This window comes from Phyllobates terribilis, unplaced genomic scaffold (assembly GCF_046119375.1).
Source record: "Phyllobates terribilis strain yellow unplaced genomic scaffold, ASM4611937v1 Scaffold_11__3_contigs__length_659146591, whole genome shotgun sequence".
Lineage (NCBI taxonomy): Eukaryota > Metazoa > Chordata > Amphibia > Anura > Dendrobatidae > Phyllobates > Phyllobates terribilis.
Window position 1 is genome coordinate 104,121,940 of NW_027362771.1, and position 72,089 is coordinate 104,194,028.

The window sequence follows — 72,089 nt, forward strand, 5'->3', positions numbered from 1 at the left end:
CTGCGGCATGATGCCTGGTACGATGTCATCACTGCAGTATGATGCCTGGTACGATGTCATCCCTGCGGCATGATGCTTGGTACGATGTCATCCCTGAGGCATGATGCCTGGTACGATGTCATCCCTGCGGCCTGTTACGATGTCATCACTGCAGTATGATGCCTGGTACGATGCGATGTCATCCCTGCGGCATGATGCCTGTTACGATGTCATCCCTGCGGCATGATGCCTGGTACGATGTCATCACTGCAGTATGATGCCTGGTACGATGTCATCCCTGCGGCATGATGCCTGGTACGATGTCATCCCTGAGGCATGATGCCTGGTACGATGTCATCCCTGCAGTATGATGCCTGGTACGATGTCATCCCTGCGGCATGATGCCTGGTACGATGTCATCACTGCAGTATGATGCCTGGTACGATGCGATGTGATCCCTGCGGCATGATGCCTGGTACGATGTCATCACTGCAGTATGATGCCTGGTACGATGTCATCCCTGAGGCATGATGCCTGGTATGATGTCATCCCTGCAGTATGATGCCTGGTACGGTGTCATCCCTGCGGCATGATGCCTGGTACGATGTCATCACTGCGGCATGATGCCTGGTACGATGTCATCACTGCGGCATGATGCCTGGTACGATGTCATCACTGCGGCATGATGCCTGGTACGATGTCATCCCTGAGGCATGATGCCTGGTACGATGTCATCCCTGCAGTATGATGCCTGGTACGGTGTCATCCCTGCGGCATGATGCCTGGTACGGTGTCATCACTGCGGCATGATGCCTGGTACGATGTCATCACTGCGGCATGATGCCTGGTACGGTGTCATCCCTGCAGTATGATGCCTGGTACGATGTCATCCCTGCGGCATGATGCCTGGTACGATGTCATCCCTGCGGCATGATGCCTGGTACGATGTCATCCCTGAGGCATGATGCCTGGTACGATGTCATCCCTGCGGCATGATGCCTGGTACGATGTCATCCCTGCGGCATGATGCCTGGTACGATGTCATCACTGCAGTATGATGCCTGGTACGATGCGATGTCATCCCTGCGGCATGATGCCTGGTACGATGTCATCACTGCAGTATGATGCCTGGTACGATGTCATCCCTGAGGCATGATGCCTGGTACGATGTCATCCCTGCAGTATGATGCCTGGTACGGTGTCATCCCTGCGGTATGATGCCTGGTACGATGTCATCACTGCGGCATGATGCCTGGTACGATGTCATCCCTGCGGCATGATGCCTGGTACGATGTCATCCCTGCGGCATGATGCCTGGTACGATGTCATCCCTGAGGCATGATGCCTGGTACGATGTCATCCCTGCAGTATGATGCCTGGTACGATGTCATCCCTGCGGCATGATGCCTGGTACGATGTCATCACTGCGGCATGATGCCTGGTACGATGTCATCACTGCGGCATGATGCCTGGTACGGTCATCCCTGCGGCATGATGCCTGGTACGATGTCATCCCTGAGGCATGATGCCTGGTACGATGTCATCCCTGCAGTATGATGCCTGGTACGATGTCATCCCTGCGGCCTGATGCCTGGTACGATGTCATCCCTGCGGCCTGATGCCTGGTACGATGTCATCCCTGCGGCCTGATGCCTGGTACGATGTCATCAATGCAGTATGATGCCTGGTACGATGTCATCCCTGCGGCATGATGCCTGGTACGATGTCATCCCTGCAGTATGATGCCTGGTACGATGTCATCCCTGCGGCATGATGCCTGGTATGATGTCATCCCTGAGGCATGATGCCTGGTACGATGTCATCCCTGCAGTATGATGCCTGGTACGGTGTCATCCCTGCGGCATGATGCCTGGTACGATGTCATCACTGCGGCATGATGCCTGGTACGATGTCATCACTGCGGCATGATGCCTGGTACGGTCATCCCTGCGGCATGATGCCTGGTACGATGTCATCCCTGAGGCATGATGCCTGGTACGATGTCATCCCTGCAGTATGATGCCTGGTACGATGTCATCCCTGCGGCCTGATGCCTGGTACGATGTCATCAATGCAGTATGATGCCTGGTACGATGTCAGGCCGGCTAATCAAAGGAGCTGCGAATGCCATCAGGTAGGAAGCGGCTTTCACTGCTCCTGTCTGGTGGCTGTAAATTATCCACATGGCTGGTGGACCAGGTCCTGCACCTTGTTTCACGCCTACTTTACCCTATTGATATGCCATACCGCACTGAGATGAGAATACCACTTTAATAAATGGAAGTCTCCAATCAGGAGCCTCATCTGCAGAGCTTCTCTCACTCTGGAGGACCCCATCTCCAATAGCCAGCTCAAAATAATCAATTTCAATGGGAACGTTGCAATGCCACCTTCTTCCTGTTGTGGCACTGCAGGGAAATACAACACCTGCCGCTAGATACTGAGAGCGCTAGTCCGGAATGCAGCTGAATAAAGGTATTTACAATCCAAAATACACCGGATGACTGTGGTAGTAGACATAGCAGAACACTCAATGGTCACATACGCCGCGTACAGTAAGAGACTGGGGCCATTAATGGACATGACACAGCAAGAATGGCAGAGTTCCGGGTAATGGTCTGCTGTTGGCTGGGAGGACAGCACCACCTTGCGGCGGATCCCAGCACTGCAGCCGCGCCGCTCTGATGTCACCGCTGTGGTCCTGCCTCTAGAGTGGAGCAGCAGGCACAGGGTTGGGTGCCGCTCATTGTACACTGGGAATGGCTTGCACCTCCTGTTAGGATCTGCCCTGATCTCTGCGCTCCCCGGCCATAAGGTCACACACACACCGCGGCTGAAAGGAACCAAAGATGTCTGACGACTTCGGCTTCTTCTCCTCCTCCGAGAGCGGAGCTGCCGCAGAGACAGAAGAGGACCCCGCCGCCGCGTTTCTGGCCCAGCAAGAAAGCGAAATAGCTGGCATCGAGAATGACGAAGGCTTCGGGGCAGTGCTGGTGGGCAGCCAGGCGTCTTCTATGGAGCAGTCAGATCTAGGTAACTTCTACTGCTGTGTCTCATGTGGGATCTGGTCCGCAGAGCTTGCACTTCACTATCAAGTGCACCCATCCTCAAGGTCACACGAGATGAGCAGGTGCACCACTGTGTGCATGCTGGGATTCATGGCCGCTAGTATGCCTGGTGCCTGCTCTGCATCTCTGCTGCCATTGGTGCTGGTCACCCGGGTACAAGCAGTATTGTCAACATAATCACTGCCAGGGAAAATAGAGCCGAAGCACGTTAGCCATGGCGGCAGACCACAAGCCGTAGCACGTTAGCCATGGTGGCGGATCACAAGCCATAGCACGTTAGCCATGGTGGCTTATCACAAGCCATAGCACGTTAGCCATGGCGGCGGATCACAAGCCATAGCACGTTAGCCATGGCGGCGGATCACAAGCCATAGCACGTTAGCCATGGTGGCGGATCACAAGCCATAGCACGTTAGCCATGGTGGCGGATCACAAGCCATAGCACGTTAGCCATGGTGGCTTATCACAAGCCATAGCACGTTACCCATGGCGGCGGATCACAAGCCATAGCACGTTACCCATGGCGGCAGACCACAAGCCATAGCACGTTAGCCATGGTGGCGGATCACAAGCCATAGCACGTTAGCCATGGTGGCGGATCACAAGCCATAGCACGTTAGCCATGGTGGCGGATCACAAGCCATAGCACGTTAGCCATGGTGGCTTATCACAAGCCATAGCACGTTAGCCATGGTGGCGGATCACAAGCCATAGCACGTTAGCCATGGTGGCGGATCACAAGCCATAGCACGTTAGCCATGGTGGCGGATCACAAGCCATAGCACGTTAGCCATGGTGGCTTATCACAAGCCATAGCACGTTAGCCATGGCGGCGGACCACAGGCCGTAGCACGTTAGCCATGGCGGCAGACCACAAGCCATAGCACGTTAGCCATGGTGGCGGACCACAGGCCGTAGCACGTTAGATATGGTGGCGGACCACAGGCCGTTGCACGTTAGCCATGGCGGCAGACCACAAGCCATAGCACGTTAGCCATGGTGGCGGATCACAAGCCATAGCACGTTAGCCATGGTGGCGGACCACAGGCCGTAGCACGTTAGCCATGGTGGCGGACCACAGGCCGTAGCACGTTAGCCATGGTGGCGGACCACAGGCCGTAGCACGTTAGCCATGGTGGCGGACCACAGGCCGTAGCACGTTAGCCATGGTGGCGGACCACAGGCCGTAGCACGTTAGATATGGTGTCGGACCACAGGCCGTTGCACGTTAGCCATGGTGGCGGATCACAAGCCATAGCGCGTTAGCCATGGTGGCTTATCACAAGCCATAGCACGTTAGCCATGGTGGCGGATCACAAGCCATAGCACGTTAGCCATGGTGGCGGACCACAGGCCGTTGCACGTTAGCCATGGTGGCAGACCACAAGCCATAGCACGTTAGCCATGGTGGCAGACCACAAGCCATAGCACGTTAGCCATGGCGGTGGACCTCAAGCCATAGCACGTTAGCCATGTCGGCGGACCACCAGCCGTAGCACGTTAGCCATGGTGGCGGATCATAAGCCATAGCACGTTAGCCATGGCGGCGGACCATTATCTGGTCAGCGCAAAGTGCTGTGGTCCAGTCATTAAGACTTGTTGAGATGCAACAGACATTTCATGTAAAATCCTCTGCGAGATACACAGCCATGAAAGTGGTTGAAATTTTTCTAATCTCATCCATTTTTTTCCAAGCATGTCAGCTTTTCCTGCATGTGTGTTTTCCAGAGTGGGTGATCCCCACTAAAAAACCTCACTACTGTAGTGCAGCTCTGCTATGGATAAAGAGCAAATTCCACAAGAAATTATTATTTTTTCTTTAATGCTCCATCCCATGTGGCTACTACTGGCAATAAGGCCACGTTCAGTATTTGGTCAGTATTTTACATCAGTGTTTGTAAGAATAAATGGCACAATCAGAGGAGACGTATAATAGAAACACGTCACCTCTTCTGTATTTATCACCCACTCCTGGTCTTGGCTTACAAATACTGAGGTAAAATACTGACCAAATACTGACCGTGTGACCGTGGCCTAAGTGGCAGTAGCGATTATATGAGAGGAAACGTCCCCACCTTGCGCCAGGGTGTATCAGGCTTTGAAGCCCTACTAAGAGTGAAGGAATCACTGGCAGAGCTGAGGATTTTTTTTACTTTTAAATAAAGAAAAACCGCTGCTAGCCTACCGGCATTTGATGGGGACTTGCCCACGGACATGTGTGGAATTTCATCAGAAAATGTCTGCATAAAATGTAAACCTACCCTGCTACCATTATGTCATATAGACGTTCATCAGATGTTTAGAGAAACATAAGTACAGGCATCTCACAAGACGTAAGCACTTCTATCAGATTCAGCATGGAGATTTACGGCTAGCCCTTCCCCCCTGTACCGTCACAATGGGACATTAGCCACAGGGATCCTGGCAACTTACCTCATCACTGGTGCATATTCTTGAGTGGGTTGAGCCATAAAGAAAGACTGCTCAGAGGATGAGCCTTTTATTTGTGACTTTAATTAGCTCACCATAAAAACCTACCACCTATCCACAAAATCCGTGTCTGATTGTTTTGTGCCCAATTGATAGAATTCCGAGGGATCCTGAGAACAGGGATAGGTTGTTACTCTGGGTTAACCCCATTACCAAATAAAGTATAATTCGCCTGCTTTATGGACTTGTCCTACTTATATTCCGAAGAAATAAGGACGTGACAGCACTCAGGTGTGATATTGTAGGAATTATCTCTTTGTATAAAACATTGTAACCATGGTCATATGAGCGATCCGGCAGCACAAGAAGCCTGTCCGCACACCTGCTCTGGCACACTGCTCATTTGTAGAAAGGCTGCTGCGCGGACATAACACCAGCGTGACATCCTGATTCCTGTAGCCACCTGGCACCGATACCTTATTAGTATTTCCACGTGATATTTGCACTCAGCCGTGAAAAGCTACATCCACTGCAAGTTCCCCTAGCTTACCTCCCAGATTTCTATGCTGGGGCAGTAGAAACCCCCATTCCCTACTGCATAAAAACCACTACACCTTCCAGGGATACTTTTCTAGAAATAAATCTTGTAAACCAAACACAAGTTGTAATATTTATCAAGTGGAAGGAGACACACTTTGTAAATGTTTACACACTGCTACAGACTGAGCCCACTGTATTCCCTGTTCCTAGAAATGTAATGTTATACGTAAACACAAGTCACAGCTACAGTGGGGAAAATAAGCATTTGATACACTGCCGATTTTGCAAGTTTTCCCACCTACAAAGAATGGAGAGGTCTGTAATTTTTATCGTAGGTACACTTCAACTGTGAGAGACAGAATCTAAAAATAAAATCCAGAAAATCGCATTGTATGATTTTTACATAATTAATTTGCATTTTATTGCGTGAAATAAGTATTTGATGCAATAGAAAAACAGAATTTAATATTTGGTACAGAAACCTTTGTTTGCAATTACAGAGGTCAGACGTTTCCTGTAGTTCTTGACCAAGTTTGCATACACTGCAGCAGGGATTTTGGCCCACTCCTCCATGCAGATCTTCTCCAGATCTTTCAGGTTTCGGGGCTGTCACTGGGCGACATTGAGTTATAGCTCCTTCCAAAATTTTTTTACTGGGTTCAGGTCTGGACACTAGGCCACTCCAGGACCTTGAAATGCTTTTTACGGAGCCACACCTTAGTTGCCCTAATTGTGTGTTTCGGTTCATTGTCATGCTGGAAGACCCAGCCACAGCCCATCTTCAATGCTCTTACTGAGGGAAGGAGGTTGTTGGCCAAAATCTCGCAATACATGACCCCATCCATCCTCCCTTCAATACAGTGCAGTCGTCCTGTCCCCTTTGCAGAAAAGCACCCCCAAGCTATGATGTTTCTCCCACTATACTTCATGGTTGTACAGTGTTTTTGGGGTTGTACTCATCCTTCTTCCTCCAAACAAGGCAAGTGGAGTTGATACCAAAAAGTTCTATTTTGGTCTCATCTGACCACATGACCTTCTCCCGTGCCTCCCCTGGATCATCCAGATGATCATTGGCGAACTTCAAATGGGCCTGGACATGTGCTGGTGTGAGCAGGGGGACCTTGCGTGCCCTTCAGAATTTTAATCCATGATGGCGTAGTCTGTTACTAATGGTAATGTTTGAGACTGTGGTCACAGCTCTCTTCAGGTCATTGACCAGGTTCTCTCATGTAGTTCTGGGCTGATTCCTGACTTTTCTCAGAATCATTCTTACCCCATAAAGTGAGATCTTGCATGGAGCCCCAGACCGAGGAATATTGATAGTCATCTAGTGTTTCTTCCATTTTCTAATAATTGTGCTAACAGTTGTTGCCTTCTAACCAAGCTGCTTGCCTATTATCCTGTAGCCCATTACTGCCTTGGTCAGGTCTACAACTTTGTCCCTGGTGTCCTTAGACAGCTCTTTGGTTTTGGCCATGTTGGAGAGATTTGAGTATGTGGAGAGTGTGTATTTCTATGCTGTCACGCTCGGGTCGGGAGAGCCACCGACTAGTCCCTGCACTATATTCTGACCTCGTTCGATTTATATGGACGTCTGACTCTGTCCTACTTGCTTGTGCAGATGACTGCATTTTCGGTCCGAGTGCAATCAGACAAAACATCGGATGGCACTCACACTAATGTTGTTATATGGGGTTGTGCACATGTCCAATTTTTTCCTTGGACCAAGTCTGTCCGAGGAAAATATCGCAGCATGCACAATTTGCATCCGATTTTCAGATTGCACTCGGCCATGCAAGTCAATGAGTCCATGGAAAAAAATTGGACTGCACTCGGATGACATTCAAATGTGATCCAATTTTCACGAAATGACAGAATGACAAAAAGGAGACTTTTTTTTTTTATCTTCTCATCTGAGAAAATCGGAGCACACTTTGATCAAACTCGGAGTGTGATTATCAAAATTGGACCTATTCTCTCGTGTGAGAGGAAATGCGGTTGTGTCGCCCTAGCCTGAGAGCTCTCTCACACTGGTCTATAATACAGAGGAGTGCAGTGTGAGAAAATCTCGCATTGCACTCTGACCAGTGTTATTCAAGTGAGGCAGAGCAGATCTGCGATTGGCAGCGTATCTCACACGGCACACAACCATTCAAGTCAGCGGGTGCGTGCAAAACATCGAACTGCACTCAGATCAGATGTCATCCCAGTGAAGTCTGATATACGCCGAGACACGCAATGGACAAGATGGAGAGATTAATCTCTCCTTCTTCTCACTTGTGCTGCGATCAGATCACAGTAAAATGACACTTGTCTCACGCTCTCAGCAGAGTTTGAGCTGAGGATCATTAGCATATCGCATCCAATGCTATACGCTAATGTGATCTCGTCGTATCTCTAATGTGTGCCTCTTATTTCAGTGTATGGTGGAGGCACAGTACTGTTTAATGGTACCATAGATTGACCTATTGTAACGGGTCTGGGAGGCGGAACCTCTGGGCTACAATACAAGGGAGCGGTCCTTGTAAGGGAGCGGGTGGCGACCAGGCAGGCAGTCACGGGAGGTGACCTGGACAGTCTCTGAGTGAACGGGACAGTCTCTGAGTGAACGGGACAGTCTCTGAGTGAACGGGGCTGGAGGTCACGGCAAGTGACCGGGGCAGTCTCTAGGTATAGGGTTGGTACGATCTGTGGCGGCTGAAGATAGACGAGAGCTCCCAGGTGAGCAGGCGAGAGTCTCTGGATGAACGGGTGGTCACAGCATGTGACGGCGGAGCCTCCAGGAAGACCAGCGGACAGGCGACAGATGAGCGCTCCCAGGTGAGCGGGCAGAAGTCTCTGGACAGGCGGGTGGTCACAGCACGTGACGGCAGAGCCTCCGGGTAGGCAGACAGACAGGTAGCAGATGAGCGCTCCCAGGTGAGCGGGCAGGAGTCACTGGACAGGCAGGTGGTCACAGCACGTGACGGCGGAGCCTCCAGGTAGGCTAGCAGGCAGATAGCAGATGTGCGCTCCCAGGTGAGCGGGCAAGCTGGTCCATAGACAGACTGACAGGAGTTGGTAGGCAGACCGTCGGACCTCAGGCAGGCAGGCAGGTAGCTGATGTGCGCTCCCAGGTGAGCGGGCAAGAGTCTCTGGAATAGCTGGTGGTCACAGCACGTGACAGCGGAGCCTCCGGGCAGGCAAGCAGGCAGGTAGCGGAGAAGCGCTCCCAGGTGAGCGGGCAGGCTGGTCCTTAGACAGACTGACAGGAGTAGTAAGGCAGACCGTCGGACCTCAGACTAGCAGACAGGTAGCAAGTAATCAGGCAGGAATCTGACAGGTAACTGGCAGGTAACTGGCAACGGGACCTGAGGGCTGAAGCACAGGTGAGACACAGGTGCAAACAACATTGCTCGGGCACCTCCATTTTGGAGGAGGTGCCTTATATATGATGAAGTCCTCCGGCCATTGGCCGGGGACTCCTTAGGACGACGCGCGCGGCCCCTTTAAGAGGAGGGGAGAGGGACAGCAGAGCGGGAGAGGGACGCCGGGCACGGGGCAGAGCGGTGAGGGGAGCAGCGTCCCTGCCTAGCAGAGGGCAGGGACGCCGGCACTACACCTATAACCATTCTGCAATATGGAACTATAGTCATACAACATGATGCCATACAGGCATCATTGGGGCTCATATTTGTTTTGTTTTTTTTTGCATATATAACTGAAAAAGTGAGAAATTATTAATTATACTGAGCAGGCCGCATGCCAGTATACAGGTGCATCTCACTAAATTAGAATATGCTCTAAAAGTTAATTTATTTCCGTTCTTCAATACAGTGGCTTTTGCAGGTGTTTTTTGTTAATTATTCTAATTTACTGAGATAATGACTTTTGTGTTTTCGTTGGCTGTAAGCCATAATCATCGACATTAGCAGAAATAAACACTTGAAATAGATCCCTCTGTTTGTAATGGCTCTATATAATATATGAGTTTCACTTTTTGTATTGAAGAACAGAAATAAATTAACTTTTTGATGATATTCTACTTTTGTGAGATGCACCTGTATGTCTGTATGGATCTATTTGCTAATACAGTTGATGGGTTATTACACTCATGATCTAGGAAATCGTATATAAACTAATAAAACAGCAGCTCAAATATCTCCTTTTTTTAGAAGCTCATGGCTTAGGGTCTATTCACACAGTGCAGTCAAAGTACGAGGTTTAAGACTAATATTATTTGGACCTAAAGGTGGTGATATGCTTTAACTTCACTCAAAACATTAGTCCAAAGGACAATGATTTACCATCCTGCAAATAAAAGTTCACTTTTATCAATATTATTAAAATGCCCCACTACATATACTGTAAAATTAAATACAATTAAAATAGTTCCTCACTGTCTACCAATGATGGAGTGAATTCTTATGTCTAACAACTAGTATTCTATGTATGTATATATTATAGGTAAAATAAAATGTAGCTGAGTAACATTGCAAGCCAAAGCTTACCTTAGCTTTATGTACAGTAAACAGTTATTAATGGAGAATTAGATTGTCAACCATTCAATGAGATATTAAAGTGTTGGATATATAGTGTGGTATTAAAATATAGACTATTGGTCATTCAGTGTGACATTAGCATTTATTGGAACATTGATCGTCAGATATATTAGAATAGCTGTCACTTAGTATGACATTAGAACATTGGTTATTCAATATATCAGAATATTAGTCATGATATTAAAATATAATCATCCAATATCATATTAGAAATATTTTCTTAGCAATTTAGGCAACCTAGTTGTCTAAATGAACTTCCTTCCCTAGTTTTGCCAGCTTGTGTATAGTATTGAATGCATAAATCTGGCCTCAAGGATGGCAGAGCTGCAGTAACCACCACCCTTATAGTATTGGGACTGAGGATGCTGTAAAACCTAATGATTATACCTCCTCGACAGGGGCACTGCCTCTTGATAACGCCGATTAGCGGTGAAACATCGTGGGGTCTTAATCATTAGGTTTTAAAGCATCCTCAGTCCCAATATTATAAGGGTGCGTTCCCACAATGAGCTTTTGATGAGTTTTAACCCTGTATATTTTTGCTTTGCCAAAAACGCAGCGTCTTACAGGTCCAGAAACGTGGATGGGATGGATAGAATTGTCATGTCCCCTGTGCTTCTTTTTTCCTCAGCGTAAACTGACCTGCGGTGCGTGTTTCAAATCCACAACATGTCAATTTCTCTTGTGGTTACGCGGAGTTTTCTGTGCAGGATTTCCCCATAGACTTACATTAGGTGCGGGAGTTCTGAAGGTAAAAAACGCACATGCGTTTTAAGTGCGTTACCGCCGAGAAAACACATGTAATCCACACCAAATACCAGGAAGTATCAAAAACAAAGCAGCTTTATTATTTGTTATATTATTTATTATTAAAGCATGACACCCCAAAAAGAGACGCAGCGTCAAAAAAATGCGATAAAAATGCCCAGAAACATAATAAAAAAATGCAAATAACCTAATTTAAATAAAGGGTGCAGAAATTGTGCAGCGTCAAAAACTCACCAAAAGCTCATCATGGCAGAAAAAGCCGTTATGAACGCTTTGTGTGAATAGACGTGTAAAGCAGTCACCTACCCTAGTCCCATACTGGCAGACTCGTTAGCCATGTATTACATTAGGTTGGCTTGGCGGACATAGGCTTTCCCATGTGCTTCTCGGTGAAACTCATTTCTTGTTGTCCATCCACACATTTACATGTATGTATGCATTTTACACACTTTCCTAGTCATTTCGTGATATGAAGGATTGTGTTTTTTGTATTTTTTTTTTACTTTCCTTAATTTATTGTAGTCTTAGGCTTTTTCATATGTTAGTTGTTTTTCTTTATGTCCTGGTTACTTATTGATAGGAAAGAGGAGCGTGTTGAACTACATCCCAAAAGTAAATCTGATGGACCAATGGGTCTATAGGATGGATTAATGAATTAGGATCCGTCATAGATGCTGTAAACATAAGTCCTAAGCACATGAACAGAGCCTTTTATATGTAACATGCCCCCATGTACGGCATTACCTCTTGCCTCATCGTGGGCAGTGACAGCTGGTAAAGCTGCAGCAGAAGATGAGAGCTTGTGTGTTAGATCTAGCCAGTGAGGGGTGAGTTACAGGAATGCCATGAAACGTGTTTATAATGGAGGGAGGAGGCCATTTAAGAGATGGGATCCACACCTTGATTAGATGATTACTACTTGCCAGGGCACCAGCTACTCATTCATTCAATTTCCCTTTCCGTCTTGTTGGATGTGGCGTTTGTGTGCCTCAATGTACAGAAATGGCAGCAAAAAAACCACCACAAAATCTTTTACTTCTCATTCTTTATTGGAGCATTGTAATTATTACAGCCTAAACATTATAACCCAAATATTACAATAAGGGCTCATTCATAAGTCAGTCCTTTAACAGACAGAACATGGAAATAGTACTTTAAATTGTCCTTCTTTTTGTGGACCGATGAACTAACAAACATGCAGAACGTAACCTATTTTGATCCTATTCGCAAATCAAAGTAGTGCATTCAAGTGAATGGGTCCGTGAACAAAAAGGATGGCACTCATATGCCATCTGTGTACTGTCCATATTTTTACTCAGTCATGGTGACTGTCACTTTAGGCTGTGTTCACATGTAGTGTTTTTGCAGTGTTTTTTGATGCAAATTAAAAGCTGCTTTAACAATACAGCAAAAGCTATGAGATTTCAGAAATCTCATGCACACGTGTTTTGTTTTTTTTCCGGACTGGATTTGAGAACTGCACCTTTTTTTAAATCTGCAGTAAGTCAATTCTTTTAGTGTTTTTTTGCAGCATTTATCACCCATGGAAAGCAATGAGAAAGTGAAAAAAAAAGTTGCCGAAAATGCCACAAACACACTTTTGTGGCTTTTTCAAAGAGTATTTGGTGAAAAAAAAAAAAACTAACTCCTTCACGATCTTTGACGTATAGTTGCTTCAAAGCTCTTGTCCCTGCCTTTGATTGTGGTCTCACACACAAAGCCCACATCTTTCCTGGAAAATGATGACTGATGTAATCGGCCATCATGTGCCTTTAACAGCCACGGGTGGAGCAGTTTATTATACTGTTCTGTCATTCCTCTTGGAAATGTATGAATAAATTGACAACAAGGTGTTACCATTCCCCTTTTATTAAGGGTGTGTCCCTACACAGTCTGATACTATACTGTCTAATCATTTATCTGCTGTGTATAGAGGTGGACCTTTCATTATCATCCTTCCTCTACTGAAGGATCTAGATAAGCTTGAACAATTGGCAGCGGCTAACAGAATGGTATTTAACAGGGAGAAATGTAAGATTCTACATCTGGGCAAGAAAAACGAGAATGACATCTACAGAATGGGAGGAATAGAGCTAAGCAACAGCACGTGTGAAAAAGACTTGGGTTTACTAATAGATCACAGACTGAACATGAGTCAACAGTGTGATGCAGCAGCAAAAAAGGCAAACACAGTTCTGGGATGTATTAAGAGAAGCATAGAGTCTAGATCACATGTAGTCAGTAGCGTAGCTACCGAGGCGGCTGTTGCCCTGGGCCCCGCACTCTGAGGGGCCCACCTGGAGTTACGCTACTGTAACTGTATCTGTGTGCACACCAATACAGTTAGGCCATGTGCCCACGTAGCGTTTTTGCGGCATTTTTACGGCTGCGAAAACGCTTGTAAAACAGTTTGCCATGCAAAGCAATGTGAATTCGGATGTGCTGTGCACATGATGCGCTAGTTTGCGCGCCGAATTCGTATTGCGTTGCAAAACGCAGCATGACCATTTCTATCGCGATTACGTTGCAAATTCGCGGCCATTGAGGAACATTGAAACGCAGCAAACCCGCAGGTATATGTGGATTTGCTGCGTTTCAATTAAATTCAATGGCCGCGAATTTGCAGCATAATCGCGGTGCGTGTCGTACCCGGGATGAAGAGGAGACTACAACTCTTCTTCATCCCGGCTACCAAGCGGTGAAAAAAAAAGAAATAAAGTTAAAAATAAGCAAAACCTGTATATTCACCTCTCCGGCGGCCCCCGGTCTGCTCCCGGCCACGTCCTCTTTGCTTGGCGTCCCACGGTGACGTCATTAGTCACCTGATGGTCAGGCGACCGCTGACGTCTGCGGTGAGGTGATGGTCGCGTGACCATCAGCTGACTAAATGACGTCACCGCAGGTCCTGACAGTACACTGCGGGACGCCGAAGAGAGGGAACGCGGCCGGGAGCAGACTGGAGAGGTGAGTATACAGGTTTTTTTTTTTTTTGTTTTAATTTTCTTTTTTTTACTATATATAGATGCTGCATTTAAAGCATCAGTTGTTCACACATTATAAATCCATGCCGGTTGCATGGATTTATATTGTGTGACCAACTTGTCAAGCACTTTCCAAGTGATGCTCAAAAATCGCTTGTAAAACTGCTTGAAAAAACGCATGTTAAAACGCTGAAATAACGCTTCTCTCTGGCAGAAAAAACGCATGTAAATCTGCATGCGTTTTTTTCTGCCAGAGAGAGGCAAAAACGCTCTGCATCAAGTCTGCTACGTGGGCACATAGCCTTATACTCTGCAGCACAGCAGGGAGACTCTATCTCCCTGCAGTGCCATGCGGCCGCTAAGGGGCCCTTGAGCAGGGGAGGGGGGGGGGGGCCGTCATCACAAGTTCAACTGTATCGTCTGCATGCCGATACAGTTGAAAGCAATGATGAGACAGGGAGCAACACTCTTCCTCTCCCATCCTTCCCCCTATGTGTCTGATGTCAATGACGCAGACTCTGACAGTGGGTGTGATGACGTCACTACATGGTGCCCGCTGTGTGCGGAGATTAGCGGGCCCTCGGAGCAGCGGGGGAACGAGGAGGAAAGTGAGTATTGCATTTTTTTAGGGAATCAGGGTTACCTAGTTAGGGGCCCACTTAGAAGTTTCACCCCACCTGAACCAAAACCCTAGCTGCGCCTCCGCGTGAAGTAATTATCCCCCTCTACACCTCATTGGTCAGATCTCATCTGGAATACTAAAAAGACATCGAAAAACTGGAGCAAGTTCAGAGAAGAGCCATCAGGATGGTGAGCGAACTGCAAACTATGTACTACGAGGAACGGTTAAAGGATCTGGGAATGTTTAGCTTGTAAAAAAAGAAGGCTTAAGGCCCCGTCACACTTAGCGACGCTGCAACGATCCTGACAACAATACGACCTGTCAGGGATCGTTGCTGCGTCGCTATGTGGTCGCTGGTGAGCTGTCAAACAGGCAGGCTCACCAGCGATCAGGGGAGCAGCGACATCGTGGAAAGAATCTTTCCACGATGTCCTGCTCCTGGTTACCAGCCTGCTGAAGCAGGAGCAGGCTGGTAACCCGCTGTTTATCATGGTTTCCACTCTGCTACGGTGAGTGGGAGGTTACCGCTCACCGTAGCAGAGTGGTAACCATGATAAACAGCGGGTTACTAAGTGCGTGTGTGCCCCTAGTAACCCGCTGTTTATCATGGTTACCAGCCTGATCGCTGCTCCCGCTGGTCACACACAGCGATTGTGTGCTGACCAGCGGGAGGGCAAAGACCAAAAAATGGTCCAGGACATTTTGCAGCGATCAGCGACCTCACAGCAGGGGCCTGATCGCTGCAAAGTGTCACACATAGCGACATCTCTGGTGAGGTCGCTGTTGCGTCGCCAAAACCGTGACTCAGCAGCGATCTCGCTAGCGATCTCGCTATGTGAGACTGGGGCTTAAGAGACATAATAGCTGTCTACAAATATCTGAAGGGAGGTCACAGTGTAGAGGGATCATTCTTATTCTCATTTGCACATGGAAACACGAGAAGCAATGGGATGAAACTGAATGGGAGAAGATACAGATTAGATATTAGAAAAACTTTTAGACAGTGAGGGTGATTAATGAGTGGAACAGGCTGCCACGAGAGGTGGTGAGTTCTTCAATGAAAGTCTTCAAATAGAGGCTGGACAGACATCTGTCTGAGATGGTTTAGTGAATCCTGCATTGAGCAGGGGGTTGGACACGATGATCCTGGAGGTCCCCTCCAACTCTAAGACCGGAGTCACCCTAGTGTATACCATCCAATGCGATATGCTAATGACACTCGGCTCCTCCTCTGCTGCGAGTTTTGAGCCGAGTGTCAGTGCTCTGTGCTCCGATCCTCTCGCATGAGAGAATCGCAGCACAGCTGCAGAGGAGATGGAGAAAATAATTTCTCAGTCTCCTCTGTTGCTGGCGTCTGCGGGAATCGCACTGCACTTGGAGGACATCTGAGTGCAGGGCAATGTTTCACACGCACCCATAGACTTGAATTGGGCGTGTGCGATCTGATTCTTGCAGCATGCTGCGATTGTTTTGACATGCTGTATCGGCATGAGAAAATAATCGCACATGTGAGCTGCCCCATAGTTTAACATTGGGCCGAGAGCAATCTGATTTTGTGAGCGAGCCCTAACATTCTCTGATAACATGGAGCCTGCTGTAAACTCTTCCTGAAAGCACAGGCTGAAGTCTAAAAAAAAGCCCCAGTGGTCAGTGTGAAAATTACCATTTAAAAAAAATATATATATTAAAAAAAAAAAAAAAATGGCAATGTATGTAACCCAAAAGTCTGAATTAAACGATGGGTCATTTTCTGATGATACTTCTTTTAAATGTGATTATTGCACTCTTATTTTTTAAGGCTGACAATATTTGGTCTAGAAGGTAAATGGCAGGTAAAGGTATATGTCATTGCTAACGCCCTAGCCCTAAAGTAAACCTGGGGGGAGCTATGAATCAGTGATTAAATCTAACCAGGGACAGCATTTGCATGAGTGTTCTCTGTGTTGTGTGGGATGGTCTTCCCACAGAACTGGTTGGTTAGCTTTTTTTATACAATTTATAGGAGCGTATATTTGTGTGCTCGTGATGAGATGGTTGGTGACAGCCCTTGCAGAGACAGATAGGAGTAAATGCAGTTCATGTTTAGCACTGTGGGATATGATGGGAACGTATAAATACCAGCAAATTAATAATTAATAGATTTACTATTAATTTGCTGTTCTACAACAAATCAGCAGACATGAAAATTGGCAGCAACAAAAAACAACAGTATTATGTGCATCACTGCAATATTTCTAAACAAAATGAGTCTCGGGTGGATTACAAATGAATCTGGCAACTTCCCTAGGGCTCATTCAGACGCCCGTGCCAATCGGTCCGATCTCAGACCACAGTGCACTGACTGGCTGCAGCTCTCCCGACTCGAGTGGGACAGCCTCATAGAAATACATGAAGCTGTCATGCTCCGGTTGGAAAAGTCACAGCCAGTCCCTGCATTGTGGTCCAAGATTCACGGACGACATGTCTGTTTTTTTTAACTGCTTGTAATCCCCATAATAGAACAATTCTAAAGCCGCTTTTTTAACACTCTGCTTTGTGCCTTACTTCTGTTATTCCTCTTTGAAATTTTGGAATAAAATTTCACAATTAAAATAAAATGTCACCATTCCGCTAGTCAAAGGGCGAGTGTCCATACAAAGTCTGAGTCTGAAAATGTCAGCACTGATTGGACAGTGTAGTATCAGACTGTGTAGGGACAAACACTTATTATAAGGGGACTGGTAACACCTAATGTCACGGGTGTGTCAGAAGTGACACAGTGGCCCTGCAGTTGGTTGCAGGAGATCTCTACGTTTGACATTACAGACTCCTTCCTAGAGGCTGTCTCTAGGACCCAGTGGCTATCTTCCTCTGGCTAATTAACACCCTGGCCTGGGTGTATAAATACCTGCTGTGTGTCAGAGGGAGGTGCCGGTGATATTCATTACTCCTTGTGAAGGCTTGAGCGAGAGCAGCACTTCTTCCTCTCTGGTGCTTGAGGACGTGTGCACATTTGTCTGGAGTAGTCTAAAGCTAAGCAATTTTCCCTTGTTTGTTCTCCCTTGTTGTCTTTAGTGTTCAGTGGGGATTGACTAGTGCTCATCCCCTTCCTTCCCTAGGCAGGGTCAAACACCAGGGAAAGACAGGGCGAGGAACTTGTGCGGCGATTGGTGAAGAGCCAATATAGGGACGTTAGGGGAGACTGTTCTATTCTATCAGCCAATAGGTCTCCACTCACCCCTTTCCCTAGAGTCTGGGCTTCGTTTCCCTCTTCCCTTTGTGTTGCACTAAGTCTTTCCCACACTTTGCAATGGGCTGTGGAGTCGGTGTCGGTATAAAATGGACCGACTCCTAAAATATATAATAAATTGGGTGCAGTAGATCAATGCAGTTTGTGGGGAATATTTTTTCATAGGAATTTGGGAAAGTTATGAAATGTCCTATAAATGGCTGTTTTATTCCTGATCTAAGGCTACATTCACACACAGCGTTTTTGCTGCGTTTTGAGGATACGTTTTTCAGCTGCAAAAGCAGATCAGCTTTTTAAAAAACCGCATCACCTGAAAGGTTTTTGAGCTCATAGATAATGTTTTCAATAGCAAAAGCAGATTAGAAAAACGCCGAACAAACTGACAAGCTCATTCTTTGTGAGGATCCGTTTTTGAGCCCAAAAACGGATCCTCACAAAACGATGTGTCTGAATGTCATATCTTGAAACCCATTGACTTTGCTGGGATGCCCAGAGACACTGCATTTTACTGCAAAAAACGGATCCGCAAAAACGCTGTGTGTGAATCATGGCCGTAGCCAGCGGGGGGGGGGGGGGGCAGCTGCCCCCCCAGAAGCAGTGGCACTGACCTATCAAAACTCACTTGTATGCTGCAGTGCTCCCGTCCTGCACCGGCTCCAGACTGTAGGGGGCAATCTCCCCTCATCTGTCCTGTCTTCTGCCGTTTTCACCAGAGAGAGTATTCCAATATATATATATATATATATATATATATATATATATATATATATATATATATATATTATATTATATTATATTATATTATATTATATTATATTATATTATATTATATTATATTCTATTCTAAATATCTTGATTATTGTATCATAAAAATGATTAAATGTCTGATGTTCACATTGTACTACAATACATTTTTCACTTAAATATTAGCAATATATGTGGGATTCGGAGTCAGAAGTCAGGGAAATTGAGGAGTCAGAGTCGCAAGTTTAGCTTACCGACTCCACAGCCCTGCTTTGCATGACACCTAATTGTCAATGTGTTCATGCATTTCCAAGAGCAATGACAGGACACTTTGAGAAGAGATGCTCCAGAATACTTGTATAGGAACAACAAATCATTTCTAAAACTGACTTGTCAAGACAACTGACAGGTGATCTTTAATTTTCCACTTTATGCATCTAATTTTACAGTCTTTATATGTATAGATGACCAATAAGGGAAAAAATGTCCCAGGAACAAAAAATGCAACAATGTCTTTAAGATTTTAAGAAAAACATTACTTTTATTGTATTAGATTAAAAAGATTTTTATATCTACACAATACAATTCAACCAAATTCAGACACAAAACAGGACAAACAAACGGTTGATGGGTGAGCTAATCGTAATAAATATAGGTACATGTGTGCATGGACATACCAAATGTAGAAAACCATGAAGTGCTTATCAATTTACTAGTCTACTAATGCCCAGAGATTGGGCTTCAAACATATATTAATAATAGGAAGGTACGTTACAGTAAAGGCCCCTGTAAAAGTCAAGTTAGTAATTCATAGTGATTTTAAAGGAGAAGTATAAATCGGGGATTACATGTGACATGCACACAAAAAGAGTTAATAGTAATACATGGATATGATCAGCTCACCCACCAAGAGACCCGACACGTTTCACCACAGCTTCATCAGGGGTCTTTATGTGTAATACAGCCATTCTTCTTTGCTGCTGAACACTAATACAATATTCTTATTGGCAAATCCTTACTTTAATCCAAAATTCCATGTAAATGTGGAACAAAATTCTATTAATTTATGTGACGAAGTATAACAGTTTCAAAGGTGGTCTCCATTCATTGAGAATACTGCTTTCAATGCTGGTTCTTAATATTGCTGGTTTTACTTCATCCAAGCTGAGATTTGGATCTCCCACAGTGCACTGTTGTCTGGTAGCTGGACAGTCGCAGAAATGAGTATACAGGTTTTTTTTATTTTTAACTTTTTAATTTTTTTTTTTTTTTACTATAGATGCTGCATTTAAAGCATCTAAGTTGGTCACACAATATAAATTGATGCCGGTTGCATGGATTTATATAGTGTGACCAACTTGTCAAGCACTTTTCCAAGTAATGCTCAAAATCGCTTGGAAAACTGCTTGAAAAAAACGCATGCGAAAACGCATGTAAAAACGCTGAAGAAATGCTTCTCTCTGGTAGAAAAAGCGCATGTAAATCTGCATGCGTTTTTTTCTGCCAGAGAGAGGCAAAAACGCTCTGCATCAGATCTGCTATGTGGGCACATAGCCTTACAACGCTATTAACCTGCAGATTAACCCCATATCTGCAGGTTAATAGTGTTTTTTGACATAACAGGTTCCCTTTAAATATTGGAAACTCAATCATACTCACCTACTTGCACACATCTGGTTCAAGCACAAAAATTTTTTCTACACAAGAGGTAGAGAAGTCACTGACTGTTGCACCAGTAGGACCGATGCCACCTGTGCCATAGACACAGTCTACACTTTGTGCAAATGTAATAGCTTAGATAAATTGACCCCAGTTCATTAAGAGGCACAGGCGACATGCCATCATCCTGCCCTAGCTATGCCAAAATGGGTGGAAGTGGGAGAAACTGGCTTGAAACGCCAAAAGTCAAACGACGATTTTTTTGCACAACTTCACATTGCTCAAAAATGTTGCCACTTTTCAAAGCCAGAATTTGGGCGAAATTGCTTGAATGAGTTCAGATGATATGTATATCATATTCCAGGAGGTCAATATTTGGATGCTAATTGGAAAATATAGTTGTTGCCCTTAGCTGCCAAACAGTGGAATACTTCCTCTTCCTAAACTGCAGAAAAATGACATCTATAAAGTGATATGTCGACCTCCTTGATTTTTCTCTGTGGCGTTTCAGAGAAAAATTCTGTTGCAATTGTGGACGGGGGTGCCATAGTCTAACCAGTATGTCCCCACCAGCTTCCTCCCACCTGCTCAGGTAAACTGACAAGTCTCCCCTATACACAGATTGGGAAAGGCCTGAAATGTAACTGAGCTGGCAGAGAGAAGTCGGCAAAGACATACGGTACCTCGTCCTCAGCCTTGGTGTCAGCTATGTTTTCCCGAATGAAGGAGCCAGTCTATGATTTATGCTGCCCATGTTTCGGGTTGTGAAAAAATCAGCTGACAGGTCCCCTTTAATTGCTTTTCCCACTGCTTCCTATAGCAATTCTGTCATGTAGCTAGAAAGGACCTTGAGGTTTACAGATAAGGAATGCCTTCTAAAGCAAACACTCTTTATAGTTATTTTCTCCTTGCCTTTTATGGCCCCAATACAGTCCTTTCCTTTTGGAAACCACTTGTCCAAGACCTGATATTTCATTATCAGATAGAAGATTTCATTGGTGAAGTGTATGTTCTCGGATCACCATTGATTTCCTCTATTAAGTCAATGATCCCTTTCGTACTGCAGAGATCATTTTGACTGTAGGTGCCAAATGAGCCAATTATGTCTATAAAGCCGTTTTTTCAGATGTTTTTTCATTCTGCCAGTGTTTTTCATGTGTGGAAAAAAAAAATGGTAGTGGTGTCATCAGTGTTTTGCATTTGTGTCATCAGTGATTTTCACATATGGATAAATACGGTAAATTAAAATAAATGACAAAGCTTCTCCTTTCCATTATAATGTTAAACAGATGCCATCAGTGTATTTTTCGTGAACACCTTGACTTTTAGGCTATGTGCACACGATGTAGAAATGAAGCAGAAAATTTCTGCAGCATTTCTGCATCTCCCTGGCAGAAAAAAACGCATGCGGATTGTACATGCGTTTTTCCTGCGGAATACATGCGGATTCACATGCGTTTCCGCATGTGGATTGACAAGCGCTTTCCAGGCGATTTTAGCATCACCTGGAAAGTGCTTGACAACTTGGTCACACTGTACAAATCCATGCAAACGGCATGGATTTATATAGTGTGACCGTATAAGAATGTTTAAAAATAAAAAAATAAAGCTATACTTTACCCTCTGATGCCCCGTCGTGTGCTGCCGCGTTCGTTCCTGGCTTGTTCCTGGCTGCCGGGATATCGCGAGACACTGCGCTGAAGGGCCTGCGGTCACATGACTGTGACGTCACAGAAGGTCCTTCAGTCTTGCACGCGAGCAGAGGGAAGGAGACCGGGGGCCGTCAGAAGGTGAATATATCTTTATTTTTTATTTTATTCTTGTTTTTACAGCTTTTTTATGGTACCTGGGTGTGGAGGAGAGTCTCATCTTCTCCACACTCGGGTACCATCCGCACATTACAACGCGCCAATAACGCAAGTACAAATGCAGTCTTGCGGAATTGGCGCGTTCTAATGCAAGTCAATGGCGGCAAAAACGCCGCGTTTCCGCAAAATTAATGGACATGCTGCGGATTTTTGAGCACAGCATGGGCACAGCACATGCGGATTATCATTGGGGAACATTGTTGCCCTTCTACCATGCGTTTTTAATGCGTTTCCGCCGCTGCGGAAACGCATAAAAAACGCATCGTGAGCACTCAGCTAAAATCGCTTGTCAACCCGCATGCGGAAATGCATGTGAAGAACGCTTCACATCCGCATGTATTTGGCAGGAAAAACGCATGTACAATCCGCATGTACAATCCGCATGTGTTTTTTTGTGACAGGGAGATGCAGAAACGCTCAGGAAAAAATCCTGAGCATTTCTGCATCGTGGGCACATAGCCTAAGGCTATGTGCCCACGATGCAGAAATGAAGCAGAAAATTTCTGCAGCATTTCTGCATCTCCCTGGCAGAAAAAAACGCATGCAGATTGTGCATGCGTTTTTCCTGCAGAATACATGCGGATCCACATGCGGATTCACATGCGTTTCCGCATGCAGATTGACAAGCGCTTTCCAGGTGATAGCATCACTTGGAAAGTGCTTGACAACTAGGTCACACTGTATAAATCCATGCAAACAGCATGGATTTATACAGTGTGAACCGTAAAAATTAAAACAAATAAAGCTATACTCACCCCCGAGGCCCCGGCGTGGCTGCAGCGCTCGTTCCTGTCTGGTTCCCGGCTGCCGGCATATCGCGAGACAGAGCGGTGAAGGGCCTGCGGTCACATGACTGTGACGTCACCGAAGGTCCTTCAGCGCTGCTGGCATTCAGAGAGAAGACGCCGGACAGGTGAGTATAAACTTTATTTGTTATTTTATTCTTTTTTTACAGGTACAATGGTACCCAGGTCTGGATGAGAGTCTCCTCTCCTCCAGAACTGGGTACCATCCGCACATAGAGACGCATAGAAGCCGCTTGTACAAATGTACAGTCGCGGTTTCTGTGCGTCTCAATGCAAGTCAATGGCGGGAGTTCCGCTGCGCTTCCGCAAAATTAAATGACATGCTGCAGATTTTTGTACGCAGCATAAACGCTGCGGAAAAATCCGCAGCATGTGCATAGAACATGCGGAATCCCCTTGGGGACCATGGGGTGCGGATTACCTAGCGTTTCACAAGCGTTTCCGCTGCGGAAATTCCGCAGCATAATCGCTTGAAAAACGCTACGTGGGCACTCAGCCTAAAGCATTAGTTGTAATATCAGTGCTCATTTCATGGCTTCTAATGCTGACCATGATAATGTTTGTTTTTCTTTGCAGGAGGATTTGATGACCTAGTCACCACTCCAGTTAATGGAGACTTTGACCAGGCAAGTATACATTTTATAATGGAGCTGTATCTTTGGGGATGCCCTTTTCATTTAACAAGTGGACAGCCCCATACTGGTGATTTTACTAAGTATAAGTTATTGTCAAAAGCAGGGCTGTGGAGCTAGTATAAAATGGACCGACTTCTAGAATATATAATAAATTGGGTACAGTAGTTCAATGCAGGACGTGCTGTAAATGTTTTCATAAGAATTTGGGAACGTTATGAAATGTCTGTTCTGCTCCTGATCTAAGGATCTCGGCTTTTAGTTGAGCTGAATCTGTGCTGCACTTTATGTACACGCTCAGTAGTGAGGCAGTGCTGTGGAGTCGGAGGTTTGGCTTACCGACTCCACAGCCCTGGTCAAAAGTGCTCATAAGTACCCCAAATTCCCCCCAAAGGGGCCTTACTTTCTAGCAAAAGTCGGGCCCGAACTTCTGATTTGTGGGATATTGGCATTGGGTCCCACAGCACTCTTCGGACGCTCTCTCCGTGAAAGAGTGAGAGCTTGCTCAGTATTAACCCAGCGCTGCTACGTACTTTACTAAGCTGTTACCAGACAGAAACCTCATTAGAGCAATTACTGTTTGTTAGCAGCTTAGTAATGTATGCGGCAGCCTTGGTTAAGCTGCATTTATACTCAAAGTTTATCTTGAGAGTGTTCTTAAGAACACTAGTTTCAAGATGATCTTTCAGTGTAAACAGGCTGTCGATCAACCAAGGAATGCATCCATGTAAACGGACCCTCAGTTCAAACAGCGAGATCTCACAAGATCTTTGTCTTTTATTATGAGAGGGGCCCCTGAAGTTTTTTGGATTTTGCATGCCGGGATGCCACAACTCAGGAATTCGGGCCGACTTTTGCTAAAAGGTCGGGACTTTACATAGGGCATTGGGATTAGTTATCAGCACATCTGACAGTAATTTATATTTAGTAAAATCACCAGTAAGGGGTACCCAATCTTTACCAGACCCAGACTGGTGTTAGGCACACTTTAAGGCCAAGGCCGATATTCGATACTCATTTCTATTTAGTGGCTTCTCTAAAGAGGCCAGCAGTTGTCCAATGAACAAGCAAAATGATCATTTGTAAGGTGCAATGATTTTTAAATAGGCTTAAAAATCATTATCATTCATGATGTGCACAGTATTCACCATCATTTTGTGCTCATAGAATTGTTGTCCACCAGCCACTGCTTGCATGTAGCAGGTCGCTGGTCTTTTAAGGGGGTTGTCCGGTGAAAACAAATTATTGCCTATCCACGTGATACTGGTATGGGTCCAACCCCTGGGCAAGGATATAAATAAAGCTAAATAGCCACCAGCTCACCTGTGAAATTCATAGTCCTCCCTCTATTAAGAGCTTGTTTAATGCGACAGGAATTTCAGTGGTGCTCAGCTAGAGTAAATCTGTATAGCGACAATAGAAAAATGAAAAGCAGCACTCTCTACATCCTGAGTTTAAAAGTCCTCTAATCCGAAAGTCAGGACATCTGGGACTTGCACTGATTGGGTGAACATAGAACTTTTATCCCAGTGTAGGGATTCACTCTCTCAGGTAGGCATTAGGTAGCGTTCACACAGGCAATGCAGTTTGGTCCAAACTCGCAGTTTTATTTCTTTCATAAAACTTCAGAGGATTCAAAACCCAAAACAGCCTCTTCTGGACTCGAAGGTATCACCGCAAATAAAAGTTCATTCAGCAGGCACATATGTCAGTGCGGGCTCCAACAAACAGATTAGTCCTTTCTCCTGGAGCAAACTTCATACACAGAAGAGGCCTGATTCCATCAGTCTCGGTTTCCCCTTCAACCCGAGCTCCAGGAGTTTCCAGCACCAAACAGAAGTATTCAACTCCAGGCACAGTTCACACTGAACAGGCTGCAGCTTCCACATGGTTCTCTGCAGCTTTCACACACAGACTGCTCAGCTTTCCTAGCTGGCCCTTGCAGTCTTCATTCAGAGAGAGACTCTGGCTTGTCTCTCTCCAATCTACAGGTCATATTTTGGCTGGTCACTCACCAGCTTCATCACACTTGACTCTGCTTCATTCAGCTGACTAACACACCCAGTGAGCACAGGCCCTCGTTCTTAGTCAAAGCTAGTCAGGTGTATGTAATCAAGACCTGCACTACCAGGATTTAAACATAGGCTACCTGGTTTGCTACACCAATTAAAATGGAACAGCAAAGCACATACTCGAACGCTGCTCCATTCGTGTTCTGTGGAGCTATTGAGCACTGCGCTCAGCTTTTTATGGCACCCTAACATTAGCTCACCCATCGGTCAGCCAGTTATCACAAATCCCATGGATGGTGATAACTTGTTTAAGTGGACAACCTTTTTAAACGCCGTGATGGTGCTAAATGAACCTTGCCTAAAGGAGCATTTAATACTGTCCAATTATTGCCACAATTTGCTTGTTCTTGTTTCATGTAGAATTACATGAACCCTTACAGCATTGCCACCAGCGGTATATTACAGTGCTGGCCAAAAGTATTGGCACCCCTGCAATTCTGTCAGATAATACTCAGTTTCTTCCTGAAAATGATTGCAATCACAAATTCTTTGGTATTATTCTCTTCATTTAATTTGCTTGCAAGGACAAAACACAAAAGAGAATGAAGCAAAAATCAAATCATTGATCATTTCGCACAAAACTCCAAAAAAGGGCCGGACAAAAGTATTGGCACCCTCAGCCTAATACTTGGTTGCACAACCTTTAGCCAAAATAACTGCGAACAACCGCTTCCGGTAACCATCAATGAGTTTCTTACAATGCTCTGCTGGAATTGTAGACCATTCTTCTTTGGCAAACTGCTCCAGGTCCCTGATATTTGAAGGGTGTCTTCTCCAAACTGCCATTTTGAGATCTCTCCACAGGTGTTCTATGGGATTTAGGTCTGGACTCATTGCTGGCCACCTTAGAAGTCTTCAGTGCTTTCTCTAAAACCATTTTATAGTGCTTTTGGAAGTGTGTTTTGGGTCATTGTCCTGCTGGAAGACCCACTGGGCCCTACATTATGCTGCAAAATTTGTTGGTAGTCTTCAGACTTCATAATGCCATGCACACGGTCAAGCAGTCCAGTGCCAGAGGCAGCAAAGCAACCCCAAAACATGTAGGGACCGTGTTCTTTTCTTTGAATGCCTCTCTTTTTTTTTCCTGTACACTCTATGTTGATGATTTTTTCCAAAAAGCTCTACTTTTGTCTCATCTGACCAGAGAACATTCTTCCAAAACGTTTTAGGCTTTCTCAGGTAAGTTTTGGCAAACTCCAGCCTGGCTTTTTTTATGTCTCGGGGTAAGAAGTGGGGTCTTCCTGGGTATCCTACCATACAGTCCCTTTTCATTCAGACGCCGACGGATAGTACGGGTTGACACTGTTGTACCCTCGGACTGCAGGGCAGCTTGAACTTGTTTGGATGTTAGTCGAGGTTCTTTATCCACCATCCGCACAATCTTGCATTGAAATCTCTCGTCAATTTTTCTTTTCCGTCCACATCTAGGGAGGTTAGCCACAGTGCCATGGGCTTTAAACTTCTTGATGACACTGCGCACGGAAGACACAGGAACATTCAGGTCTTTGGAGATGGACTTGTAGCCTTGAGATTGCTCATGCTTCCTCACAATTTGGTTTCTCAAGTCCTCAGACAGTTCTTTGGTCTTCTTTCTTTTCTCAATGCTCAATGTGGTACACACAAGGACACAGGACAGAGGTTGAGTCAACTTTAATCCATGTTAACTGGCAGCAAGTGTGATTTAGTTATTGCCAACACCTGTTAGGTGCCACAGGTAAGTTACAGGTGCTGTTAATTACACGAATTAGAGAAGCATCACATGATTTTTCAAAGGGTGCCAATACTTTTGTCCACCCCCTTTTTTAGGTTTGGTGTGGAATTATATCCAATTTGGCTTTAGGACAATTCTTTTTGTGTTTTTTCAATGAAGACAAATTAAATGAAGAGAATAATACCAAAGAATTTGTGATGGCAATCATTTTCAGGAAGAAACTGAGTATTATCTGACAGAATTGCAGGGGTGCCAATACTTTTGGCCAGCACTGTATGTACACCATGACAGTGAAGCAAAGAGAGAAAAGCTGAAAATATCCATGGTTTTGATTTAGATTGTACTTTACCTAGTGATTGCTATAGCAATGAATTGTTAAGTGTTGTCATATTGCTGACGTGTCATAAAAGATCGGAGTAATAAGTAGGTAATACGTGTTCTATCTTATTACATCATTCATCACCTCCTCCCCAGCTAAGAAAAAGGCTCAAGAGTTTGCAATTTTTGCAAAGGAATGTTTTTTTTCTGTAAAGGTAAAATATATATGACCAGAGATGTAACTTCAACTTGTAGGTCTCACTGCAAAATCTCCATCAGGACCCCAACTATTGCAAACCTTTAAGAGTATTGGTCTTCCCATATGGGCCAAAGGGACTTTTTGGACCTCCCCTAGGCTCCAGGGCCAGGGTGCGACCGCAACTGTGCACCTGCTTTAAATATATTATGTCCCTGTGCATGAAAATAGAGCACTTTTAACAATGTGTGGGTTTTTTTTTTTTATCTTTTTCCCCTGTTTTTTGTGTTTATTCTTCCCCCTGTAAGGCATTGAATGTTGAATTTTATCATGATGCAGAATAATTCTTTGCATTAATACTTTATGTTGATCTCTAAAATGTAACATGAGTATCATATACCTAGCCTTTCTTTTATAGGACCTTAGTGGGGCCAATGATGGATATGCCGCTATAGCCCAAGCTGATAGACTAATCCAGGAACCTGAAAGCCTTCGTAAATGGAGAGAAGAACAGAAGGTGCGCCTGGAGGAGTTGGGTAGGTTGTGACTGGACCTCTGAGTTAGATCTACAGTTTACAGGAACCTTCGAGACAGAGATAATGCTTCAAGAACAGTTAAACCAGAAGCCTAAATTTTGGGGGAAATAAAACAACTCGTTTTTATATTGCGATTTATGTGTTTTTTTTTTTGTTTGCATGAAAAAGAATTACATACCATTATTGGACTGCTCACTTTAATATTTTATGAATGTTTTCTTTTACAGATGCAGCTGCCAAGGTGACAGAACAGGAATGGAGGGAGAAGGCTAAGAAAGACCTAGAAGAATGGTACCTGCGGCAGAGTGAGCAAATAGAAAAGAATAAGGTTACAAACAGGTCAGTCACATCATTTTATCAACTCGTGCCCCAGTCATTTGACAAAGAATACAAGATTATTGTACAAGTTAAAGCAAGTCTGTCATCTACAAAGAATGAGTTACATTACTTATCCAGGCCTATAGGGAACTTGGCCCATATAAAAATCATATTTGCAGGGTAGATTTTCATGTACATTTTACATTGATTTATTACTTGGTGCCCCATTGGCATTGGGTAATGGCTCAGTGCATGCTTCCACACCCTCAATGAACTTGCTGCACACTTCCCCTTAGCTTGATTATTCTTTCTCACTTGCGCAGAGCGAGCACTCCCTCAATTGAATCCCCAGCCCTGCACTCACAAGTCAGAAGACCAATAGTGTAAGCTCAAGTAAGCTCTCATCCCTCGCTTGGTCTGCAGCGGCCGGTGGCTTCTCTGGTCGGCAGCGGCCGGTGGCTTCTCTGGTCTGCAGCCTGGATCCTGTGTGCAGCAAGCAGGCACGGCACAGAGTAAAGAGGGATGAGAGCGTGCCTACATTGACACTGTGTGAGCAAGCCTTTTAAGCTCCTGAAGTGTCACTACAGACATGCAGATCTAAGAATTCTGGGAAAGCGAGCACTGTCAATCAAGTTAAGTCGGGAGGTGCACAGCATATTGGTTGAGAGCGTAGACGTAGCCATGCCAAGGATGCAATGAGGAGCCCTCATTTACATATGAAATAACACAGTTTTTCAACTTAAGATTTTTATAGGGGCTAAGTCTCTTACAGGATTGTGCAAATAAGATTTAAAACTCGATTTAAACTATTTCTGCCCCAATATTCTACGTTGCATGTTCTCATGTCTGCACTAAACAAGAGGAAGACAGCTCTACATATGCATAGATGTAGCAGACCTGCTTCTCTTGGTGCCAGTAGAACAAACTCCTCAGAAGTGTCCATATATCTAAATAAAGGCCAATATGTAGAGTGCAGCTAATAAAACATGTCCTTAAACAATCAATTGAATGTTTAGGGTGGTTAAACAGCGCAGTTTTTATGGCAGTTTTTCAATCAGTCTTTTCAACAACGGCAGAAGTAGATGCAGCAGAAAAGAGAAGTAGAAATCCTTTAATTTGTATTTCCTATTCCTTTTAAATCCATTTACATTTAAAAATAAATAAATAAATACATGTTTACAATGGATTCAAGGATTGCGAGACTAAGTAGCTTTACATAGCATCACTATGTTATTACTATAGTTTACTTAGATAAGTATATTAACGAAATACAAAAAAAAATACCAGATATAAAAAACATAGAAAAAAACCCATAAGTAATTAAAGATTCAAGTCAGACAAAGCAACTGAGCAATCACTTGGCTTCCAGGATCTTTGGGGACCCTGATGTTGTGCACATAAACTACTAGATCTATCTTAGGGTAGATCTTGTAATGTGGAAACTGTGCTTACATATTATAAGTACTACTATAATTGTCTTGATATTAGCTATTATACTCTTTTTATTAAACTCTGCACAAGCAGATAGAATAGTACTTTGCTTCCCCCCCCTTATTTGGGACACAATTTTCTGTGATTCAATCTGCCCAGTATAAATATATCCTTACTGATAACAAGGTGGCAGAGTGGCCGCTAAATTTCTGTTCTAGGTATTGTGCATACCATCTATCAATCAGTGTCAGGCGTGCTTACAGCTGCCGCTCTCAGTGCCGTGAGTGGTGACTGTAATCGCTCTGGCACACCTGCATAATGGAATGATGCCGGCTCCTGGGAGAAATAAAGTTAATTTTCTCCTGGGTGCCGTACTTTTATAACGCTATTAACCTCCAGATTGACTCTATACGTGTAGGTTTAGGGAAGAGTAACATGGCCATATAACTGACAAACCTCGGACTGTCTGTCGGGTCTCCCGACCCGAGCGTGACAGCATGTATTTCTCTGCAGCTATCACGCATGGGTCAGCAGAGCCGACAGCCAGTCCAAGCATTGCGTTGCGATCCCTGTCCGAGTTATACGGCCTTGTGACTCTTCCCTAATAGCGTTACTAGTTTCCTTCAAGACAGCAAAATGTTTCCTGAGAGAGGCTATGTGCCCACGATGCAGAAATGCTGCCGATTTTTTTCCGCATCTCCCTGGCAGGAATTTACATGCGTTTTTCCTGCCAGGTAGAAGCGTTTGTCAAGCGTTTTTGCATGCATTTTCGCATGTGGGTTATCAAGCGCTTTGCCAAGTGATTTTAGCATCACTTGGAAAGTGCTTGACAACTTGGTCACACTATATAAATCCATGCAACCGGCATGGATTTATATAGTGTAACCAAGTTAATAGTTAAAAAAACAAAACAAACATTATACTCACCTTCTGATGGCCCCCGTCTTCTCTCCGGTGCGTCCTGGCTCCCCGGTGGCTCGCGATGGTGTAAAAGAACCTTCCATGACATCATTTAGTCATGTGACGGGTCACGCGACCGCTGACGTCAATGGTCGCATGACCTGTCACATGACTAAATGACGTCATGGAAGGTCCTTTTACACCACCGCGAGCCGCCCAAGACACCGGACGCACCGTACAGGCTTCCGGGGCCATCAGAAGGTGAGTGTAATGTTTTTTTTTAATTTTAAATTCTTTTTTTTAACAGGTACTACAGTACCCGGGTCTGCATGAGAGTCTCCACTTCTCCAGACCAGGGTACTATCCGCACATTGAATCGCTTAATGTCCCCGTGTACACATGTAGTCAAGTGGATATTATGCTCTTCATTGCAAGTCAATGGCGGCAATTACGCCGCATTTCCGCAAAATGAATGGACATGCTGCGGATTTTTTCGCAATGATGATCTATTTCCGCAGCATGTGCACAGCACATGCGGATTATTTTTGGGGACCATGGGGCACATATTACCAAGCGTTTTTTAAGCATTTTCGCTGCAGAAATTCCACGGCAAAAACGCTTGAATAACGCATAGTGGGCACGCAGCCAAAGGGATCATCACCCATTATCATGTTTCTGTATAAGAGGGTATTATTCTTTTCCTGTTACTTGCTTACACTATTTTATTACCTTTCTTCCTTATTTTCACATTTGTCTTCTCTTTCTCTTTATCTTTTTTATGCTACTAACCCAGGATTGCGGACAAAGCATTTTACCAGCAGCCTAATGCTGATGTCATTGGTTACGTGTATGTTGTGCTTGTATTATTCTCAGTATTTTGCTTAAACCTCCTGCACCAGTATGAACTAGTAATGAATTAGATTGCCATAATATAGAATTCCACTATACAGTTACTGTATACGTATTGTTTGTACACTGTAAAGGAAGTCCTTTATAGTCAGTTTCAGCTTCTTTATAGTTTCCGAATGGGAACTTACCCTCTATTAATTTAGAATTCCCAAGCAGTATATTGGAAAAAAAATGGTTTCTAAGCCAGATAACTCCTTTAGGGCTCATACTCATCTGCGTTTAAAACGGACAAATGCAATCCGATGAAAATTCGGATTGCACTCTGACTAATGTTTGTCAATGGATCTGTGTTCATCTGTGATTCTATTTCTCAGCTCGGATCACACGGAGAAAAAAAATCACAGCATGCTGCGAGTGACCATGTATATCGGACGAGACTTGCCAAAGCAATTCAGTGTGCGAGAAAAAAATTGCACAGCACACAGACCATGCGTGTGCTGTGCGATTTATACCTTCCCATCTCATAGGAAAACCGACATTTCATCAGCTGAGTACAGTAAAATCACAGCTTGAAACCGTCAGAATAGATGTAGATAGAATAAAAGAAAAAATGGCGTGGGGTCCCCCATATTATTCTTAACCAGCTGAGGGAAAGCGGACAGCTGAGGGCTGATATTTATAGTGTGGGAAGGGGGTAATAAACATGGATCTTCCCAGGCTATTAATAAGAGTGGACCCCACAAAAAAATGACTCGTGGTCCCCCCTATTTTTAATAAACAGCAAAGGCTAGGCAAACAGCTGCGGGCTGATATTAATAGACTAGGAAGGGGCCATGGTTATTGGCCCTCTCTCAGACTAAGAACATCAGCCCTCAGCCGCCCCAGTAATGGTACCCACTTGCCCTGGTGCGGTAATAGTTGTGGGATTGATGTCAGCTGTTTTATGGCCACTGACATCAAGTTCAGGGGTTAGCAATGGAGTGGCGTCTATAAGACACCCCCATTACTAACTGCATAGTCAAATGTAATAAACACACAGAGTAAAGTCCTTTATTTGGGGAAAAAAATACTTTCCCCCCTCTTTTACAAATTTATTATTGAAAAATGCGAAATAATAAAACACCATATTCCTCACCTGTCTGCCATTCAGACTAGACACTGAGCTGCACGTAATAGCGCAGCATCAGTGCCTTGCGGTGATGTGAAAAAGGTGAGCGGAGTTCATAGCAGATGAAGTCCATTCACCTCACTGACATTGGCACTAGCGCCGTGAGAACACACAGTTTTTTTGTGGGGTCCTATTAATAACCAGTAAAGGCTAAGTACACAGTTGTGTGCTTATATTAATAGCCTCGGAAGATCCATGCATATTACACTCTTCCCACACTATAAACATCAGCCCCCAGCTGTCTGCTTTCCCTCAGATGGTTAAGAATAATATAGGGGAGCCCACGCCATTTTTTTGTTTAATTCATTTGTTTATTTATTAATTAAATACATGTACAGTAAGCTACACAGTCAAAGCACTGATTATATAGCTCACTCACATTTTTAACTATCTCTATCTAAATATGTATTTAAGATTCTTTACTTAGAAAGCCATCTTTAAATGACAGAGAGAATTACTGTATGTAAAAGATAATGTTAAAAACGCATTGCATGCATGTCATACAGATGTCATACTGATGCTTTTTGATAAAAATCGCGTTCCACTCGGATGACACTCGTCCGACTTTTCAGGAGCGACATCGGGCCGATTTTTATAAATGCAGATGAGTGTGAGCCACAGAGTCCATTACAGTTGTAGGACAGGCTCCCAGCATACAGCACCTATACTATATTGATGTGCTTGTAGGGTAAAATAACTGCCTTGAGATTAAATATACCCCCTCTGTATGCATTTGCAGGCTTACATGGGTGTTCTATTATGGCTCTGTACAGTTAACTAATACTGTCATGTGCATGAGCCCTTTGTCCTGTGCAGAGGCTTGACCTAAATGTCTGCTATTGTACGTTGTACCTACGTTACATTGCTAACATTCCTTCTGTCTCTTCAATAAAGGGCGTCAGATGAAGCATTGGTCTCTGAGACAAAGGATGAAGAAACCGGTACTGAATGGGAACGCGTTGCGCGCCTTTGTGATTTCAACCCCAAAAGCAGCAAGCAGTCTAAAGACGTGTCCCGTCTGAGATCTGTACTTATCTCAATGAAACAGACGCCGCTGTCTCGCTAGTTTTCTCATCCAACCTCACCTACTCACCTCCCTGCTTCACACCAAAGAATCCATCCTTGCAGGTCTGAGGCTCATTCACTACTGCCCGTAATATCACCAAGATCCTGCCCCTTATACTCTCTCCTTCACATCCTTGAGAAGAACTGTAAAGCAATTGAAAGACCACATCTGATTTCCTTCAGTTACTCCATTAGGCTAATGTTTGGTAAATGGAGGCAGTGTTAATGGGAGCATGCGGTGGCCGTGAGCTTTTGTGTGGGGAGATTTATGTCCTTTTTTTTTTTTTTTTTTTTTTTTTTTTAATTTCCTTAGTCTGTGTGCCTGGCTTTTAACAATGCTTGTCCATATATTTTACTTAAGGTGGAAATGAAAAGCTTGTTTGCAAGAAGATTGCACATTAAACTGTTAAACAAATGGGGTTACAAATGTACTGTAATTTCCCATGATGCGGGGTTAAATAAATCTATGCACATACTGTATGATGCACAATACAAAGGAAACAAACTGGTCAGAAAATATCACACACTACACTATCAATAAATATCTTTGTCTTAACAGAAACTACTTTTCTGAAAATTACATAACAATATTTAAAGGGTTGTCTTACTGAATAGGTGAAGAATATTGTCGCTGGGGGTCCAACTACTGGGACCCCCACATCCCAAGACCAGGTACATTTTCATTGAAAGGTTATTTTAAATTTTACAATAATCTTGCAGTGTAAACAGGCTGCGGATCACCTGATGAATGCGCAAAGCGCTCGATCATCGGGTGATATGAGCCTGTGCGCTGTACAAAAGATCATAGTTCTCAGCAGCGCATCCTCCACAGCCTATGTGCACTGAGTGATCTATCATAGGTTACTCCGTGCTCTGTTACCGCGGTCTGCCTGTGTAAACAGTCTATGAAGCGACCGCTGATCAGTAATATTTACCAATCAGAGGTTGTTTAGGTCAACTGGTGGGTCTCTGTAAATGGTCCTTAAATCCCTTGTAAAGTGTAATAAACCGTAAATCAGTGCGCACGTATGACCACCGATATTCCTATAGAAGTGCATGGGGCAATGGTCATGCATTTTCACTACCACTATTTACACAGGGGAATTTGGAACCCTTAGAATAGTAGTTGGTCCAGAGGCAGAGGTTGGACCCTCAGCAGTCACATACATTTATCACCAAATATGTAGATACATGGAAAAAATACCTTTCATATGATATACATTTTTTTTACAAAGGAGACCTGAAGCAACTTTGCAAGTGTACATACACCGGGCGAAATAAGTATTGAACACGTCACCAATTTTTAAGTAAATCTATTTTTAAAGGTGCTATTGACATGAAATTCTTACCAGATGTCGGTAACAAACCATCCAATCCACACAGGCAAAGAAATCAAACCATAAATGTCCATATATTAAATTCTGTGTAATAATGCGTTTAGAAATATATTTACTTAGAAAATTGGTGACATATTCCATACTTATTTCACCCCTGTAGCCTTTAATAGGCTTCTCCAAGATATAATATACTTACCGTCTGTATTATTTTTGCCCATCGATATCCTTTATTTTTGGTGTTGATTAGGCCACAGTGATATTAGGTCTGTAATGACGTATATGCCACAACAGTCATTGGATGAGGCATATGACATTGCGTCACCATAGTGGTCTCCTATAATACAGGGGTACTGGCTGCAAGGGAAAGAAGAATTTCTGATGGTAAGTATTCTTTTCTTTATTTTAGACCTTCTCACAATGCACTTCATGATCTGCTGCCTATATCAATTATCCAAGAAAAACAGTGATATTTAAAGGGGTTCAGTGAGAAATAAGGAATATGAAAAAATACACTATTACAAATAAGTTGACAAATTTTTTTATGATTTATATAAGCTCATGTTGTTTAATGGGCAATTATTAGGTTTATTAAAAATGGCTGCCAGCATGTTGGTAAACGCAAAACCTGTCCTAACCCAAGAGCAGGACGAGTTGTGGCAATACAGAAAGCTCCAAACCTTTGTAAGCCTACCGCCGTCTTTATTTTTATTATTTCATTTTTTTTATTTCCCGGAAAACCCCTTTAAGATTTAAGTTTGCCTGTGACATTAAAGTCTGATTCTAATTCAGTACTGACATAGACATAGAATGATGAGTATAACATAACATGGACCTGGATGGGGGACCATGTCTGCAATATGGTGGACCTGGATGGGAGACCTGGACGGGGGGGACCATGTCTGCAATATGGGAGACCTGGACGGGGGGGACCATGTCTGCAATATGGGGGACCTGGACGGGAGACCGTGTCTGCAATATGGGGGAACTGGACGGGAGACTGTGTCTGCAATATGGGGGAACTGGACGGGAGACTGTGTCTGCAATATGGGGGAACTGGACTGGAGACCATGTCTACAAGATGAGGACCAGTTCAAAAGGTGTATAGAAAATAAAATGGTATCACTAAAAATGTCACTTTGTCATGCAAATAATGCGGCCCCCCAAATTAAATGTTTTTCCGTGTGCGGCCCATATGCCCAGCTGAGTTTGAGACCCCTATCCTACTTGGTGCCCTCCGTTTGCCTCCTGCTGCTTTCTCAACTGAGATCAGTGGTCGGGTCTTACTACATCAAAGATGGCCGCAGCAATGGCATAGAGAGCAGTGGTAAGTCTGAACCATGCCTCCAGAGCACAAAAAGGCAGTGTGTGGCTCAGACTAACCCCTGTGTTCCCCATAGCACTGCACAGCCATGTTGAATGAAGGAGCACTGGACTACTTGTCTAAGGAGAGGAGGGAGCAGGAGACAGACCGAGGGCACCAGGTAGAATGGACTACACATGACAAATGTACAATCACTTTTCATTGCTGCACTGGAGGAAAAAACATTGATCATCTTGAGAAATCAGAGGTGGGATACATTAGTTAGCACTGAGCAGTCAGTTCTAGGAGCTGAAAGCAGGAAAAATTGTCAAGTACAAGGATCTAAGTAACTTTAACAAAGCCTTAATTGTGATAAGCCTAGGCCAGAGCACATCCAAAACAGCAAGTCTTAGGAGATGTCAGGTATTCAATGGTTCATATCGAGTAGTCCAAGCAACAATTGCTGAATCAGTAACAGGGTCATTCTTGGGAATTCTCTATGACAGTGTTCTCCAACTCCAGTCCTCAAGAGCCATCAACAGGTCATGTTTTCAGGATTTCCTTAGTATTGCCCAGGTGATTATTGCATCCCCTGGACAGGCAAGAGTTCCATCACCTGGGCAATACTAAGGAAATCCTGAAAACATGACCCGTTGATGGCTCTTGAGGACTCGAGTTGGGGAACCCTTCTCTATGAGCACAAATCAAGCCTGGAATCCTTGGGCTGCTCTGGGCAATGTGCTGCTGGCAAATCTTGGTATTCACGTCGATGTTACGTTGACATGTATCACCTACCTATAGTTTGGAGTAGACCAAGTACACTGCTTCATGGCGATAGGTTTTTCCTTATGGAAGTGATCTCTTTCAACAAGATAATACTCCTTAACATATTGAAAAACTTTTTGGGCTTGACAAACTTGATAAACACTTCTAAGTGTTGATTTGGCCTCCAAATTCACCAGGTCTGAATGTGAATGAAAAGAGCGGCCAAACTTCCAAATACCACAAGGCATCTTCAAAGTTCTTAAGCAGTCCATATTAGGGAAGTGGTTCTACAATTATGGCTGATTACTGTTTACATTCAACCTACATCCTTGTTCTCTTATGGTCACAAAACTCTTTAATGACTAGGTGTAACTTATTTCACTAAACTTTGAAGTTTCTAATTAGTGTCCCTTAAAGGGAGTTTGTCATCTAAAAGCTCAACTTAGCTCCTATAAAAATTATACATGCAGTATAGATGTGACTTCTTTAGCCCTTCAGAAAAAAAATCATATGCAAATGAGGGCTCCTTGGTGCAACCATGGCCTGGCCACAAGTGCTCTGGCCACCGGTCATCCCAGCCAATTTCCAGACAGTCACGTACGTCCACTTTGCTTGATTGACAGCTCTCACTTTCCCAGATTGAGTGCTTGCTGAATTGATTACCTGTGCCTACATGTCTGCACTGACACTGCAGGAGCCCAGCGAGTGAGTGCACACGCACACAGCAGCAGGTGGCCACTGGAGAGAGAGATGACAGCACCCACATTGACACCGAGTGCATAGGCTCGCTGGACAACTACAATGTCAGTGTGAGCATGCAGGGTCGGGGATTCAATTCAGGCAGCACTTGCTCTGGGCTGGTGAGCACTGTCAATCAAGCTAAGGGTAGGTGGGGCATGCTGATGGAGGGTGGGGAACAGCCCATCGGGAAACCCTCATTTGCATATAGAACAAAACCTTTTTATTTATCTTTTAAATTAAGGAAGGGAAATTTAAACTAAATGTGTGAGCTTTAGGCCCTTGCAGGCCAGTGTATGAAAATTTGTTCGGACTTCATCCAGAAAACTTGGACAACCTTTTCTATTTCTCAGCCACTTTTTATCTGTGTTCCCATTTTTTATGTCCTTGTGAAATCCGTGTGCGATGGGCTTTCATACATCTACACTAAAACAGTACATGATCAAATAGTTTCCTGCGTTTATAATGGAAATCTACCTGTAAAGATCTGATGCCACTCTGATGGTCCGCGTGGGATCAGATTTTTTTTGTCTCGCACGTATAGACTTGAATGTGTGAGTCTCATCCGAGGCTCGGATGGAAGTTGTGTGCATGCTGTGATTTCCTTCCTCAAGGACAGTCAGGCCAGGAGAGGAATCATTCATCTGAAGTTCTGAACAGCACTATGGAATAACATGGGTCAGTGTGATCAGGGCTGGCTCCAGGTTTTTGTGGGCCCCAGGCGAAAGAGTCTCAGTGGGCCCCTTTAGCACATACCACGATTCATGATGCACAGATACGGCGGAGAAATATAGGTATACAACACAGGTCCCAGGCAGCCCCCTCATCCTTCACATATGCAAACACACACTACACAGACACGCACACACAATACGCAGACACGCACACAATACGCAGACATGCACACACACAGTACGCAGACATGCAGACACGCACACAAACAATACGCAGACACGCGCACACACAATACGCAGACACGCGCACACACAATACGCAGACACACGCACACAATACACAGACACGCACACACACAATACGCAGACATGCACACACACAATACACAGACACGCACAGATACATACACATACATATTTGAACACATTCTTAAAAACCTATAAAACAGACATAAATATATATACACAGTCATACACACTGACATACACAGACATTCACATCATACATGCACATCATACATGCACACACACATAAGAAATATTTTTTAGATGGGGATTGGGGAAGCTCGCTCACCTGCCCCCTGGCCTGTGTCCCGTCTAGCTCCTCAGTCATGTGGCAGTGCAGGGCCTCAGGCGTGTCACATGGCCCTGGACCATCAGGGGGGCCCACTCGCCGTCAGGGCCCGGGCCGCTTCCCCGGCATCTGTGCAGGGCTGCCTGTGCTGTTCAAGCCCTGCTCTGCTACATGCAGCAGCAGTGTGCGGTCAGTGTGCTGCTGCTCCACCAATCAGGCCCAGTGCTGTCACTTTCCAGACATGGCCGCGTGCTGTGCGGCTGTGTCTGGTAGTAATGACGCGGCAGGTGCGACACACAAGCACAATTAAAGGAGCAGTGTCGCCCCTGCGTGTCATTACTACCAGACACAGCCGCACAGCGCGCGACCATGTCTGGAAAGTGACAGCACTGGGCCTGATTGGTGGAGCAGCAGCACACTGACCGCACACTGCTGCTGCATGTAGCAGAGCAGGGCTTGAACAGCACAGGCAGCCCTGCACAGATGCCGGGGAAGCGGCCCGGGCCCCGACAACGAGTGGGCCCCCCTGATGGTCCAGGGCCCGGGTACTGACGCCGGCCCTGAGTGTGATGTCCGATTAAAAATCAGATAGCACATGTCCGATTTATATGCTCGTCTGAATGAGTCCTGAAACTGAATATTGGGGGTGGCAAACTCCCTTTAAAAATTGTATGGAAATCTGAAAAACATTTTGCAAAGAAATCAAGTGAAAAATGTGATTGAAATGCTACATGTGAATGAACCATAAAGTCATGTGCTCATTATATGGCACAAAGACAGAAAGCAATTGTACTGCAAAGAGCATAGCAAATCCTCTAGAATAAAAGGATTCTTTTTATCATGAAGTTAGTAAGACATTTACTAGTTACCTGCTTCTATGGAGAACCATCTTTGTTTTCCACACATTTGCTCTCCTCCCGGTTTAAGTCCATAAACATCTTGACACATAGGGCTGATATTTTCTTGTAAATGCTTTGGATGGCTCCTGCAGGTTACATGAAGGAAGTGTTTTTTTGTGCGCTCCTGGAGTTCTCTACTCAGCCCATAAAGACTGGATCAGAGATGACCTATAACAAGTCTGTGGGGCTGTGAAAATCACTGACGGCTCTCATTGCCATCGCTGCGCAGTCCGTGTGCTGTCTGTCACCGACATTGTCCTGAATAGAAGCTTTGCAATTTATTTCTTTTTATCACTGATGGTGAATACTGTCACACTGACCAAACACTGCTGAAACTCGGATCCAAAACACTGATGAACAGCGGTCTATGTTTTTACATACACGAAAAATTAGTGATGTCTGACTGAGGCTTTTAAGAAGACCTTACACCAGATCAAAAGTGGGCAGTTTTTGCTCTTCATTTATCCCCGCTGCTCCCCTGAATATTATTTTTTTTAAAATCTGCCATGTTGTTCTCGAGACTAGGGCCTTTTGTAACATACCTGGCGGCGTCCTTGCATGGTGGTCCATCTCCCACTGTGCAAGAGCGCGCACTTGATCTCCTGTCCAGAATGTCTCTCTGGCTTCCCTCCTTGCTGTCTGTTTGTCTGTTTTGGCTGCATAGGGCGACGCCCGCTGAACTTCCTGTTTCTTGTACCTGCTGCGGACACGCCCCTGTTGCACCTTCAGCCTATTGCTGTCCATCTTTGGGTATTTATACCACCTTCTTCCTCAAGATGGCGCCTGAGCATTGTGTCCTGTCAGTTGGCTTTTTTTTTTTTTGTCTTGTCTCTGACATGCTAGGTCCTATCCTGTTTTCCAGTTCTGTGTCTGAACTGTGGTCTGTTCTTGTGAACACGCTTCTTGCCTGTTCTTTCGCCTTCTAGGGGCCGTATTCCTAGATCTGCCTGTCTGTGCCTTGCGGTATCTGTTCCCGTCTGAACAGAGTCCTGTTTGTGTCTCTGCCTTGCGGTATCTGTTCCCGTCTGAACAGAGTCCTGTTTGTGTCCCTGCCTTGCGGTATCTGTTCCCGTCTGAACAGAGTCCTGTTTGTGTCCCTGCCTTGCGGTATCTGTTCCCGTCTGAACAGAGTCCTGTTTGTGTCCCTGCCTTGCGGTATCTGTTCCCGTCTGAACAGAGTCCTGTTTGTGTCCCTGCCTTGCGGTATCTGTTCCCGTCTGAACAGAGTCCTGTTTGTGTTCCTGCCTTGCGGTATCTGTTCCCGTCTGAACAGAGTCCTGTTTGTGTCCCTGCCTTGCGGTATCTGTTCCCGTCTGAACAGAGTCCTGTTTGTGTTCCTGCCTTGCGGTATCTGTTCCCGTCTGAACAGAGTTCTGTTTGTGTTCCTGCCTTGCGGTATCTGTTCCCGTCTGAACAGAGTCCTGTTTGTGTTCCTGCCTTGCTGTTTCTGTTCCCGTTCCTCTGTTCCCTGTTGTCTGTGCCTCGTTTCTACTTTAACCTTGTCTCCCTTTTCCCTCTGTCTGTTTTCTGCATCTTTCTGCAGAGTCTGAACTCGCTCCTAGCCTGTTCCTCCCGCCTTCTAGGGGCCGATTACCTAGACCCGCTCCTGTATCTTGTCTGTCCTGTCTGAACACGCTCCTTGCCTGTTCGTCCCGCCTCTCTGGGGGCCGTATTCCCAGACCCGCTCCTGTATCCCGCTGCAGTGTCGGTCTCTTCCGTACACTCAGTTCCAGTCTGAACTCTCTCCTATCCTTTACCTGTTTTGCCTCTATGTCCGTTCCTTTCCTTTTTCTGCAGAGTCTGAACTCGTACCTAACTCCTGCTTGTTGTCTCTGTACTCCCGTTTGTGAGTTTGTGGTCCACTTGCTACTTCACTGCAAATACCCTGTGGGTATCTGGCTCTGCCTTTCCCTTCCTGTCTGTTCCGTGTGAACAGAGCCCTGTCCGTCCTGCTCTGACTCCTTGCTCACTGCTCCGGCAGCCTTGCTCCGCTCTGACCCTTTTGCTCACTGCTCCGGCAGCCTTGCTCCGCTCTGACCCTTTTGCTCACTGCTCCGGCAGTCCTGTCCTGCCCTGCTTCTGCCCGCTGCTCCGGCAGTCCTGTCCTGCCCTGCTTCTGCCCGCTGCTCCGGCAGTCCTGTCCTGTCCTGCCCTGCTTCTGCCTGCTGCTCCGGCAGTCCTGTCCTGCCCTGCTTGTGCTCGCTGCTCCTGCAGCCCCGTCCTGCTCTGTTCTTGCCCACCGCTTCGGGCGTTCCCTCTCTGCTGTGGTTGTCTACCGCATCTGCGGTTCTGTGACCCAGTCTGTACTGGGTCTTAACCTTTCTGTGCTCCAGCCCGTCCTTTCGGCCAGTACCTCCCTGCCTGCATACTCTCCTGTATCCACCCATCTGCATACCTGCCGTGTTTGCTTACATCCACCAGTCTGTGCCAGCCTAACCTGCCTGTTCCAGTAATCCCAGTGTGGGTCAACCCCCGTGTCCGGAGTTTGACCTGGAGTAGCACCTGGTCCCTCTGCCCGGTTTCTCCCTGGTGCACTGGCGTCGTATGCCGTCGTGCCACCTTGGTCGGATCGGCCAGATACTTAGTCACGCCCCTCCAGGCACTCTCCGGTCCATGGTCCAGTGGAACCACAACACCCGCACACGCCAGTCAGTCCGGGCGTGTGCATAACACCTTTTTATTTATTGCTAATTTTTATGGTCTTTTCCAAGGGGGCGTGGCTCTAAGGGCAGCTATGCAGAACGGCTTAATGACACGCCCCTGAGAATCCTGTGAGCCACGCCCCCTTGTAAAGACCATAAACATTAGCACTAAATAAAAAGACCCATATCTCAGGAACTGTATGGCAGATTTAAAAATAGCAAAAACCGGAATACTCAAAGGAACCGAGGGAATAAAACAAAAAGCAAACACTGTCCACTTGTGTCCTTTAAAAAAGTATTTTCAGGCAAAGAGCAGAGACCTTCATTTGCAACATCTACCAATTTCACTATGTTTTCTGTGTGATGATGCTACCATTATGTGTGACACTGGGGTTGTAGTCCTTGATGCCTTTTTTTACTATAAGGGTAGGTTCACACGAGAGTATAATGAGTTGTATCCGGAAAAGTAGCACAATTTTTTTTTTCTCACTTGTCATCCGTATACAATCCGATTTTTACAGCAGCAGCTGTTATTTACAGAATCCTATGTTACAGAACTGAAATGTATCCATAAAAATCACGTTATACTGTGGCTTCTGATTCTTTTATGCATCCATAGACTTGACTGGGTGAGTCTCATCATGAGTACTGCTTGTGTTTTTTTAGGAATTGCGCTCGGACCAAAAATAAGCCCTAATGCTACCCTGCATAAGACATAAAAAGTTTTGTCGGGGATCCTCCCTATGCAAGTGTAAGAAGCTGATAAAGTTGAGGTAGATCTGTACAGTATTAGCCATAAGGATCCAAATGATTCACTAGATCAGTACATGACTATTGTTACGCTCACGCCCGGACTGACTGGCTTGAGCGTGATTGTACCATGAACCGAGGAGTGCCTGGAGGGGCGTAACTGTAGTGCCGGCGTCCCTGCCCTCTGTTAGGCAGGGACGCTGCTCCCCTCACCGCTCTGCCCCGTGCCCGGCGTCCCTCTCCCGCTCTGCTGTCAGCGCGCGCTCCTTCCCGGCGTCCTCCTCCCGCTCTGCTCTCAGCGCGCGCTCCTTCCCGGCCCCGGTGCTTAGGGCACGCGCGCGCGCGCTCCCCTCCTCTTAAAGGGGCCGCGTGCGCCGTCCTAAGGAGTCCCCGGCCAATGGCCGGAGGACTTCATCATATATAAGGCACCTCCTCCAAAATGGAGGTGCCCGAGCAATGTTGTTTGCACCTGTGTCTCACCTGTGCTTCAGCCCTCAGGTCCCGTTGCCAGTTACCTGCCAGTTACCTGTCAGATTCCTGCCTGATTACTTGCTACCTGTCTGCTAGCCTGAGGTCCGACGGTCTGCCTTACTACTCCTGTCAGTCTGTCTAAGGACCAGCCTGCCCGCTCACCTGGGAGCGCACCTCAGCTACCTGCCTGCTTGCCTGAGGTCCGACGGTCTGCCTTACAACTCCGGTCAGTCTGTCTATGGACCAGCTTGCCCGCTCACCTGGGAGCGCTTCTCCGTTACCTGCCTGCTTGCCAGCCCGGAGGCTCCGCTGTCACGTGCTGTGACCACCAGCTACTCCAGACTCTTGCCCGCTCACCTGGGAGCGCTTCTCCGCTACCTGCCTGCTTGCCTGCCCGGAGGCTCCGCTGTCACGTGCTGTGACCACCAGCTACTCCAGACTCTTGCCCGCTCACCTGGGAGCGCTTCTCCGCTACCTGCCTGCTTGCCTGCCCGAAGGCTCCGCTGTCACGTGCTGTGACCACCAGCTATTCCTGAGACTCTTGCCCGCTCACCTGGGAGCGCTTCTCCGTTACCTGCCTGCTTGCCTACCTGGAGGCTCTGCCGTCACGTGCTGTGACCACCTGCTATTCCAGAGACTCTCGCTTGCACACCTGGGAGCACACATTCTTCATCTGCCTTGCTAGCCTACCTGGAGGTTCAGCCATCACAGGTCGTACCTACCCTTTATCCAGAGACTGCCCCGATCACTTGCCGTGTCCTCCAGCCCGTACACCCAGAGACTGTCCTGGTCACCTCCTGTGACTACCTGCCTGGTCGCCACCCGCTCCTTTACAAGGACCGCCCCCTTGTATTGTAGCCCAGAGGTTCCGCCTCCCAGACCCGTTACAGTTTGCTCGGGCCATGGAACCCGGTGGCACCCAAGCTCCCTCGCTCTCGGACCTCTGTCTTGAACTGTCCCGTCAGAGGTCCCAACAGGAGTCCATCCTGGGTCACCTGCGGAATGTCAATACTCGCCTGAACACTCTGTCTGATCCACCAACAACCTCCGCCAGTGCCATATCTTGCAATCCGGCAGCTCCGCTGCCCACTAATACCATGGTATCCTACCCCGGACCCCGGATTTCTGCACCTCCTCGCTTCGGAGGCGACTCCGTCCAGGCTCGGGGCTTCTGAAATCAGTGCACCCTGCACTTTGAACTTTTGTCCCACCAGTTTAACTCCGACCGGGCCAAAATTGCCTTCATCATGTCCCATCTCACCGGGGAGGCCCTGGCCTGGCTAAATCCTCTATGGGAGAGAGGAGACCCCCTGGTGTTCAACTTGCCTGCTTTTCTCACGGCTTTCCGGAAAGTCTTCGACGAACCCGGACGGAAGACCTCATCTGCATCATCGTTGCTACGCCTCCGTCAGGAGAGTCTCACCGTGGGCCAATATGCCATACGGTTCCGTACCCTTGCCTCGGAGCTGGCCTGGGATAACGACGCTCTGGTTTCCGTCTTCTGGGAGGGTCTGTCCGGCCGTATTAAAGATGAACTTGCCGGTCGGGACATTCCTACCACTCTCGATGACTTAATAACTCTTGCCACCCGGATTGACCTACGGTTCCAGGAGCGTGCCAGAGAGGTCACCCGTGAGAGGAGGTTACCACGTCTAGCTCCTACTTTTCAGAAACCCGTCACTCCTTCTGTCTCTAACCAGGTACACCCTCCTGAGCCTATGCAGGTCGACCAGACCAAGATGGTCAAGACCCGTCAGGACTTACGCCGTGCCGAGGGGACCTGCTTCTACTGTGGCAGTAACGAGCACCGGATCCGTGCCTGCCCGGAGAGGTCGGGAAACGCCTGTGTCTAGGTTCGCTCAGAGAGGTCCACCTAGACAAGAATAAATCCTCTCCAGCCCTGCTGTTGTCAGTTTCAATCGTCTACGGGGAGAACCGTTATTTCGAACTAGCCCAACTGGACTCTGGAGCAGCCGGGAATCTTATTTCACAGTCCCTGGTAGAGAAATACCGCATCCCCACCAAACCTCTGGCTGTACCCTTGTCTGTGGCTGCCGTGGATGGGGGGCTCTTACCACGCCCCATCCAACTCATCACCGAATCCATTACTCTGCAGGTGGGAATGCTGCATTCTGAAAGTATCTCCTTTCATGTTCTGCCTGGACTCTCTCACGCCCTCTTGCTAGGTCTGCCTTGGCTCCAGAAACATGCACCCGTGCTTGACTGGCAAACCGGAGAAGTCCTTCGCTGGGGACAAGACTGTCATAAGACCTGCCTGGTTCCCGTCCATCCCGTCCGTCCCTCTCCTACCCCAGCTAATCTACCTGGACTTCCAATTCCTTATTGGTCTTATGCTGATGTCTTTAATAAAAAGGAGGCAGAGACATTACCCCCTCATAGACCATACGACTGTCCCATCGACCTGTTACCCGGTACTACTCCTCCCCGTGGGCATATTTATCCTTTATCCGCTGCTGAGACCCGGTCGATGTCCGAATATATTGAGGAGAATCTGGCCAGGGGATTCATCCGGAAATCTACCTCCCCGGCGGGAGCAGGCTTCTTTTTCGTCAAAAAGAAGGACGGCTCTCTCCGTCCCTGTATAGACTATAGAGGCCTAAACCAGATCACGGTGAAGAATAAGTACCCCCTTCCGCTCATTCCAGAATTATTTGATCGTCTGAGGGGGGCTAGAATCTTCACCAAACTAGACCTCCGTGGGGCGTACAACCTGGTTCGTATCCGTCAAGGGGATGAATGGAAGACGGCATTCAACACCCGGGACGGCCACTATGAATACCTGGTAATGCCCTTTGGTCTCTGTAACGCTCCTGCCGTCTTTCAAGAGTTGGTCAATGACATCTTCCGGGACCTTCTCTACTCCTGCGTAGTGGTGTACCTGGACGACATCTTGGTCTTCTCTCCGGATCTCCAGACTCACCGAAGGGACGTTCGTCAGGTCCTGCTCAGGCTCAGGCAGAATCACCTCTTCGCTAAATACGAGAAGTGCCTCTTTGAGCAGACCTCGCTTCCGTTTTTGGGCTACATTATTTCTCAGACCGGCCTACGAATGGATCCAGAGAAACTGTCTGCCATCGAGAAATGGCCCCGACCGGAGGGGTTGAAGGCCATTCAGCGGTTCCTGGGCTTCGCCAACTACTACCGCCTCTTCATACCACACTTCTCTTCCCGGACTGCCCCAATTTCCGCGCTCACCCGTAAGGGTACTAATCCCAAAGAGTGGCCGCCCGAAGCAGAAGAAGCCTTTCTTTCCTTAAAACAGGCCTTCTCTTCCGCCCCGGTGCTGCATCGCCCGGACGGCAACAAGCAGTTCTTCCTGGAAGTGGACGCCTCCTCCTCTGGAGCTGGAGCGGTACTTACTCAAAAATCTTCTTCCGGGAGGATGGTAACTTGCGGCTTCTTCTCTAAACTCTTCTCCTCCTCAGAGCGCAATTATTCCATAGGAGATCGAGAGTTATTGGCCATCAAACTGGCATTGGAGGAGTGGCGTTACCTGCTTGAGGGGGCTCTTCACCCGGTAATAATTTACACTGACCACAAGAACTTGGCTTACCTCCAGCATGCCCAGAGACTTAACCCGCGCCAAGCCCGGTGGTCCTTGTTTTTTGCTCGTTTTGATTTTGTCCTTCATTTTCGCCCGGCTGACAAAAACGTCAAGGCGGACGCCTTGTCTCGATCCTTTCTGGTATCTGATCTCGAGGAAGATCCGAAACACATCATCGATCCCGCCAGAGTAATGCAGGTGGCTCCCGTGAGTCTAAATCGTCTCCCTCCCGGAAAGACGTTCGTATCAGTACCTGATCGGGAGAAGATCCTTCACTGGGGTCACTCGTCTAAACTGGCTGGCCACGCTGGTCAGAAGAAGACCCTCCAGCTTATTTCCCGGCACTACTGGTGGCCTACCCTGCACAAGGATGTAATAGACTTTGTTTCTGCCTGTGTGTCCTGCGCCCGCAACAAGGTTCCGAGACATCTGCCAGCCGGTCGCCTCCTTCCGCTCCCAGTACCTGCTGCCCCCTGGCAGCATATTGCAATGGACTTCATAACTGACCTCCCACTCTCTGCCGGTTGTACGGTCATTTGGGTGGTCGCTGACCGCTTCTCCAAGATGGCTCATTTCGTTCCCCTGCCAGGACTTCCGTCTGCACCCGAGCTAGCTAGAGACTTTATTCGTCACATCTTCCGTCTTCATGGCCTGCCCCTCCACATCGTGTCGGATCGTGGGGTACAGTTCACCTCACGCTTCTGGAGAGCCACTTGTAAACTACTAGACGTCACCCTGGACTTCTCTTCCGCTTACCACCCACAGTCCAATGGTCAAGTGGAGCGGATCAATCAGAACCTGACCAGTTACCTCCGGCACTTCGTTAATGCCCACCATTCTGACTGGGTGGATCTCCTACCATGGGCCGAGTTCTCTTACAATAATCACGAGAGCGAATCCTCCTCCAAATCCCCGTTTTTTGTAGTCTTTGGTCAGCATCCTCGGATTCCTTTTCCTGTCTCCACCTCGGTGGACAACCCGGCTGCGGAATCTCTCGTTAGCAAATTTTCCTCCATTTGGGAGAGTACCCGATCCGCACTCCTTCAGTCGTCCGAGCGGATGAAAAGACACGCTGACAAAAAACGCCTGGATCCTCCTCAATTTCGTCCAGGAGATAAGGTCTGGCTCTCATCTAAATATGTTCGACTCAAGATACCCTCTTACAAGTTAGGGCCTCGGTTCATCGGACCTCTGGAGGTCACCAGTCAGATCAACCCGGTGGCCTAGAAATTGAAACTCCCGGCCAACTTACGGATCCCTAACTCCTTCCATGTATCTCTCCTCAAACCTGTGGTACTTAACTCTTTTTCCAAGTCTACAGGTACGCCTCCTGCTCCGGTTTCTGCTGAGGACGAGTTTGAGGTAGAGAACATTCTTGCCACCAAAAGGGTAAAAGGAAAGACCTTTTTTTCTGGTAGATTGGAAGGGGTTTGGTCCTGAGGAGAGAACGTGGGAGCCCCGGGAGAACATCCATGCCCCTCTCATCCTAGCTAAATTTCTGTCTGGCCTAAAAAAGGGGGGGCCTAAAGGGGGGGGTACTGTAGTGCCGGCGTCCCTGCCCTCTGTTAGGCAGGGACGCTGCTCCCCTCACCGCTCTGCCCCGTGCCCGGCGTCCCTCTCCCGCTCTGCTGTCAGCGCGCGCTCCTTCCCGGCGTCCTCCTCCCGCTCTGCTCTCAGCGCGCGCTCCTTCCCGGCCCCGGTGCTTAGGGCACGCGCGCGCACGCGCGCGCTCCCCTCCTCTTAAAGGGGCCGCGCGCGCCGTCCTAAGGAGTCCCCGGCCAATGGCCGGAGGACTTCATCATATATAAGGCACCTCCTCCAAAATGGAGGTGCCCGAGCAATGTTGTTTGCACCTGTGTCTCACCTGTGCTTCAGCCCTCAGGTCCCGTTGCCAGTTACCTGCCAGTTACCTGTCAGATTCCTGCCTGATTACTTGCTACCTGTCTGCTAGCCTGAGGTCCGACGGTCTGCCTTACTACTCCTGTCAGTCTGTCTAAGGACCAGCCTGCCCGCTCACCTGGGAGCGCACCTCAGCTACCTGCCTGCTTGCCTGAGGTCCGACGGTCTGCCTTACAACTCCGGTCAGTCTGTCTATGGACCAGCTTGCCCGCTCACCTGGGAGCGCTTCTCCGTTACCTGCCTGCTTGCCAGCCCGGAGGCTCCGCTGTCACGTGCTGTGACCACCAGCTACTCCAGACTCTTGCCCGCTCACCTGGGAGCGCTTCTCCGCTACCTGCCTGCTTGCCTGCCCGGAGGCTCCGCTGTCACGTGCTGTGACCACCAGCTATTCCTGAGACTCTTGCCCGCTCACCTGGGAGCGCTTCTCCGTTACCTGCCTGCTTGCCTACCTGGAGGCTCCGCCGTCACGTGCTGTGACCACCTGCTATTCCAGAGACTCTCGCTTGCTCACCTGGGAGCACACATTCTTCATCTGCCTTGCTAGCCTACCTGGAGGTTCAGCCATCACAGGTCGTACCTACCCTTTATCCAGAGACTGCCCCGATCACTTGCCGTGTCCTCCAGCCCGTACACCCAGAGACTGTCCTGGTCACCTCCTGTGACTACCTGCCTGGTCGCCACCCGCTCCTTTACAAGGACCGCCCCCTTGTATTGTAGCCCAGAGGTTCCGCCTCCCAGACCCGTTACAGTAACTAAGTATCAACCCGATCCAACCAAGGTCGCATGGCGGCTCAGTCGACTCCGTGAACCAGGGAGGAACCGAGCAGAGGGACCAGGTGCTACTCCAGGTCAGACCCTGGTCACAGCTGTTGACCCACACCGGGGAATGCAGGAACAGGCAGGTTAAACTGGCATATTGACTGGTGGGTACTGGCAGGCACGGCTGGTATGCAGACAGGTGGATATTGACAGACACGGCTGGTATGCAGACAGGTGGGCACTGGCAGGCACGGCTGGCATGCAGACAAGTGGGCACTGGCAAGTAGGAACGTAGGTAGGATAGGGACCAGTACAGACTGGGATACAGGAACAGAGCCGCAGGTGCGGTGGACAGCAGAGCAGAGCGAAACCGCAGATGCGGTGAACAAGCAGAGCAGAACCGCCGGAGCGGTGAGCAAACAGAGCAGGGCGAAACCGCAGATGCGGTGAACATGCAGAGCGGCGAAAAACTGCCAGAGCGGTGAACAAGCGGAGCAGAACTGCCGGAGCGGTGAGCAAACAGAGCAGGGCGAAACCGCAGATGCGGTGAACATGTAGAGCGGCGAAAAACTGCCAGAGCGGTGAACAAGCGGAGCGGAACCGCAGATGCGGTAAACAAGCAGAGTGGAGCAAAAACGCAAGTGCAGTGAGCGAGCAGAGCGGAGCAAAACCGCAGGTACGGTGAACAAGCAGAGCGGAGCAAAGCCGCAGGTGTGGTGAACAAGCAGAGCGGAGCAAAACCGCAGGTGCGGTGAACAAGCACAGCGGAGCAAGTAGGAACGTAGGTAGGATAGGGACCAGTACAGACTGGGATACAGGAACAGAGCCGCAGGTGCGGTGGACAGCAGAGCAGAGCGAAACCGCAGATACGGTGAACAAGCAGAGCAAAACCGCCAGAGCGGTGAACAAGCAGAGCGGAGCGGAACCGCAGGTGCGGTGAACAAGCAGAGCGAAGCGGAACCGCCGTGGCGGAGAACAAGCAGAGCGGAACCGCAGGTGCAGTGAACGAGCAGAGCGGAACCGCAGGTGGAGTGAACGAGCAGAGCGGAACAGAGCAGAAGGTGCAGGCAGACAGGACAGGGCTCTGTTCACATGGAACAGACTGGAAAATACAGGAAGATGGTTAGAACACAGGAGGTAGATACGGAGGAAGAGAAAAGGGACAAACAGAACCAGATACACACAAGGTACTTACAATGAAGTAGCGAGTGGACACAAAACTCACAAACAGAAGTACAGAGACAACGAGTTGGAGTTAGGTGCAGGTTCAGGCACTGCAGGAAAAGAGAAGATTCGGACATAGAGACAAACAGGTAACGGGCTAGGACACTGTTCAGACAGGAACTGAACCGGGAACAAGATACAGGAACGAGCCTGGGAACTCAGCCCCCAGGGTGGCGGAAACAGACAAGAAGTCAGAGATACAGGTAGCGGCCCTGGGTACTCGACCCCCAGGGTGGTGGAAGCAGACTAGAAGTAACAGGTAGAGGCCCTGGGTACTCAGCCCCAAGGGTGGCGGACAGACTACAGTCAGGACAGGACTTGGCAACTAACAGTTGCACAGAACACAGACTGTAGGAAAGTGTTGCTCAGGCACCTCCTACTGGGTGGAGGGGGTTTAAGTATCCAGTGACTCAAGCAATAGGCTGGGGACGCATTAGGACTGTGCACACAGTAGCTATAGGAAACAAGCAGAAAGCCGCACCGATGCCCTAAGCAATCAGACAAGAGACATGGACACAGCAGGTAGTAAAACAAAGAGTGCAGCATGGACTGACAGGTAAGATTGCGGTCTTGCATGGTGGGAGGTGGTGCACCATGCAAGCATGCCGCCAGGGATGTTACAACTATCAATTATGAGCTTAGTATATCCTTAACCAAGTGTCAGCCATATCTCCTACTAACAATATTTTTGTCTAGTGTAATTAGATTATTTGCATTATTTTATTAAATAATCCTGATGGGGGGGTTGCAACTTTTGCGTTGGAGAAAAAAAAAGGATTTTTATTACAATAGGCAAAAAATTCTCAGTATTTTCAATCAAGTTCATGTTTCCCCTGATGTTATGAATAGCGCATTAGTCTTGTACTATTCCATCCCATAATTTAAAAAAAATTAATGATTCCGTTCTAAATCAATGGAATCCTTTATGATCATATAGGATCTGTTAGAAAACATCAGGGATTTGTTATTCTAGCCCTGACTACTGCAGAAACAAAAGCCATGATGACAATGTGCACAGAGACCTACCGAAGAAGACGGGCTAGGACATCTTGTATGGCTCTCCGGATTACTTGGCTGCATCATTGAAGTGTTAGCACACACTGTGGTTGTGTATTGTCTATTTCTCAATGTTACAGCACACACTGTGGTTGTGTATTGTCTGTTTCTCCATGTTACAGCACACACTGTGGTTGTGTATTGTCTGTTTCTCCATGTTACAGCACACACTGTGGTTGTGTATTGTCTGTTTCTCAATGTTACAGCACACACTGTGGTTGTGTATTGTCTGTTTCTCAGTGTTACAGCACACACTGTGGTTGTGTATTGTCTATTTCTCAGTGTTACAGCACACACTGTGGTTGTGTATTGTCTGTTTCTCAGTGTTACAGCACACACTGTGGTTGTGTCTTGTCTGTTTCTCAGTGTTACAGCACACACTGTGGTTGTGTATTGTCTGTTTCTCAGTGTTACAGCACACACTGTGGTTGTGTATTGTCTGTTTCTCAGTGTTACAGCACACACTGTGGTTGTGTATTGTCTGTTTCTCAGTGTTACAGCACACACTGTGGTTGTGTATTGTCTGTTTCTCAGTGTTACAGCACACACTGTGATTGTGTATTGTCTGTTTCTCAGTGTTACAGCACACACTGTGGTTGTGTATTGTCTGTTTCTCAGTGTTACAGCACACACTGTGGTTGTGTATTGTCTATTTCTCAATGTTACAGCACACACTGTGGTTGTGTATTGTCTGTTTCTCAGTGTTACAGCACACACTGTGGTTGTGTATTGTCTGTTTCTCAGTGTTACAGCACACACTGGTTGTGTATTGTCTGTTTCTCAGTGTTACAGCACACACTGTGGTTGTGTATTGTCTATTTCTCAGTGTTACAGCACACACTGTGGTTGTGTATTGTCTGTTTCTCAGTGTTACAGCACACACTGTGGTTGTGTATTGTCTCTTTCTCAGTGTTACAGCACACACTGTGGTTGTGTCTTGTCTGTTTCTCAGTGTTACAGCACACACTGTGGTTGTGTATTGTCTGTTTCTCAGTGTTACAGCACACACTGTGGTTGTGTATTGTCTGTTTCTCAGTGTTACAGCACACACTGTGGTTGTGTATTGTCTGTTTCTCAGTGTTACAGCACACACTGTGGTTGTGTATTGTCTGTTTCTCAGTGTTACAGCACACACTGTGGTTGTGTATTGTCTGTTTCTCAGTGTTACAGCACACACTGTGGTTGTGTATTGTCTGTTTCTCAGTGCTACAGCACACACTGTGATTGTGTATTGTCTGTTTCTCAATGTTACAGCACACACTGTGGTTGTGTATTGTCTGTTTCTCAATGTTACAGCACACACTGTGGTTGTGTATTGTCTGTTTCTCAGTGTTACAGCACACACTGTGGTTGTGTATTGTCTGTTTCTCAGTGTTACAGCACACACTGTGGTTGTGTATTGTCTATTTCTCAGTGTTACAGCACACACTGTGGTTGTGTATTGTCTGTTTCTCTGTTACAGCACACACTGTGGTTGTGTATTGTCTGTTTCTCTGTTACAGCACACACTGTGGTTGTGTATTGTCTGTTTCTCAGTGTTACAGCACACACTGTGGTTGTGTATTGTCTGTTTCTCAGTGTTACAGCACACACTGTGGTTGTGTATTGTCTATTTCTCCGTGTTACAGCACACACTGTGGTTGTGTATTGTCTGTTTCTCAGTGTTACAGCACACACTGTGGTTGTGTATTGTCTGTTTCTCAGTGTTACAGCACACACTGTGGTTGTGTATTGTCTATTTCTCAGTGTTACAGCACACACTGTGGTTGTGTATTGTCTGTTTCTCAGTGTTACAGCACACACTGTGGTTATGTATTGTCTATTTCTCAGTGTTACAGCACACACTGTGGTTGTGTATTGTCTGTTTCTCAGTCTTACAGCACACACTGTGGTTGTGTATTGTCTGTTTCTCAGTCTTACAGCACACACTGTGGTTGTGTATTGTCTGTTTCTCCATGTTACAGCACACACTGTGGTTGTGTATTGTCTGTTTCTCAGTTTTACAGCACACACTGTGGTTGTGTATTGTCTGTTTCTCCATGTTACAGCACACACTGTGGTTGTGTATTGTCTGTTTCTCCATGTTACAGCACACACTGTGGTTGTGTATTGTCTGTTTCTCAGTGTTACAGCACACACTGTGGTTGTGTATTGTCTGTTTCTCCGTGTTACAGCACACACTGTGGTTGTGTATTGTCTGTTTCTCAGTGTTACAGCACACACTGTGGTTGTGTATTGTCTGTTTCTCAGTGTTACAGCACACACTGTGGTTGTGTATTGTCTATTTCTCAGTGTTACAGCACACACTGTGGTTGTGTATTGTCTGTTTCTCAGTGTTACAGCACACACTGTGGTTGTGTATTGTCTGTTTCTCAGTGTTACAGCACACACTGTGGTTGTGTATTGTCTGTTTCTCAGTGTTACAGCACACACTGTGGTTGTGTATTGTCTGTTTCTCAGTGTTACAGCACACACTGTGGTTGTGTATTGTCTGTTTCTCAGTGTTACAGCACACACTGTGGTTGTGTATTGTCTGGTTCTCAGTGTTACAGCACACACTGTGGTTGTGTATTGTCTGTTTCTCAGTGTTACAGCACACACTGTGGTTGTGTATTGTCTGTTTCTCAGTGTTACAGCACACACTGTGGTTGTGTATTGTCTATTTCTCAGTGTTACAGCACACACTGTGGTTGTGTATTGTCTATTTCTCAGTGTTACAGCACACACTGTGGTTGTGTATTGTCTGTTTCTCAGTCTTACAGCACACACTGTGGTTGTGTATTGTCTGTTTCTCAGTCTTACAGCACACACTGTGGTTGTGTATTGTCTGTTTCTCAGTCTTACAGCACACACTGTGGTTGTGTATTGTCTGTTTCTCCATGTTACAGCACACACTGTGGTTGTGTATTGTCTGTTTCTCAGTTTTACAGCACACACTGTGGTTGTGTATTGTCTGTTTCTCAGTGTTACAGCACACACTGTGGTTGTGTATTGTCTGTTTCTCCATGTTACAGCACACACTGTGGTTGTGTATTGTCTGTTTCTCAATGTTACAGCACACACTGTGGTTGTGTATTGTCTGTTTCTCAGTGTTACAGCACACACTGTGGTTGTGTATTGTCTGTTTCTCAGTGTTACAGCACACACTGTGGTTGTGTATTGTCTGTTTCTCAGTGTTACAGCACACACTGTGGTTGTGTATTGTCTGTTTCTCAGTGTTACAGCACACACTGTGGTTGTGTATTGTCTGTTTCTCAGTGTTACAGCACACACTGTGGTTATGTATTGTCTATTTCTCAGTGTTACAGCACACACTGTGGTTGTGTATTGTCTGTTTCTGCATGTTACAGCACACACTGTGGTTGTGTATTGTCTGTTTCTCAGTTTTACAGCACACACTGTGGTTGTGTATTGTCTGTTTCTCAGTGTTACAGCACACACTGTGGTTGTGTATTGTCTATTTCTCAGTGTTACAGCACACACTGTGGTTGTGTATTGTCTGTTTCTCAGTGTTACAGCACACACTGTGGTTGTGTATTGTCTGTTTCTCAGTGTTACAGCACACACTGTGGTTGTGTATTGTCTGTTTCTCAGTGTTACAGCACACAATGTGGTTGTGTATTGTCTGTTTCTCAGTGTTACAGCACACACTGTGGTTGTGTATTGTCTGTTTCTCAGTGTTACAGCACACACTGTGGTTGTGTATTGTCTATTTCTCAGTGTTACAGCACACACTGTGGTTGTGTATTGTCTGTTTCTCAGTCTTACAGCACACACTGTGGTTGTGTATTGTCTGTTTCTCAGTCTTACAGCACACACTGTGGTTGTGTATTGTCTGTTTCTCAGTCTTACAGCACACACTGTGGTTGTGTATTGTCTGTTTCTCAGTGTTACAGCACACACTGTGGTTGTGTATTGTCTGTTTCTCCATGTTACAGCACACACTGTGGTTGTGTATTGTCTGTTTCTCAGTTTTACAGCACACACTGTGGTTGTGTATTGTCTGTTTCTCAGTGTTACAGCACACACTGTGGTTGTGTATTGTCTGTTTCTCCATGTTACAGCACACACTGTGGTTGTGTATTGTCTGTTTCTCCATGTTACAGCACACACTGTGGTTGTGTATTGTCTGTTTCTCAATGTTACAGCACACACTGTGGTTGTGTATTGTCTGTTTCTCAGTGTTACAGCACACACTGTGGTTGTGTATTGTCTGTTTCTCAGTGTTACAGCACACACTGTGGTTGTGTATTGTCTGTTTCTCAGTGTTACAGCACACACTGTGGTTGTGTATTGTCTGTTTCTCAGTGTTACAGCACACACTGTGGTTATGTATTGTCTATTTCTCAGTGTTACAGCACACACTGTGGTTGTGTATTGTTTGTTTCTCCATGTTACAGCACACACTGTGGTTGTGTATTGTCTGTTTCTCAGTTTTACAGCACACACTGTGGTTGTGTATTGTCTGTTTCTCCATGTTACAGCACACACTGTGGTTGTGTATTGTCTGTTTCTCAGTGTTACAGCACACACTGTGGTTGTGTATTGTCTGTTTCTCCATGTTACAGCACACACTGTGGTTGTGTATTGTCTGTTTCTCAGTTTTACAGCACACACTGTGGTTGTGTATTGTCTGTTTCTCCGTGTTACAGCACACACTGTGGTTGTGTATTGTCTGTTTCTCAGTGTTACAGCACACACTGTGGTTGTGTATTGTCTGTTTCTCAGTGTTACAGCACACACTGTGGTTGTGTATTGTCTATTTCTCAGTGTTACAGCACACACTGTGGTTGTGTATTGTCTGTTTCTCAGTGTTACAGCACACACTATGGTTGTGTATTGTCTGTTTCTCAGTGTTACAGCACACACTGTGGTTGTGTATTGTCTATTTCTCAGTGTTACAGCACACACTGGTTGTGTATTGTCTGTTTCTCAGTGTTACAGCACACACTGTGGTTGTGTATTGTCTATTTCTCAGTGTTACAGCACACACTGTGGTTGTGTATTGTCTGTTTCTCAGTCTTACAGCACACACTGTGGTTGTGTATTGTCTGTTTCTCAGTGTTACAGCACACACTGTGGTTGTGTATTGTCTGTTTCTCCATGTTACAGCACACACTGTGGTTGTGTATTGTCTGTTTCTCAGTTTTACAGCACACACTGTGGTTGTGTATTGTCTGTTTCTCCATGTTACAGCACACACTGTGGTTGTGTATTGTCTGTTTCTCAGTTTTACAGCACACACTGTGGTTGTGTATTGTCTGTTTCTCAGTGTTACAGCACACACTGTGGTTGTGTATTGTCTGTTTCTCAGTGTTACAGCACACACTGTGGTTGTGTATTGTCTGTTTCTCCATGTTACAGCACACACTGTGGTTGTGTATTGTCTGTTTCTCCATGTTACAGCACACACTGTGGTTGTGTATTGTCTGTTTCTCAGTTTTACAGCACACACTGTGGTTGTGTATTGTCTGTTTCTCCATGTTACAGCACACACTGTGGTTGTGTATTGTCTGTTTCTCAGTGTTACAGCACACACTGTGGTTGTGTATTGTCTGTTTCTCAGTGTTACAGCACACACTGTGGTTGTGTATTGTCTGTTTCTCCATGTTACAGCACACACTGTGGTTGTGTATTGTCTGTTTCTCAGTGTTACAGCACACACTGTGGTTGTGTATTGTCTGTTTCTCAGTGTTACAGCACACACTGTGGTTGTGTATTGTCTGTTTCTCAGTGTTACAGCACACACTGTGGTTATGTATTGTCTATTTCTCAGTGTTACAGCACACACTGTGGTTGTGTATTGTCTGTTTCTCCATGTTACAGCACACACTGTGGTTGTGTATTGTCTGTTTCTCAGTTTTACAGCACACACTGTGGTTGTGTATTGTCTGTTTCTCCATGTTACAGCACACACTGTGGTTGTGTATTGTCTGTTTCTCAGTGTTACAGCACACACTGTGGTTGTGTATTGTCTGTTTCTCCATGTTACAGCACACACTGTGGTTGTGTATTGTCTGTTTCTCAGTTTTACAGCACACACTGTGGTTGTGTATTGTCTGTTTCTCCATGTTACAGCACACACTGTGGTTGTGTATTGTCTGTTTCTCAGTGTTACAGCACACACTGTGGTTGTGTATTGTCTGTTTCTCAGTGTTACAGCACACACTGTGGTTGTGTATTGTCTATTTCTCAGTGTTACAGCACACACTGTGGTTGTGTATTGTCTGTTTCTCAGTGTTACAGCACACACTGTGGTTGTGTATTGTCTGTTTCTCAGTGTTACAGCACACACTGTGGTTGTGTATTGTCTATTTCTCAGTGTTACAGCACACACTGGTTGTGTATTGTCTGTTTCTCAGTGTTACAGCACACACTGTGGTTGTGTATTGTCTGTTTCTCAGTGTTACAGCACACACTGTGGTTGTGTATTGTCTATTTCTCAGTGTTACAGCACACACTGTGGTTGTGTATTGTCTGTTTCTCAGTCTTACAGCACACACTGTGGTTGTGTATTGTCTGTTTCTCAGTGTTACAGCACACACTGTGGTTGTGTATTGTCTGTTTCTCCATGCTACAGCACACACTGTGGTTGTGTATTGTCTGTTTCTCAGTTTTACAGCACACACTGTGGTTGTGTATTGTCTGTTTCTCCATGTTACAGCACACACTGTGGTTGTGTATTGTCTGTTTCTCAGTGTTACAGCACACACTGTGGTTGTGTATTGTCTGTTTCTCAGTGTTACAGCACACACTGTGGTTGTGTATTGTCTGTTTCTCAGTGTTACAGCACACACTGTGGTTGTGTATTGTCTGTTTCTCCATGTTACAGCACACACTGTGGTTGTGTATTGTCTGTTTCTCAGTGTTACAGCACACACTGTGGTTGTGTATTGTCTGTTTCTCAGTGTTACAGCACACACTGTGGTTGTGTATTGTCTGTTTCTCCATGTTACAGCACACACTGTGGTTGTGTATTGTCTGTTTCTCAGTTTTACAGCACACACTGTGGTTGTGTATTGTCTGTTTCTCCGTGTTACAGCACACACTGTGGTTGTGTATTGTCTGTTTCTCAGTGTTACAGCACACACTGTGGTTGTGTATTGTCTGTTTCTCAGTGTTACAGCACACACTGTGGTTGTGTATTGTCTATTTCTCAGTGTTACAGCACACACTGTGGTTGTGTATTGTCTGTTTCTCAGTGTTACAGCACACACTGTGGTTGTGTATTGTCTGTTTCTCAGTGTTACAGCACACACTGTGGTTGTGTATTGTCTATTTCTCAGTGTTACAGCACACACTGGTTGTGTATTGTCTGTTTCTCAGTGTTACAGCACACACTGTGGTTGTGTATTGTCTGTTTCTCAGTGTTACAGCACACACTGTGGTTGTGTATTGTCTATTTCTCAGTGTTACAGCACACACTGTGGTTGTGTATTGTCTGTTTCTCAGTCTTACAGCACACACTGTGGTTGTGTATTGTCTGTTTCTCAGTGTTACAGCACACACTGTGGTTGTGTATTGTCTGTTTCTCCATGTTACAGCACACACTGTGGTTGTGTATTGTCTGTTTCTCAGTTTTACAGCACACACTGTGGTTGTGTATTGTCTGTTTCTCCATGTTACAGCACACACTGTGGTTGTGTATTGTCTGTTTCTCAGTGTTACAGCACACACTGTGGTTGTGTATTGTCTGTTTCTCAGTGTTACAGCACACACTGTGGTTGTGTATTGTCTGTTTCTCCATGTTACAGCACACACTGTGGTTGTGTATTGTCTGTTTCTCCATGTTACAGCACACACTGTGGTTGTGTATTGTCTGTTTCTCAGTGTTACAGCACACACTGTGGTTGTGTATTGTCTGTTTCTCAGTGTTACAGCACACACTGTGGTTGTGTATTGTCTGTTTCTCAGTGTTACAGCACACACTGTGGTTGTGTATTGTCTGTTTCTCCATGTTACAGCACACACTGTGGTTGTGTATTGTCTGTTTCTCAGTGTTACAGCACACACTGTGGTTGTGTATTGTCTGTTTCTCAGTGTTACAGCACACACTGTGGTTGTGTATTGTCTGTTTCTCCATGTTACAGCACACACTGTGGTTGTGTATTGTCTGTTTCTCAGTTTTACAGCACACACTGTGGTTGTGTATTGTCTGTTTCTCCGTGTTACAGCACACACTGTGGTTGTGTATTGTCTGTTTCTCAGTGTTACAGCACACACTGTGGTTGTGTATTGTCTGTTTCTCAGTGTTACAGCACACACTGTGGTTGTGTATTGTCTATTTCTCAGTGTTACAGCACACACTGTGGTTGTGTATTGTCTGTTTCTCAGTGTTACAGCACACACTGTGGTTGTGTATTGTCTGTTTCTCAGTGTTACAGCACACACTGTGGTTGTGTATTGTCTATTTCTCAGTGTTACAGCACACACTGGTTGTGTATTGTCTGTTTCTCAGTGTTACAGCACACACTGTGGTTGTGTATTGTCTGTTTCTCAGTGTTACAGCACACACTGTGGTTGTGTATTGTCTATTTCTCAGTGTTACAGCACACACTGTGGTTGTGTATTGTCTGTTTCTCAGTCTTACAGCACACACTGTGGTTGTGTATTGTCTGTTTCTCAGTGTTACAGCACACACTGTGGTTGTGTATTGTCTGTTTCTCCATGTTACAGCACACACTGTGGTTGTGTATTGTCTGTTTCTCAGTTTTACAGCACACACTGTGGTTGTGTATTGTCTGTTTCTCCATGTTACAGCACACACTGTGGTTGTGTATTGTCTGTTTCTCAGTGTTACAGCACACACTGTGGTTGTGTATTGTCTGTTTCTCAGTGTTACAGCACACACTGTGGTTGTGTATTGTCTGTTTCTCCATGTTACAGCACACACTGTGGTTGTGTATTGTCTGTTTCTCCATGTTACAGCACACACTGTGGTTGTGTATTGTCTGTTTCTCAGTGTTACAGCACACACTGTGGTTGTGTATTGTTTGTTTCTCAGTGTTACAGCACACACTGTGGTTGTGTATTGTCTGTTTCTCAGTGTTACTGTGTCACCCTGCCTGGATGCCACAAGTGTAATTAAAGCTGTGTCTGAGAGCAGGGGGGAGGTTCTCTGGTCAGGGGAACATTAGCATGCAATGCCTCCTGTCTCAGGCCAGTAGGGGGAGCAGGCTGCCCCTATAAAAGCTGGTACTGGGGACAGGGTTAGAGAGAACTGGATTGCCTGTCTCAGCTTTGAGACGTGTCCCGGAGTGGAGCAGGGACAGACAGTTGCACTGCACCTAAGAGGAAGTGTGGCAGTAGGAGAGCCACAAGCCAGGGACAAGAGGCGAAGAGAGCCTGTCTTGGCAGAGAAAGACTTCATTTTACCAGACTTTGGTGTCTGAGGCTGGAAGGATTCCACATCCCCCAGCAGAGAACCAGTCCGCAAGGGACTGTACATTCCTTGGCCTAAGAAGCCTGGAGGCCCTGCCACAACCGAAGGGACCAGTGAAGCCGTACAAGGCTGGGAGCAGAAAGGAACCCACGTCGCAGGCCATACAGGCGAGAAAGCACGAAAGTTCGGAAACGTGGGCTGTTATCCTATCAGGAGGAGATAGTCAGAAGGAGCGCAGAAAGCACGGTAGGCCTACACCATCACCCTGACCACGGCCAATTTCCCCGTTGCTCTCAGACATCCAGGTCCCCTCCTAGCCGGGACTGTTTGTGGGTCAATTTACCTGTTCTAGTAAAGACCCTGGACTGCAACCTGTTGTCTGCGTGCTCCTTGCTCCTCCAGCACTGGGACTCTCACTACCATCACTCCCAACATCCACTATACTGCCCTGGGGCCGCACTCTTCCCGTGGGGAGTCACACTACCCTAGCTGCACACCTCATCAGCCCCAGCGGTCTGCATGCAGCGGCGGTTCCTAATAACCGCAATCCACGGGTGGCGTAGTCGGACATAAACATTAACACATAACGGACTACCACTGGCCTGACCGCCCTGAGCCACGGAACCGGGTTGCCACTACTACTCCCATCGTTTCCCCCTATTGCCCGGATCCGAGTGCCCCACGGCCCAGGGGGCGAGTCAGCTTTGGCGTAGTCGGCAGGATTTCGTGCCCGCAACCACCGGGTACTGCGTGCCTGAAAAAGACTGTTGTAAACTTACCTGTGGAGAAGTTTCCCGCCATCAGACGTCATCTCGGACCGTTTCCCGCCATCAGACGCCATCTTGGACCGTTTCCCGCCGTCTTCTGCCGTCTTCCCGCCATCGGACGCCATCTTCAGGACGCCGCGCGGGAAGAAGAGGGGCGTGGACGTCAAAACCGCGCGAGATCCGAAGCTCCGCCCCACGCACCGACGCTGCGCAAGGTCCTGGAAGGGAGAGAGAGCGACGCTGACGTCATCGGAGTGCGACGCCAGGTCCTCGTCCAGAGCAGCAGCGGAGCCGCGGCCTACAGAAGAGGATCGTCGGAAGGTAGGCCACACTTCACTAGGGGGGGAGGAAGATGTCGGACACAGAGGCGCCCACTACCACCAACGCAGCTGCAGCAGCGGTGATGCCCTTTTCCTTGCCCTACATCCCTGGAGCGGCCTGGCTGCCCAAATACTCAGGGGAGCCCCATGCCCTAACTGACTTCAAAGAAAGACTGTATAGTTTGTTCCAAGTTTACCCCCTGACAGAGGAACAGAAGGTCAGCATATTGACAGGGAAGTTAACTGGCGCAGCCCAAAGGGAGGTAAAATCATGGCCCATTGAGGAGAAAGGGACTGTGAAGGGTATTCTGGCCCGGCTGCGGGGTACCTTTGATACACGTACCTCCGCTGAAATTAAAATGAGGTTCTATGGATGTAAGCAGCGGGCACAGGACAGCATCAGAGACTATGCCCTAAATCTGCAGGAAGCCTTGAGGGCTATTCAACAAACTGACCCTGGCAGTGTGCAGGAAACCGATAAGCTGCTAACAGAACAATTCATAGAGGGTCTGCTGTCCAGCGCCCACAGGGCCCAGCTGCGCCTCATGTTCTTCCAGAACCCCGACCTGACCTTTGCCCAATTTAAGGACAGGGCCATAAGGGTGCTCCGTGAATCTGCAACCAGTGGCGCTATAAACCCCCGGCGCCCTGCTATCACCTACCACCAGGAGGCGGCGCCCTCCTCTATGGACTCCGTGGAGGCTGATGCACAGGCCCTGAACCAAGCCCCGTCGAAAGGCCTGCACCACCAAGTCCAGGAGCTGACCAGGAGCGTCGCGGCGTTGACCAGGACCGTCCAGGCGTTGCAAGTGGACCCGTCAAGACCCATCGAGCTGGCTTCAAGTCCGGAGGATGTCCTGTGGCGTCGACAGAGGAGGATCCCGTCGTTCCGAGGGAGGCCCACAGACCGCTACGCAGAGGATGGACAGCCCATTTGCCGTCGATGCAACCAGCCCGGACACATTTCCAGGTACTGTAATTTAAACGGGTCCAACCTGGGGCAGAGGGCCGACCCCCAGGCATAAGATCACCAGGCCCTTATAATTGGCGTGATAATTACGTTGGGGGGCGCCCGGTTTTACCCGTGGTGCTGGACGGTATCCCCATGAGCGCCTTGCTGGATACTGGGTCACAAGTAACCACTATCCCTTATGTACTTTTTAAGCAGTATTGGACTGATGCTGATATCACACGGTATCCAGACAGTAACTTGAGCATCATCGCCAGTAATGGCTTACCCGTGCCGCAGATGAGGTTCAAGGAGATGACCATTAAAATTGGTAAAGTTGAACTGCCGGCACAGGGAGTGATTATTGTGGACATTGACCGTCATGAAAGTCACCCTAAAATAACTGTGGGTACTAACATAATTGAAAATTGTCTTTCAGAGGTAATTGTAATTCTACAACAGGTGGCGGTGAATGCTAGTTCCAGCCAACAGAGTCCTCAACAAGGAGATAAAAGCCCTGATGAGACGGCAGCAGGTAGAACTGTCTGGTGGTGAGATCGGTAGCGTAAGACTGAGTGACCCATTCCCCATTTCCATGCCTCCCAAAAGTGAAATGATGATCTGGTGTCGGACTGCAATCGGGTTGAGAGGTAGAGACTACCAAGCCATGGTAGAACCCGTGTACTCAGACAGCAGGCCCACCATTTTGACAGCCCGGGGGGTGGTTGATGTCCGTCATGGGAGGGTGCCCGTCCGCATCCTCAACATTGGGGAGAGGGAAGTACACTTACCCAGGTACGCTACACTCGCCAAACTGTTTGTCGTCGAACACAAAGCTATCAGGGCCGTGGAACCCTTGCCTCCATCTCCTCAGGCGGAGGGTAATGGCTCCCAGAAACAAAAGGAGGACTGGTGCCAGAAACTCCATGTGGGGGCTGACTCCACTCCCCTGCACCAAAAACAAGGAGTCTACCGGGTGGTACAGGAGTATGAGAGAGTCTTTAGTAAGCACCCGCTAGACTTCGGCAGAGTAAAGGGGATAGAACACCACATCCCCACCGGGAGCCACCCACCAATAAAAGAGAGGCACAGACCTGTACCCCCTGCACATTATCAGAACGCAAAGGGCATGCTAAGAGAGATGAAAGAAGCTGGGGTTATTAGAGACAGCTGTAGCCCCTGGGCAGCCCCTTTGGTTCTGGTCAAAAAGAAAGACGGCACCATGAGAATGTGCGTCGACTATAGACAAATCAACCGTATCACTCACAAAGACGCATATCCGCTGCCTAGAATAGAGGAGTCTTTAGCCGCACTAAAATCAGCTAACTTCTTTTCTACTTTGGACCTTACTAGCGGGTACTGGCAGGTTCCTGTGGCAGAGGCTGACAAGGAGAAGACCGCCTTCACCACCCCGATGGGACTGAGTGAATTCAACTGTATGCCTTTCGGGCTCTGCAACGCACCAGGGACCTTCCAGCGGCTGATGGAATGCTGTCTAGGGCACCGAAACTTCGAGACGGTCCTCCTTTACCTGGACGACGTGATCGTCTATTCGAAGACCTACGAGGACCATCTCAAGCACCTGGCCGAGGTGTTCGAAGCCCTGGCAGGCTATGGCCTGAAGGTGAAACCATCAAAGTGTCACCTGCTGAAACCAAAGGTCCAGTACCTAGGGCACGTGGTAAGTGCGGAAGGAGTAGCCCCCGACCCTGACAAGGTCACGGCAATCAAGAGCTGGCCAAGCCCCTCGAACATCAAAGAGGTGAGACAGTTTCTCGGGTTGGTAGGCTACTACCGAAGGTTCATCCCCGGGTTCACTAAGATGGCAGCTCCTATGCAGGACCTCCTGATCGGACAGTCTAAGTCCCGAAGTCAAAAGCCACCCTTCAAGTGGGATAAACCGGAAGAGGAGTCCTTCCGCCAGCTAAAGATGGCCCTCACGGGGGATGAGATCCTGGCCTACCCTGATTACGGCCAGCCTTTCATTCTCCACACAGATGCCAGTAATGTGGGACTGGGAGCCGTACTGTCCCAAAACCAACAGGGCAGAGAACGGGTGATCGCATACGCCAGTCGGAAGCTGAGGCCCACCGAGAGGAACCCGGAGAATTACAGCTCCTTCAAGCTAGAATTCTTGGCGGTGGTGTGGGCCGTGACGGAACGCTTCAAGCATTACCTGGCCTCCGCGAAGTTCACCGTGTACACGGACAACAACCCGTTGACACACCTGGACAATGCAAGACTGGGTGCCCTGGAACAGCGGTGGATGGCCCGTCTCTCCAACTATGACTTCGTGATCAAGTACCGGGCAGGCAAAACCAACGCCAACGTGGACGCCCTATCAAGGATGCCTCACTTACCTGAAGGTGACGAAGACCCAGAAGAGCTGGAGGAGGTAGAACTCCCTGCGTTTCACCGGTATGGAGCCGCTCAACACTCTTACCGCGTGAAGGAGGAGGATCTAACAACTGTGATGATGAATCCCCTACCTCACCACAGCTGGGCCGAGACCCAAGATAGTGACCCTGCAGTCCACCTGGTGAAAGATCTGCTGACCCAGGAAGACGCCCGCCTAGATCCAGATGCCCCAGAGGAAGCCAAGCAGCTATGGAAGGAGAAGAGCAAGCTGTTCCTCTACGAAGGCAAGTTGTGCAGAAGGATTGTCAACCACCGGACGCACGAGCTGACCTGGCAAGTCGTGGTCCCAAGGCGAGATGCAGCTATGGTCCTGGGGGCTTACCATGACAGAGCGGGGCACTTCGGTTGGAAGAAACTGGAGTTCCTGCTAAGAGGAAGATTCTTTTGGGTCGGCATGAGAGGAGCTGTAGAAAAATGGTGCAGAGACTGTGGCCCTTGTCACCTGAGGAGGAAGGACCGCACCAGCCAGAAGACACCCTTGAGGCCCATCGTCACCACGCAGCCTCTTGAGCTGGTAGCTCTGGACCACGTCAAATTGGCTCCCAGCCGGTCAGGATACATCTATGCCCTGACAATCGTGGACCACTATTCCCGTTTTCTAGTGGTGGTCCCGGTAAAGGACTTGACAGCCCAAACAGTGGCCCGAGCCTTCCAGCAATACTTCTGCCGTCCACACGGGTATCCGGAACAGGTCCTGACAGACCAGGGTCCAGCGTTTGAAGCTGAAATCTTCCAGGAGTTCTGCAACCTCTATGGCTGTAAGAAGATTCGGACAACACCTTACCACCCCCAAACCAACGGGATGTGTGAGAAGATGAACAATATAGTCATTGATCTCCTGAAGACGTTGCCCCTGGAGGAACGCAGCCTGTGGCCAGAAAAACTGCCGGACCTGGTAGACATGTACAACAATATCCCCGTGAACGCTACAAACTGCACCCCGGCTTACCTGATGCGAGCCAGACCGGGTAAGCTGCCCGTAGACCTGGAGATGGGAGTCCTAATACCTGAGGACACCTCCCCGGATGCGGACTGGGATACGGAAAGGCAACTGCAGTACAAGAAGGTACAGGAGAGTGTGGAGAAGAGCCTGGCCCAGGTGAGAGAGAAGCAAGAAAGACTCTTCAATCAACACGCCCCTGCTAGTCCCCTAGAACCTGGTGAGCAAGTCCTAAAGCGAAAAAGAAGGCTACATAAGTTGGACGACCAGTGGGAAAGGGAACCCTACACCGTACTGCAGTCTGACCACGACAACCCAAAGGTGTGCGTAATCACCAAGGACGGAGGAGAAACCACTAGTGTCGTCTCCAGAGACCACCTCAAAAGATGCCCCGAGCAACTCCGTAGTGCAGAAGAGGATCAGAGTGACCTTGAACCCGCAGAGGACAAGGAAGAAATGATCAGCACCGTTCTCGGAGAGTTCCCTCAGTCCTGGACTCGCATAAATGATGCCATAGTGGTACCTGTCCTGCATTTCCTGCAACCGGCACAGCAACAACCAACACCAGAGCCGGAAGGTGAAGAGGAGCAAGCGGTTCCAGAGGCAGAAGAGCCTGTTCCAGCAGCCCAGGAGAGTCAACCCTCTGCTGACAGTGAGCCTGCCATGCCTGCGGTAAGCCAAAGGACCCGCAGACAGCTGCCTGGTTAAGGCTCCCCGTTGTTCTGGTGATATGGACACCCGGTCACAGACCACACTGTGACCTAAAGAACTCAATTTGTGCGTCGTCTGTCTATTAATGTTTTATTGTTATGTATATTGTCTTTGTTTATTGTTTAGTCCCGGAGTACTAAATTTCACTAGGGGGGAATGTGTCACCCTACCTGGATGCCACAAGTGTAATAAAGCTGTGTCTGAGAGCAAGGGGGAGGTTCTCTGGTTAGGGGAACATTAGCATGCAATGCCTCCTGTCTCAGGCCAGTAGGGGGAGCTGGCTGCCCCTATAAAAGCTGGTGCTGGGGACAGGGTTAGAGAGAACTGGATTGCCTGTCTCAGCTTTGAGACGTGTCCCAGAGTGGAGCAGGGACAGACAGTTGCACTGCACCTAAGAGGAAGTGTGGCAGTAGGAGAGAGCCACAAGCCAGGGACAAGAGGCGAAGAGAGCCTGTCTTGGCAGAGAAAAGACTTCATTTTACCAGACTTTGGTGTCTGAGGCTGGAAGGATTCCACATCCCCCAGCAGAGAACCAGTCCGCAAGGGACTATACATTCCTTGGCCTAAGAAGCCTGGAGGCCCTGCCACAACCGAAGGGACCAGTGAAGCCGTACAAGGCTGGGAGCAGAAAAGAACCCACGTCGCAGGCCATACAGGCGAGAAAGCACGAAAGCTCGGAAACGTGGGCTGTTATCCTATCAGGAGGAGATAGTCAGAAGGAGCGCAGAAAGCACGGTAGGCCTACACCCTCACCCTGACCAGGGCCAATTTCCCCGTTGCTCTCAGACATCCAGGTCCCCTCCTAGCCGGGACTGTTTGTGGGTCAATTTACCTGTTCTAGTAAAGACCCTGGACTGCAACCTGTTGTCTGCGTGCTCCTTGCTCCTCCAGCACTATCAGCACTGGGACTCTCACTACCATCACTCCCAACATCCACTATACTGCCCTGGGGCCGCACTCTTCCCGTGGGGAGTCACACTACCCTAGCTGCACACCTCATCAGCCCCAGCGGTCTGCATGCAGCGGCGGTTCCTAATAACCGCAATCCACGGGTGGCGTAGTCGGACATAAACATTAACACATAACGGACTACCACTGGCCTGACCGCCCTGAGCCACGGAACCGGGTTGCCACTACTACTCCCATCGTTTCCCCCTATTGCCCGGATCCGAGTGCCCCACGGCCCAGGGGGCGAGTCATTACAGCACACACTGTGGTTGTGTATTGTCTGTTTCTCAGTGTTACAGCACACACTGTGGTTGTGTATTGTCTATTTCTCAGTGTTACAGCACACACTGTGGTTGTGTGTTGTCTGTTTCTCAATGTTACAGCACACACTGTGGTTGTGTATTGTCTGTTTCTCAGTGTTACAGCACACACTGTGGTTGTGTATTGTCTGTTTCTCAGTGTTACAGCACACACTGTGGTTGTGTATTGTCTGTTTCTCAGTGTTACAGCACACACTGTGGTTGTGTATTGTCTGTTTCTCAGTGTTACAGCACACACTGTGGTTGTGTATTGTCTGTTTCTCAGTGTTACAGCACACACTGTGGTTGTGTATTGTCTATTTCTCAGTGTTACAGCACACACTGTGGTTGTGTATTGTCTGTTTCTCAGTGTTACAGCACACACTGTGGTTGTGTATTGTCTGTTTCTCAGTGTTACAGCACACACTGTGGTTGTGTGTTGTCTGTTTCTCAGTGTTACAGCACACACTGTGGTTGTGTATTGTCTGTTTCTCAGTGTTACAGCACACACTGTGGTTGTGTGTTGTCTGTTTCTCAATGTTACAGCACACACTGTGGTTGTGTATTGTCTGTTTCTCAATGTTACAGCACACACTGTGGTTGTGTATTGTCTGTTTCTCAGTGTTACAGCACACACTGTGGTTGTGTATTGTCTGTTTCTCAGTGTTACAGCACACACTGTGGTTGTGTATTGTCTGTTTCTCAGTGTTACAGCACACACTGTGGTTGTGTATTGTCTGTTTCTCAGTGTTACAGCACACACTGTGGTTGTGTATTGTCTGTTTCTCAGTGTTACAGCACACACTGTGGTTGTGTATTGTCTATTTCTCAGTGTTACAGCACACACTGTGGTTGTGTATTGTCTGTTTCTCAGTGTTACAGCACACACTGTGGTTGTGTATTGTCTGTTTCTCAGTGTTACAGCACACACTGGTTGTGTATTGTCTGTTTCTCAGTGTTACAGCACACACTGTGGTTGTGTATTGTCTGTTTCTCAGTGCTACAGCACACACTGTGGTTGTGTATTGTCTGTTTCTCAGTGTTACAGCACACACTGTGGTTGTGTATTGTCTGTTTCTCAGTGTTACAGCACACACTGTGGTTGTGTATTGTCTGTTTCTCAGTGTTACAGCACACACTGTGGTTGTGTATTGTCTGTTTCTCAGTGTTACAGAACACACTGTGGTTGTGTATTGTCTATTTCTCAGTGTTACAGCACACACTGTGGTTGTGTATTGTCTATTTCTCAGTGTTACAGCACACACTGTGGTTGTGTATTGTCTATTTCTCAATGTTACAGCACACACTGTGGTTGTGTATTGTCTGTTTCTCCGTGTTACAGCACACACTGTGGTTGTGTATTGTCTGTTTCTCAGTGTTACAGCACACACTGTGGTTGTGTATTGTCTGTTTCTCAGTGTTACAGCACACACTGTGGTTGTGTATTGTTTGTTTCTCAGTGTTACAGCACACACTGTGGTTGTGTATTGTCTGTTTCTCAGTGTTACAGCACACACTGTGGTTGTGTATTGTCTGTTTCTCAGTGTTACAGCACACACTGTGGTTGTGTATTGTCTATTTCTCAATGTTACAGCACACACTGTGGTTGTGTATTGTCTGTTTCTCAGTGTTACAGCACACACTGTGGTTGTGTATTGTCTGTTTCTCAGTGTTACAGCACACACTGTGGTTGTGTATTGTCTGTTTCTCAGTGTTACAGCACACACTGTGGTTGTGTATTGTCTGTTTCTCAATGTTACAGCACACACTGTGGTTGTGTATTGTCTATTTCTCAGTGTTACAGCACACACTGTGGTTGTGTATTGTCTGTTTCTCAGTGTTACAGCACACACTGTGGTTGTGTATTGTCTGTTTCTCAGTGTTACAGCACACACTGTGGTTGTGTATTGTCTGTTTCTCAGTGTTACAGCACACACTGTGGTTGTGTATTGTCTGTTTCTCAGTGTTACAGCACACACTGTGGTTGTGTATTGTCTATTTCTCAGTGTTACAGCACACACTGGTTGTGTATTGTCTGTTTCTCAGTGTTACAGCACACACTGTGGTTGTGTATTGTCTATTTCTCAGTGTTACAGCACACACTGTGGTTGTGTATTGTCTGTTTCTCAATGTTACAGCACACACTGTGGTTGTGTATTGTCTATTTCTCAGTGTTACAGCACACACTGTGGTTGTGTATTGTCTGTTTCTCAATGTTACAGCACACACTGTGGTTGTGTATTGTCTGTTTCTCAGTGTTACAGCACACAC

General features: G+C 46.9%; 1 protein-coding gene across 2 annotated transcripts; it reads left to right on the top strand.

Moving 5' to 3' along the window:
* The first annotated feature begins 2,652 nt into the window (after positions 1–2,652).
* On the top strand, positions 2,653–34,846 carry CLTB (clathrin light chain B). Of its 2 annotated transcripts, XM_073651389.1 has the most exons (6): positions 2,653–3,012; positions 23,812–23,861; positions 28,583–28,700; positions 28,928–29,039; positions 32,143–32,196; positions 34,261–34,846. In XM_073651389.1, exons 1-6 carry the CDS (start codon positions 2,829–2,831, stop codon positions 34,430–34,432), a joined length of 690 nt encoding a protein of 229 aa, XP_073507490.1. In that variant the 5' UTR covers positions 2,653–2,828; the 3' UTR covers positions 34,433–34,846. The 2 variants fall into 2 exon arrangements, with proteins under 2 accessions (XP_073507490.1, XP_073507491.1); XM_073651390.1 differs by lacking the exon at positions 32,143–32,196 and having other exon boundaries at positions 2,654–3,012.
* Positions 34,847–72,089: the final 37,243 nt, after the last annotated feature.

What these genes read in the sequence shown, in the direction of transcription:
- CLTB (XM_073651389.1), top strand. Translation starts at nt 2,829, where the DNA reads ATGTCTGACGACTTCGGCTTCTTCTCCTCCTCCGAGAGCGGAGCTGCC. An exon ending in TTAATGGAGACTTTGACCAG is followed by an intron (nt 23,862 to 28,582) that starts GCAAGTATACAT and finishes TTTCTTTTATAG; the next exon opens with GACCTTAGTGGGGCCAATGA. An exon ending in GCTGATGTCATTGGTTACGT is followed by an intron (nt 32,197 to 34,260) that starts GTATGTTGTGCT and finishes TCTTCAATAAAG; the next exon opens with GGCGTCAGATGAAGCATTGG.